Here is a 72089-nt window from a genome sequence, read left to right as displayed (position 1 = left end):
ACAATAATAATGCTAATAATACCAGTAATATTCCAATGTATGTTCATTAATAATCCCATTAAAGCAATACAATGCCAAAATTCAATTAATGTATCCATATTCTTGACATATAGTTATATAGTATTGACTGAATAGTTTCTCGAGCCAGTATTCACATTTATGAGACATGAACGTGTGTATCACCAGCTTCTTGGAAGCTGAGGAAGGTCTTCAAATAGAGAGAAAAGCTATAGGTAAAAAACAGTTTTATGTAACCGCCAGAAAGGCCCTTTTCATCCTACGGATCCCAGTACGGAGGCGCTGCCTGTGCTGTGGGCAAGGGCGTGACTAACAATTGCTGGGCAGCCTACCATTTTTTTGTTGTTGTTGGGGAGAGTGGGGAGCTATGATAATCTACTGACTGCTACAAAGGTATATGCACAGTCCAAACGGGCTCCACTGTGCTTGTGCAAACACCCTGAGCATACTCAGAAGAGCAGAGCAGGGGTCTCTGGAGTAGATGTACACGGATCGCTGGCCCCCCTCTCTCTGTTGGACCCATAGCAGCTGCCTGGGCTGCCAAAGTGGTAAGTTGATCCCTGGCTGTGACTTGTGTAGAGACCCTCATTCCTGGGTGCCTAGTAGAAAATACAGACCTCAGTCCTGTTGGCTAGTGTAGAAAAATGGAGGATACTTTAAAAATCAGATCCCAAATACTGGTGTGCTGGTGGCTTGTATACCCAATCCTGATGGCTATTGCGGAAACATACTCCAATCCTGGTAGCTAGTGTAGAAAACAGACTTTGTTACTGGTGGATACTATAGTAAGACGATCCCTCTTCTTGGCACCACATGTACAATACAGACCTCAATCCTGCTGGTTAGTGTAGAAAACAAACTGCAGTTCTGGTGGATACTTTACAAAGCAGTTCCCCAATGCTGTTGGCTAGTGTAAAGCAGACATCCAATCCTGGTGGGTATTATGGAAAGCACACTCCTTCCTGTACAATAGTGGTTAGTATAGAAAACAGATCCCAAATATTGATGGCTAATGAAGAATGCAGACCTCAAATTAGAACCTTGCTCACAGTACATGTAAGGGTGCATTGGAGAGTCACAAACTTATATATATATATATATATATATATGTATATATATATATATATATATAAATACATGTTTAAATACAAAATAAATACTATTAGGTAATTCAAGGCAAGATAGAGGCAGGAGTGAAGATCTAGTTTGAATATGTAAATAACATCCAAAGTACCCAATGATCAGGTACAGAGGAAACACAGCTTGCAACTGATTAATGAGCACAGAAAAATGTCACTAGTAATGGTAGTCTCAAACAACTATAAACAGTAAAGGTCTTCAGAGACACTGGCAGTCTGTAGTACTTCAAACAGTATAATAACAGTTCTTATAGTAGCAAAATAGTACTCAGATGCAATCCTGGAAATAGAGGATATCCAATATTCCTGATCACATGAAGGCAGCAAAAGTCTAAGTGCAACTGAGATGAGCTCAGAGCCCCTCTGTGCACAGTGATGTTGAAAGGTTTATTTCCTAGCCTGTAGACAATTGTTTCATATAAGTAGTTCTATGTTCAAGTTGCAGAACTAAAAGAAGATTTCAAAATAAGTTGGATGCCAAAAGCTTGGAGTAGTAGTGCTGCTTGCCAAGGTACAGAGTCAGAGTTGAAGCAGAAACCAGTAACAGAGAGCAGGTTGTTCAGGAGTTCAGAGTCCATAGTAACTTCTATCACTGACAAAGAATGCATAGAACGGGAGAGAGTTTTAAACTCCAAAGGTCCAAACAGGTCAGGATAGAAAAACAACCTAAATTAATGAGACAGGTGTGCAATAAGTCTTGATCACCATAGCGGAAGAGGTAATGAAAACATACACAGTCAGTGATGTATGCTCACCAATGTTAAAGAGGCTTTCCCAAAATCTTAACAAATATATAGTAATATGTAGTAAATGCCGCCCCTTCTGGCTCCCGCTGAGGTTTGTGCTCATTTTTTCAGTTCACATGCTTGATTTTGACACAATATAATTCAACATGTAATTGTGTTTTATTTTTCAACAAACAATCCTTTATAAATGTATTCATAGAGAAAGGAACCATCTGGACTCTAGATACTTGGGTGTATATCAATGCACAGGCTGTATGATATAATATCTAAGTACAGGCTTAGAAACACCTTTACAGAAGCCATTCAAAGTTGTACAACAGGGATAGTATATCAGATTCATTGAGATCTATATATGACAAATACAAAGGAAGAAATAAGAATAAACTAAAACAGAAAATTGGTTTAACTATAGAACTAATAAGTTATTTATCTGTAATTAGCTGTGTGCTGCTATTTATAACATTGATTTTGACCTACATTGGGTTAGAAGCACAACAGATGTCCCTGACCACAGTTGGAGCCATGAAACTGACATAATTTTCTTGCATGACCTTAACCGATTCTATCTTGTTTACGATCCTCAAGGTTCTTTTCAAGGAGAAATGTGCAGGAATGGCTTCACCCAGTCTTCAGTTGTTTTGCTAATATAGTCATCAGTAAACAACCCTATTACAATGAATCACCTGTCAAAGACGTTTTATGAACAGGGATAAATGTCTCTCTTATAGGCAATTTCATTTATTTGTTTTTAAAAGAACAGATTCAATTTCTATTTACTGTGTAAATGTACTCCCAAGCAATTTCACACTTTTCTCTTCTACAATTGCAGCCCACTCTGTTACTTGTGGGGGCTCACTATTATCAACTTTGATTTTGTCGTGGTGAAATAGAGCTGTCCATCACTTGGTTACCATGGTGATGACCAATAGCAAGCCTGTGTGTAGGAGTCTTCATCTGGCTCTGAATGCAGCATAACCTGTCTGATAGAAACGAGGGGAGGAAGCTCATGTTGTGTGAGGATGAGAGAGATCCAGCCTGAGAACTAAGATATGGAAGTTGGAAAGACAAAACAAGGTAATGACATTTTGTGCATTTCTTCAGCTTTTGTCATCTCTGTTTTCTGCACTGAATGGATTTGTCATATTGTTCTAATTTCATATAGTGTTAGCACAGTATGTAATGCTGCAAGGATATACCAGGATGACAGGACACTCCAGCAGATAGGTGCTTTATACACTTATAATAGACCATATAAGAATAGGACCAGTGAATGCAGGCATGAAAAACAACTGCAAGTAACATAATGCACAATGTGCATTAATCAAGGTGGGTTATATAAAACAGCAATGATCAGATCTGTAATACAAAAACACAATGTTTAACTGCTTCATGGACACATATGTTCTAGAGGGATACCACAAATCCATCCATAGCCTTGTGGTCATAAAATAGTTAAAATACTATTTTGTAAATGCTATTATTTAAATAAAACATTTTAAGCACATGATGGATTTAAATTTTTGCAAGGTGGGCAGAAATAGTGTAGTCGCTATTTACTATAGAATGGTATTCTATTGGTTTTTGAAACCATTGTGTCATTGAAGAGTTAAATGCCTGTATGCTAGTGCCATTGAATTACATATGTGTTGACAAATTCTAGCAACAGAAGAAAATACTGAGCTTCTTCTACATTGGTATACAGCAGGGTTGGCCAGACTTTTGGATATGGTGATCTACTCTAAAGACAGAAAATCTTTTGCAATCTACCCTAGTACATAATGTAATATCTATTAAGTCAACTAGGAAATGATACGTAGACTAAAACTAAACATAACAAAACAATAAAAGAATCATGATACCTGTTTTTCTGTTTGTCGGCTTCAGTATCTAGATTTAAAATGTATACATTATGTTTGTTTATTTAATGTATATATATTTACTGTGATATTCACATAATATTTATTTCAATTTGACAGGCAGTTCTGTTTTTTTTTAAACAATTCTTAGGACACAGCTAGTATACCTTGAGCGCTGTAGTTTAGTTTAGTTTTTTTTTTAACTTACATCTGATTATGTCACATATTACCTTAAATAGTGATAGATTTACTGTGTAAGTGCAGACAGTGTATTTTGTAGTCCTGGTTCAGCATCCTCAGGTGTCTCTGGCTGTCACCTTCAGCTGTTACATGACTTGAAGAAAAAGAGCAGATTACATTTTTTATCTGTGCAGTTTTAGTTTTCCGAGTTTCCAGTATGTCAGCGTGAGTTGGAGATATGGGAATACCTGAACTCATGTAATATGCAGTCCCTTTCGTGGCAGAGGAAATATTAGGCTGTTTAGTTCATTATACTTATACTCAATGGGTAACAGGTTTGTGGCAGAAGATCCCTATCAAGGTTAATGGCGATTTATACACAAACAAGGAACCGGGTGTAGATTTTACGGACTGAACAAACAAAAGCGCAGTCACATTTTGTATTTGAAAATATGGGTGTCATACTAATTAACTTCACTCTGTAGCAAATAAATACACAAGTACACACACAATTTTATTATAGAAATATCACTTATTCACATAGGTATTGAATTTAATAATAAATGGAGCAATAATGCTGACCAAAGCGATTTATGTTCCATAATAATAATAATAATAATAATAATCTGCAGTGTTAATACTGCCTACAAATAGAAATCGTAAGAGGACGGGTACCACACATAGCTGACAATTAACATCAATAAAAAATAAGTAAAATTTCTGCCACTTATTAAGGAAGAAATATAGATCGGTAACAATATGCCACTACTTAAACTACACATAGCATGTAAGATATCAGTTGATTTGAAAAAGATTTAGAACCCGTATTTCCCTTATCAGACCCCTCTCTAGATCTCTAGCACTATTTTGACTTATTGACTTATTTAGACTGTAAGCTCCAATGGGGCAGGAACTCATGTGAATGAGTTCTCTGTACAGCGCTGCGGAATCAGTGGCGCTATATGAATAAATGGTGATGATGATGGTGATGATTGATACTTGTCAGAATTACATACATAAATAAAAAGCTAAAATGATTGCCATCAGCAATTTTTGGTACCATGATCTGACCAATTAGAAACTGCACATAGAGTCAATAGACTCACCCCTTATAAACTCTTCTCCAATATCTTTTTCATGAGCATGACAATAGCTGTTTACTAAGGCTGCAGCAAACATTCATTTTGCTTGCTTGCTAAATATTGTATATATAGGCATAGAGCTGCTGCAGTTACATTTTGCAATTGTATTGCTAGCAATGTGTTGTCTATACATAGATAAAAACTATAGCAACTATTGTTCTTGCAGAGACACCATTATTAGCCATTGTAATATAGCAGTGACTTTGAAATCTACTACATTACCAGTGCACACAATTATTATAGATTAATGGCTGATAGGAAGTAGCTCACGCAGAGGTTTTTACCATTTGCTGAGCAAATAAAATCAATGAAATTAAAATGTCACTAAATAAATACGATTACCTTAATTACTGTTCAATGTTCCAGGAAAACACTATCTGACTGTAAATGACTTTTAAAACAATAACATTTGTTTTATTCTCCACAGCATCTTTGGTATGTAAAATAATAATAATAATAATAATAATAATAATAATAATACAAATATAATTCCCCCCCCCTTCATCCAACAGTCCATACAATTTGTGCCAAGGTGACCTTGAGATGTAGGGAAAACACATGGACATTATCAGTTCATTGCTGTGGAATGAGGCAGCTGTACAACCTTCCTGGTTTCTGGAAATGGTTCCAAGTAATCATATATTACTCCGTGGCTGTGACATATGCATAGTGCTGTCTCTGCTTTTACCAATATTAGCTGACGTCAAGTTGTAGGATGAAATAGTGCTGAACAAGCCCTAGCTTCATGCTGCACAGCACATCTATCATATTGTAAACTGTGCTGTAAAGAAGCACACCCTCTGGCCTTTAATGTATATTTGTCACGGTTTCAGAATACGAATCCTAAGGTTTGCCCAGATTAGTGGTACTCAAGTAGGGGGCGGAGTCTAACGAGGAGACGGTATTCACCAGGGACAGCGCAGAGCGGTTTGACCTTAGCTGCGTCTGTCTCGCAGGTCACGGCCCCTACTAGGAGTACCGAGCGAAACCTCTTTGGGAGATCAGACAGAATGGTAAGTAAGGAAGCGTAGAGTGGATAGTCAGCTCTGCAGACGATCAGGTTACCACTGGGATGGCGGCAAATACACTAGGAAGTGTTAGTCCTGAATCTGGCAGGTTACCGCTGGAAAGGTGAAGCGAGGAGTAGATAGTCAGCTCTGCAGACGAACAGGTTGGCGGCAGATACACTAGGAAGTACCAGTCCTGTAGTCAGCAGGAACAGCTGGAATGAAGTGAAAAGAGTGTCGGTTCTGCGGACAAGCCGATTACCACACAGGAATGGAGTGTAGAGAGTCAGCTCTGCAGACAAGCAGGGACCACACAGGAAAGGAGCCACATCTAGCACCGGCAGGTAACTTATAGAACAGGCACCAAACATCCAGAGGAGGTGCCTTTTATAGTTTGGAGCCAATTTGATTGCCAATAGGAGAGCAGTAGAGGATTTAGATAGGACGGGTCTGCGCATGCGTAGACCCCAGTCCAAGAGGGCGGTGCCCGGGACGGAACGGCCATCCGGCATGGGAAGGTAATTCTGCCGGGGATCAGGTTCGCAGCCCGATCGCCCGGCATGTGACATATTTGGTGGATCATATGGAGGCATCCTTTAGAAAGAATTCAACATAAAAATACAGTATTTGCTTAACCACAGAGAGGAAAGAAAGCAGTGTATCTAGAGGCACTCCAGGACAGTATAAATTGAAACATAACTTTTATTAAATAACTATAAGAAAAATGTATGGAAAGAAAAAGAGCGAAATATTGTTAAAAATATATTTAAAATAGTGAAAAAACGTGATTAAAAAATGCAATTAAATTGCATTGCCTCACTATTACCTCTTAGGGCTATATAGAATATGCACATATATACATGGAGCGTTAGTATAATTCAATGTTGACAATAGTGGCAAAGTATACCATTCTTAGAACAAAAAGGGTCCTTCAGATGCTGAGGATCCTTTGATCAGATTAGACAGAAATAATGATTATATCCTGTCAGAAATATACAGTGATTTAGCGCTATAAGTTGTTCATAACGAGTGCCCTCAAGAAATACTGCTTCTAAATACTGCTTCTAAATACTCCTTCTAAATATTGCTTCTAGACGCCAACGCACGTTTCGCTCCTAGGCTGGAGTGCCTCTAGATACACTGCTTTCTTTCCTCTCTGTGATTATATTTGAATTCTTTGCATAGGGTACACCTTTCAAGAGGATATTCATTTGTCTTGAATATCACCTATTATAGAATATTTTCAATGGGCAGTGTGTAATAATTATACCCAGTGCGGTTTTTCAAATCCCTCCTTTTTTCACAGTATTTGCTTAACTGTAGATTTCTAATGTGTATTTTATATTTTCAGTACGAAAAAATCTGTATGCTTAAAATGATGTATTCTAGGTTTATTTTAATAAAGAAGCATTTGCCCTGGGCCAACCAGAAAAGGGGCCCCACCATAAACTTCTTAGCAATGGATCCTAAGTACAAGAGGCCCTGAAGGAACTTTTATCCCGGTCCTGGTTGACCCACGATTGGCAAAATGTTCAAATTATTTCCAGGTAGCTGCTGGGATGGTGTATGTAAGTAATTCTTGTGCAATGTACTATAACCATTGTGTACTACAACCGCCAGCATAGCATGTTCACTGAAGATAGTTATATTATTATTTGTTTGCTTCTAAGATGCTCTTATTAACTTAAAGTTAATATTAGTAACTTAACATGATTAACTCAAACAGTCCAGATAATAAGAATAGATAGAACAAAATGTACTATATAGTTGGTCAAATTTGAAGCATAGGAACAAACATCTGTAAAACCTGGGATGCTCTGGAAAATTTGTGCAGTAAAAGAAGAGAGACCCCATGTTCTCTCCTCTTAAAAAAATAGCCTGCTGACCTCATCCTGTTGTATTTCATCATCGCCATTTATTTATATAGCACCACCGATTCCGCAGCGCTGTACAGAGAACTCATTCACATCAGTCCCTGCCCCATTGGAGCTTACAATCTAAATTCCCTAACATACACACAGAGAGAGACTAGGGTCAATTTTGATAGCAGCCAATTAACCTACCAGTATGTTTTTGGAGTGTGGGAGGAAACCGGAGCACCCGGAGGAAACCCACGCAAACACAGGGAGAACATACAAACTCCTCACAGATAAGGCCATGGTCAGGAATTGAACTCATGACCCCCCTTTAACATTGCACCTAATATTAGCCCTTCTCATCTAAGTCTATGTTCAGACTGTAAGCGTAAATCAAGTTGGACCACCATTCTGAGTGTTAGCAATTCTGATTTTCCCTTTATCAAAGACATACGATATTTTAAAAATATCCTCATACAATTTGTATTGGCGGAAATATTTTTTAACAATAAAAGATTTTTATTGATTTTTTTTTTACAAATTTTGCAAAAACAAAAATGCAAAAACATAAGTCCAACAAATGGAGGGGGAGAGGAGGAGGAAGGGAAGAAATCAGGGAGGGGAAACAGATATCACCATAACTGTTAGGTTCTGAATAATAGTGCAAAACAGTGACACAGAGTATAAATCAGAAATCATTTTTTACATTTTTGTTTGCACTTGTTCTGCTCTCTGGAGAAAACATAATGCACTCGCTTTTTAAGTTTGGTACCCCTTATGTTTAGCATAGTGGTGTGGAGGGGCTATTAATGTGATCTTTGCCCTGGGCCCACCAATATTTCCATTAACTCCATTTTCCTCTGAATTATCAGGGCATCGATCCTGGGCATCAGACATGGTTCTACATATTACTCTTGGTACCAGATAAGGCTCTGTGTATCAGACTTGATAAAGGGTATGGCTCTGTATATCAGACTAGGCACCAAGTATGGTTATACATGACATAAAAATGCCATAACATAATACACTGGGCACCAGGTATTGTTTTGCATATTAGACTTGGCACCAGACATAGATCTACCTATAAAACTTGGACCTGATATACCTCTGTATCTTAGATCTGGCCACCAAGATGAATCCGAATATTATACTTGGTGTAAGTTATAGCTCTGTATATTAGACATGGAATCATGTATGGCTTTGTTTATTAGACTGTGTACCAGCTAAAGAAATGCATCAATCACTGGGCATGGGTGTGAGTGTAGATATTAGAACTGGCACCAGATAAAGTTCTCCATCTAAGACTTGACACAAGCTATTACTCCATATATTAGACTATGAACAAGACATGGCTCTGCATATAACATATTACACCAGATATAGCTCTGAATATGAAACTTGGTGCCCAGCAGGACTACGTATCTTAGACTCAAAGCCAGATCTCTGCATTTTTGATTGGACATGATGTCATTGATATCTAGGGAATAGCCTGCATTCTTATCAATACTGGTTTAGACCACTAAATGGTGCCCGAGTGTATGCTACAGGATTACTTTTATATTCTAACCATGCTATAAAGACTAGGGGGTAAATGTATCAATCTGCGGGTTCTTCAACACCCGCGTGTTCAGCCTCTTCCGCGATTAAATTTCAAGCGGCGCTGCATTGTAAAGGGAAGTTAACCCTTTACAATGCAGCGCCGCTTGAAATTTAATCGCGGAAGAGGCTGAACACGCGGGTGTTGAAGAACCCGCAGATTGATACATTTACCCCCTGGTATTCCTATTAATCTAGCATTGGTTGTTTTATCACCAGTTTATGTCACTGTATTTATGTTTAACTGCAGTCATAAGTTGTTTATTTATATTCCCATAAGATTCCTTTTTGATGTGTTGCTTGTTTACATTTTTTTATACCATTTATCCAAATATTGACACACACATACTAGCTATCAACTCATTTAGAATTAATAATATTGAAGATAACTGCAAGTTATTATTTATAAAATATTTGTGCCTTTTATCTCTGTCTACAGGTGTGGCTGTATTTCATTCTTGAAACCCCCAGTTCTGGAATGGAAAAGAAACAACGGCAAGAGAGAACGTATACAACCTATAAGCAAAGTGCGGCTCCACAGTTGATATAGATGTGCTAGAAGTCTGGACTTCTATCCAATCATCCCAAAATGTCAGAATGCAAAGCAACTTCTTCTGACTCATTTCAAGAAGAAGGGGAACTTCAGTCCCAATCAGTGTGTGAAAAAAAGCAAAATGATCAGGCCGCCAAATACATTAGTGGTTATTCTTCCATGGGGTTCCTCAGAAAAGGTAAAGACAAAAGAAAACACAGTCGAAGCAATCCGTGCAATCTATCCAAGGAATTTAAAGACAGCGAGAAGAAAACTGCCATTGTAGTTGCAAAGAAGTGTGAGGTTCTTGGTTTTGAAGAGGTCTCTAATGAGTTTACTTGCACCTCATCGATTATTGAGTCGTACAATCTTAATACCAATAAGGAGGCAAAATTCAGCTTCCGCAAATTGGATGATGGCACCTTTGCCTTAGAGACGAAAAACTCAAGTGAGCTGAATCCAGAAAACTGTGAGTCTGGAATCAAGAGGTCCATAAAATCACGACACAAGAAAGGGCGTTACTCACACAAGCCATTGAAAATCTGTTTTAAAAAAAGAAGCAAAGCCCTTAGGAAGTCTTCAGAGTCCAATGATGACTGCAAATCAGAACATAAAACCTTGCCATCCTTAGTACAAGAAGACATTCCCTGTGTTGTGAAAAAACAAGATGAATGTTTACAACAGGATCAGACAACGGGAAAATCGTGGGCAACTTTTAAGAGTCTAGTGACTCGCAGAAGGAAATTGCACTCCTCATTAAAAGGACAATCCCAACTGAGTGGTGGGCACCTTGAAGCCAACACAAGTACTACTTGCATCCAAAGGGTTTCAAAAACAGGAAGGTTCTCCAACCTCAGGATTCCATGTATGAACTTTTCCAGAGGAAAGAAGTCTACAAATATCACACTGCCTTCTGAAGAATCGCTCTGTGCAACAAAATTATCAGAAACCTGCGGAGAAGAATCAGCGTCTGATGGTGAAAGGAGTGACAAAGCTTTGGCAGTTAAATACAAACTTCAAAGATCTTTAGATGTAGAAAATGGCAAAATCAGTAGCAGTCTTGACATTTGTTCAGAGAAACCTACAATACTTGAGACAAGCCTGGATCAAGAGCCAAAAAACACTGATAAAAAGTTCGATCCTAATCCAATTAATGAGCATGCTGTTATCAGCTCTGTAAATTCTCCAGAAGAGAGAACAAATGACTATCATTTGATAGCTTGCAAAGGTTCATCACAATCCCCAAATGAAAAACAAGGGCTTTCATATACAGATTCAAAAGATATACAAATTATCCAGGAAACAGAGGGACCTAAACTGAATGAAGACTCTCTCTATAATAATAACAAACATATGATACAAGCCCAAATAAGAGACAACACAAAGTCCCTTCTGGACGGTGAAGATGGATTGAATGATATCTCTTTGATCAATGATGTCTCCACTACCGTGGATCCAACCTCCGATCTATATGAAATGCTTTTAATGTCAACAGCAGCTTCTCTCGTCAGTAAAGTTATACAGTCATCCATTCAACAGTTAGCGGAAGAGGGAGCTTTGCTTAATCATGCCCAAAGCAAAGACTCTGAGAGATTCTATGTTTGAAAAAAGAGAAGGAAAAAACACCAGGTTCCATCACCTTCTCATAAATTGTGCCTTCAAAGTTAACTGCAGGTTCTAAAATACAAATAGACTAGACAACTTATTGTCTAGAAATTGTTATAATGGTGTATTTGTTATACTCCAAATAGTCTGCAGTTTCTAGATTAACCTCTCCTTAACTTCTAATTATGACATACAATTTAGATAAATAGGTTATATTTCATTCATTCATAACTTTATACATTTATTTTATGATATATATATATATATATATATATATATATATATATATATATATATATATATATATATATATATATATTATATTAGCTCCTTTCATACAAATTAAATTACTTAATAATTCAATATGACTTATTTTAGTATCATATATTAAAGCAACACTTTCTTAATAGATAAATTATTGATTTTTCAGCAGTCTACTTAGGTGCCAAGGTTATATAGTCATAAAAAGCATATACAGATTTAACAGCTGCAAAGAGACACAAATACATTATAAGTTATAGGTTGAAAACAGAGAACATCTTGGATATAAAAAATTAAAAGAGAAACACCTAGATTTAAAGTTTAGAACAAGGTCTGTGTTTTTAGGGGGTTTACAGACCAAGAATCCCCATTGAGATGCATGTTGCCTTTAAAAGGATATGCTTTGTCAGAGGTCAACAATACCTCTTTTTACATTCATAATGACCTTGAAGTATGGAACAGGAAGCATTTATAAGAAGTCTTTTATTCATCCTGTAGGAGAGAATCTCATGTATGGCCACTGTAGTATTGAAGGAAAACGAAAAATAAATGTATTCAAAAGGGCTGGAGAAATGAGCTGATAAATAGATATGAGATAGATAGATTGATAGATTCTTCAACAGGTGAATTGCAAAGTGGATCTATATATATATATATATCTATCTACATATACATAGTGGGTCTTTGTCAGATTCCCGTTTATTCAACCAGCGCCATTCAGGTTGAGACGGTAATTAATACTGCAGGTCATGAATGCTACACCGTGAATAACTCAAGACCTATTAATTCACAATGGCCGATAAACACTATATATAAACCTGTTCTCGTCAAATCAACTTTACTGTCCCATTCAATCCCACACAAAAAAGTGTGCTCAAAATAGGCATACTTTTATATAAAGCTAAGCACACACTGGTTGTTCTTCTTCTACTATACAGATTAGAGACTCTGGCGGTAGGGTGTATTGATCCATACGAGATAAAGCAGCTCACATGGTACAGGCTTCTTCACACAACAAAGGACATACGTCTGTCCTGCATTACGGGACGTATGCCTGTGCACAGGCTGGATGATCCTAATTGGGATCAATGTGTATATGTATTTCCCTTGTGTCTCGTCTATCAACTGCAAGAAGGGGGATGCAGCAAGAGTGGACTAAAACAGCCATTGTACAATTATATTCTCTCTGTCGTAACGCAAGGAACCTAAGATTTTATACTACGACTGAGCATGTGTGAGTTTTATAAATTCCCCGCCAGCTACACTGTGTTCTGCCCCACATCTGTAAGCTTCCCAATTTAAGTGAGAAAATGTGAAAAACTTTTCATACCGTAAAATACTACTATAGGGCTTTTATTTATATATATATATATATATATATATATATATATATATATATATATATATATATATATATATATATAATATATATATGCTGTTGTGAGTTGCATTTAAAGTTATTATTACTGGTGATATAAAGAGTTGTTGCTTTAGGAACGGAATCCTGACATTAATTTCAGAGTATTTTAGGAATGAATGAATTAGATATAAATTCACTCTTGTGTGAAATTGTATTTTGAGAAAAATAGTTATACAGTCTCCTGATGGTCAATAGAGCAATGAGTTGAAGAAATAGCCACATTTGCCAATCTGCAAGAGAATAAATAATGCTTTGAAAATGTAAAATATTGTAATATTGTATGTAAATGAATGATGATATCAATGCTTTCTCATACTGTCCTGTCATAAAAATAATGACATTTCAAAGCTTTGCAAAATGTGTTTTATAATGTAAGAAGAAAGCCATGTTTTTGTCTACCAATGGGTCTGTATCCTTTTTAAATTGCATTTAACTAGTTTTAGAGCAATATTTTGTGAACGGTGATATCTAACTACCCAGGGCCTGATTATCCAAAAGGCTGACTAGGCTTCAGCCTGGGGCGCAAAGCTTTTATGGCGAGTGCAACATTTGTAAAATATAAGAGAATAGTTGTTCTCCAAAGTAAAAAGAAAACATGGAAGAAATGTAGTAAGGTTTTAATCTTGATGTATTCCCATGGTAAAGGCAGAACACAATGAGTCCTCTTTTGAGTTCTATGTGTATTTCATTGTCATCATCATCATCTATTTATTTATATAGCGCCACTAATTCCACAGCGCTGTACAGAGAACTCACTCACATCAGTGACTGATGAAAGCCAAATGTTAAATTAAGGATGAGTTCATCTTTACCTTTATTAGCTTGGCGTGGAAGCCGAGAGGGCACTACAAGACTACAAGCATATTAGCCTAGGGTAGCCTGAAACCTTAATTAGGCCCTGTAACTACCTGTAGACAATTAGATCATCAACATGTTCACAGCAGCACAGAATATGGTGTTGATCTTGTAGAAGGTAGAGACCAGTACACTTCTGTGTGAAAGAGATGACAGGACTGCACAATAAGGGGGTATTTTTTCATTTATATATTGTAACACTCTCTGACCGGTGACATAGCACAAACAGCATTCGCTTTCAGCTATTTCGTCAGTCAGAAGCACATTTTCTTTTCTTTTTTTTACACTATTAAGTAGCGGTTTGCCAAGCGGTTTGGAAATCTTCACATGATACTGTTACGAGCCGCGGCGGTGCCCAGCCGCCGCGACTCACTCACCTGCGTCCCGGCCGTCGCTATGGCGACCGGGACGTCACTTCCGGCCCTGACCCGGCCGTTGCCGGGGCAACGAGAAGACGCTTCAGCGCTGCGTCCCGGCAATGAGAGGAAGCCGGGCGCAGCGCTCACCATATTCTCTAGCCTGTGGGCTAATTAATGCAACCTATTAATTATGCTGGGGGCTGTGTCTAATTCAGAGCTAGGCTCTGATTGGTGGCCACTGGTATTTAGGGCAATGAGGTCTGCTGCCTTATTGCCGGTTATAGCTCCTGTGTTCCAGTCTGCTAACCTGCTAGTTCCTGTCCTGTATCCTGATATCTCTATTTGACTCCCCGTGTATGACCCTTGGCTTTGAATTGGACTTCGCTCGTGTTTCCTGTGACCCTGATCTTTGGCCTGTTTACCCGTTCTGCTATTTGCCTGTGACCCCTGACCTCAGCTTGTTCATCGATACTGTTGTCTGCTGCCGGCCCTTGACCTCTGCGTGGACCTGACTCCTCTTGCCTGGGTTCTCCCCAGCCGGTACGCACTTCACGACCCTCTGTCAGTCTGCGGCCCAGTCTGTCCCCACCACCAGAGGCTCCAGTGAACACCTGACTGGCAGAGTAGATTCCGGGTTGTGTTGTGCCGGCTGAAGGGGTTCCTAACAGATACATGGGACAGTTTGTATGCCAGCAAGGTTTCGGTTTGAGAGCTTATACTTTTCATTCTTGCGCTTTGATCTGCGGTTTGACATTTTGTGAATCGCACAGTTTACAAACGTCACAACAAAGTGTATGAAAAAGCTGTTTGTTTGATCAAACCGCAGTTTAGTAACTTTCGCCCTAAGCGTTAGATCATGGAAGGAGCAGGATCCACAAACAGCACAGACTATGGATGTTAGGTTCTTTTGAAATTAGGGGACAAATGCACCTCTATCTAAAACAAAGTTCATATATCTAGCGTGTTTAAAGTGATCTTTAGCGTAAATTTTAGACATATTCAGTTCACTGTAATCCATCTCTTTTATTGAAAACAGAAATAACTCAGATCTTATTAGATCAGATTTCCTTTCATGGAAAGAATACAGAAAATGAGTAAGACAAAACTTGTAGAACTAAACAAAACAGTTTAATACTTTCTGTAAAATACATGTATAAATACTTCTAAAAGTATTGGAAAATGTATAGCGACCAGGGCCGGATTAAGGGAATGGAGGCCCCTGGGCTAAGGGGGCCTTCATTCCCCCGTGAGGGCCCCCCGCCGTGATCCAAGCTGCACGCCCCCTCCCGTGATCCGAGCTCCCCGCCCCCCCGGCACTTACCTCCTTCTCCGGCGCGCTGTATGCTCTTTACTGAGGAGATCTCGTGAGAGTGAGACTCACTAGATCTCCTCAGTAAGGAGACTACAGCGCGACAGGGAAAGACCGCAGTGAAAGTGCTCAGCAGCACTGATCGCGCCGGGGGCGCCCCGGCCCCCGACCGATCAATACTGCTGCTGAGCACTTTCAAGGGCCCCCTGGATGCCATAGGCCCCTGGGCTGTAGCCCAGTTAGCCCTATGGTTAAACCGGTCCTGATAGCGACTTACAATTCATTCTACAATCTGAATGTCAAGTAAATATCATAGCATTGTAAGTACTTTGCACTGATTGTGTGTTATATATTGTGATATGTAAGCAGGTTTAAAGGTAAGGAAAAGGTCTGCTGTAACCACAAGGCTTGTGTCTAGTTACTCAACCTAAGTCACTGACTTGTGGGATAAACTTTCACAGAAAGATATTCAAACTGTTCTGTCAACAAAGGAAAATGAGGAAGTGCAATTAACCCCACAATGAATTACAATAAATGTACTGTATATATTTCCAGATTACAAGAATGCTGTATTTACCTTAGAACATCTCAATCAAAAGATGGTAGTGGGCATTAGGTACGTGAATAGAAATAAATGATGTTTGTGGGAAGTTTAAGGATGCAGATAAGAGGTAGAATCAGAGTATACAACATGGGAAAGAAATGAGTGCAGTCAGGTAATTTTGGTTGTATTTACAGAAACATCTCTAACCCCAAATTTTATATCTGCACTGGAGCACTCTGATGGCTTGTTCTGCCACTGACTGTGGGAAATTATAGTTTGACTAGCAAGTTTATCTGAAAGTTTCCAAATCTGTATTAAACCCCAGATATTTGCTGGTTCACTATCCCAAACCCAGAAACTGTAAACTTTCATGTTTTGTGATGCTGGAACATAGTAAGCAGAAAAAATATATATAAACGGAATTAAAGGGATTGCAAATTAGTTACAAGGGGATGGAAATTGCTGATTCAAAGCTAGGACTTTCATATTCTAAAACCAAGAACATTAACTTTTATAGACTTTGCGGTGCTGTATAGACATGAGCTAAATATTTTTGGGAAAGTATACGAAATTTGAGTACATATGCAACTCAACTCAAAGTTCAGCCAATGGTTTAATTTGAATTGGCCAAGTCTCATGGTGTCATGCTCATCAAGCTGGAAAGATATGCCGGGTAGTTGAAATACCATTGAACACAGTAGAGGGCTGGCAAATTTTAGCCCAGGTGGCAAGACTTGACTCAGCAGCCTATTAGAATGAAAAAAAATCAAGGTTGCCCAGTGACCCAGCCCAACGTAGCCCACTATGGGACCGCCCGTGGGGCAGATACCCTCTTGCCCCCCTGCCCCTGATTGAACAGACAGTAGAGAGAAGTAAGAAAGGACCAGAAGCATAGTGGCTGGAAAGTAAATAAAAAATTGATGCTGTAGGAAACTGGAATGTATATATCGGGAGCCAATGGTGGAGAAGCAGGGATCATCATCATCATCATTTATTTATATAGCGCCACTCATTCCGCAGAGCTGTACAGAGAACTCATTCACATCAGTCCCTGCCCCATTGGAGCTTACAGTCTAAATTCCCTAACATACACACACAGACAGACAGAGAGAGACTAGGGTAAATTTTGATAGCAGCCAATTAACCTACTAGTATGTTTTTGGAGTGTGGGAGGAAACCCGGAGCACCCGGAATAAACCCACGCAAACACGGGGATAACATACAGACTCCACACAGATAAGGTCATGGTCGGGAATTGAACTCATGACCCCAGCACTTTGAGGCAGAAGTGCTAACCACTTAGCCACCATGCTGAGAGAGAATCGACTGAAGGTGACAAAGGGTTAACTGGAGCAAATAATTGCATGGGCCAGGGAAACAGAGGTGTTAGTCAAAGCCAGAGGTTGAACCTGCTGAAGCAGCCAGAGACAAACAATAGACATGTGAGCTTGTGCTTCATAGACTAGTGAAGAGGGGAATGTAAGACAGAGACTGATGAGGAGGGAGTATATTGGGTACAGAATGGAGAGGAGGATGTGGGACAGAAATGGGTGGTGAAAGGACATGTGGAGCACAGGCTGATGAGGGGGTGGGCTTTTGGGCAAAAAATTAGTGAGGATGGTGGATGTGTACAAGCAGGTGAGGAGGGGATGTAGGGCACAAGTTGGGGAAGTGAGAGACACATAGGGCTATGGATGGGCAGTATACAGGTTATATAGTAATACTGCAGAAATAAAAAGGAGTAAGGTAGGTACACATTTTGTATCTGTAGCCCTGGCACTAGCACCCAGGGAAGAGAATCAGATTGCCTTCGGGAGGCAGAGAATGTAGGCGAGGTGACAGGGTGTCAGCAACTTTGGCAAGAACGGCCAGAGAGAGTTCAGAGACCAGAGAAGTCTCATTAGATAAGGTGTGATAAGGAAGTCTGGTGGACTATAAGTCCCAGCACCTTGATCGTTTGTGAGCAACTACATGTGTATTGTCGGCAGTCATAAAGTCATTGTAAAGCCACTTAGGGTGGTGCAGGACAGGACTGCCAGACAGACTGAGCTCAGAGGAATTTAAATCATGGTGACAAGGAGGAAAGATGTCATCACCTCTATTGGCTGAACTATCTTCTGGACACAGATAAATTATTCTTAGTTGACATGCGCTCACTGGTCTGCTTGGCACATGATTATACACACATGCTCAGTACAATATTAGCAATAACTGCCTGCTCTAATGTTATAGACTTTGTTCAAATTTCAAGCAAATTTATCAGATATTATCTGTACAGAGACTGAGGGGTATATTTACTAAACTGCAGGTTTGAAAAAGTGGAGATGTTGCCTATAGCAACCAATCAGATTCTAGCTGTCATTTTGTAGAATGTACTAAATACATGATAACTAGAATCTGATTGGTTGCTATAGGCAACATCTCTACTTTTTCAAACCCGCAGTTTAGTAAATCTAGCCCTGAGACTGTTCCAAGTTCCATTCACCGCTAAAAGTACCACAGTGAATATATGGGGGTTTAAACTGCTCTTTACTCAACACTACAGTAACCCAGGTTACCATTAGCAGTGTGCCACAGGTGCCAACAGTTAATAATATTGCATGCTGTTAGGGAAAACTGTGCATGGCTTCGTTAGAATTGTATTTGTATGGTTTAGATACCATTCATTGTGTTCACATACAGCCTTCACCTTATTTATTTGTTTTGAATATTTTCTTTTTAATTGCAGCTTTGTAGAGCAGGGGCTGTTTGCCTGTGTCCTGTTGTTTTCTGTTCTCATTAGTGCCTTGATGGAAAAAAGGAAGTCACACACTGACACGAGTCCCTTATTTGCATTTCCAATGTATTATATACCCGTTGGCATCACATTTTTTGTTATGTTTGCAGCTTATTTATTATGCATTGTTTTCTATTCTTTGTTAACCCCATGTAGCTTTACTATGGATCGGCTTTTAAAAAAAATTCTAGGAACACCAAAGGAGCTCACCCAAGTTAATCAGTGGTATGCTATGCATGTCACAAGCAGAAACTAAGAATTCATTTTTGATCAATAAGCAAAATAAACATGAGAAAGTGCCTGATGATTCTAAAAATTATACAATGTTAAATTGAGAGAGAGAAAAAAAGCACAAAAGGAATAATAAACTTTAACAGTACATAGATACATGCTAATGATATTTTTAAACCCTTTATGAAGTGGTTTCATTTTCATAGCCGAATATCAGTACACAGCACAAAAAGATGTAATGAAATAGAGAAAGCACCTGTACTCCCACTAATCAGAATTACCATCAGTCTACTTTCAATGAAAGAAAATAAATGATAACAGAGACCAGGCAGAATCATCTAATAGTACATTGGCCACTCGCATGAAGTTCCAGGATAGACACAAGTACCGTATTTTCCTGTAGAAACTCTGCAACACAGAAAACACCCCCCAAAAACCCCAATAGAAACTCTGCACTCCATAGAAATGCCGCACACCTTTTCTGCAGAGCCACACATTATACTTCATCAACTGAGCAATATTCATATTCATTTTCACTGAACATAAACATGAAAATACACACTGAACATAATTTTACGTATTCACTGCTATTTGTTGGAAAGAGTACAGTTGAATAATTCACTGCTCTTTGCAGGAATGAGAGCAGTTATTGAACTAAACTTGTACAGCTCAGCAATATTCATTTATGGTAGGCTGAATATAAACATGAAAACAGAACAATGAACACCCTTGTACCCTATATTCTGCAGAATACACAGCAAATTAACGTATCAAAATTTTCTTAACTGATTCATCGTTTTCTACCAGCGGTTTTTCCAAACATAATAATTTCTACCTCACTGAATCGAGTAATAATTGCAAAAGTTTTAACAGCTTTCCATAATTTAGAAACTGAACACGACACTTCTTCAAACTTGGCTTTCCGCATTTTACCTCCATTTGTAAATGAGTGAGATCCATTCCTTATCCACTCTTACCATTGTTTCCGTACTTGGATTTTGAATGCTTTGTGAACAGCAAAATGTAACGGTTAAAGCAGTGGTTCCCAAACTTTTGCAGTTCGCTGCACCCTTAGAGTCTCCATAATTTTTTCAAGGCCCCCCTCCAAAATAAATACTGAGCAGTCCTGTTATAGTTGGGTGAAAAAATTGTAATAAGTATTTAGGTCAGGACAGAAATACTTATTTAGTTGTATGCAAAAATGCCCCCTCTGCATCCAGACACTCTGCCCCCTCTGCATCCAGACACTCTACCCTCTCTGCCCCCAGACACTCTACCCTCTCTGCCCCCAGACACTCTGCCCCCTCTGCATCCAGACACTCTGCCCCTTCTGCATTCAGACACTCTGCCCTCTCTCACGCTGCCCCCTGTGCCCTCTCTCACTTTCCCCCTCCTCTGCCACGCTGTCCCCCCTCCTCTGCCCTCTCTCACGCTGTTCCCCCTCCTCTGCCCTCTCACGCTGTCCCCCCTCCTCTGCCCCGCTGTCCCCCTCCTCTGCCACGCTGTCCCCCCTCCTCTGCCCTCTCACAGTCCCCCTCCTCTGCCCCGCTGTCCCCCTCCTCTCTCACACTGTGACCCCCTCCACTGCCCCTCTCATGCTGTTTCCCCCTCCACTGCCCCTCTCACGCTGTCCTCCTCCTCTGTCCCTCTGATGCTGTGTCCCCCTCCACTGTTCCTCTCACGCTGTCCTCCTCCTCTGTCCCTCTCACGCTGTCCTCCTCCTCTGTCACGCTGTCCCCCTCTGCCGTGCGCCAGCCATAGAAAAAACAAACAACACAAAAATTTACCAATCCGCGCGCCGCCGGGACCCAGCATCCTCCTCTCTCATACAGCTGTCACTGCGTGTATTGTCACTGCGATTGTTTTTTTCTATGGCTGGCCCGAGGCACCCCTGTGACAGCGCCGCGGCATCCCTGGGAGCCGCGGCGCACACTTTGGGAACCACCGGGTTAAAGTATTTCCGCTAATCATCCAGATGTTATAGCTAATGAGCCACAAACTTTCTCACACTCATTTTTCACAGACGGTAGTAAATGAGAGCGCATTGAGTCCATAATTAAAAGTCCTTGGGGGTGGAAAAAAAAGCCCCTTTCCTTTAGTGCTAGATTTCATGAAGCCAAACAAGCATAATAGTTTCCACAACCACACTTTCTCATTTGCCAGAATTACTGTATTTTTAGAAAGTCACTTTTTGGAAGAGTTTTACGTTTGAATATGAGCATTGCATTTAATTTGTCGCCATTTGAGGCACAAGCATACATGTGAAAGATGTTTTATCGTTTTCCTGTGGTGGTTATGGAGACTGTTTTTTTCCCTTTTTCGCAAAGAAAAACCTCGTCCATATTAACAATGTGAGATTCCGGAAAAAATTCTGTTCAATGATGTTGGCAACATAAGTTGCCAACATCAGAATCCAGTGTGCTAGATCTTATAGAACTGACAACATGTGTGTGGCCATATTGGACACTGATCCCATCACCCAGAATCAGAGCGGCGGGCAGTATTCTTTGCCTTCCTCTTTCAGGTGCAGCCTATATACCAACCAGTGAAGGAGAGGGTGGGGCATTGATAAATTGAACCACCCAACCTAAAAGTCTAAATCCACCCCTGCTTTACAGAGAGACAGAAACATTTCTAGAAACATGTGAATGTAAAATGAAAAGTCCAACATCCTCCCAATATTTTTAACCATCCTTACATTTAATTAAACTTTAATTTCTTCTGCAACACTTTTATGTGTTTGAAGGTTTATTTCACATTGGGCAACGTATGCCTAAAAAATGTGTTTTTCTGCCTAAGTGCAGCTAGAAGGTGCAAAATACGTCACATTGCAAGTATAGGACAAGACCCGATCTCCATCAGCTCAGAGCTGGTGCAAAATTCAAGTCCTTCGTCAACGTAGAAATTGCTGTGTGCCCTTCCACACAGTGAGGAATGCTCTTAAATATATGTCCTATCCATCCCTATATATCCCTTTGGCAAAGATCTAGGGCTTGATGCTAAGTCGGACACATGTTGGATGTAATTTATGCCCAAAAAAGCTGCCCATAAAAATAGCGTATTTATGTCCAGTCAGGTAAACATCTCAAGATTTGTCCAACTCCGCACGTAGGGCCTGATTCTCCATTAGGCTGCAGCCTCGGGCGCAAGTCTTTTTTTTGGGGGGGGGGGGGGTGTGCAAAATTGTGACAAGGAGGGAAAAAAATTAAATTCCAAAGAAAAAAACAAAACAGGAAAAAAAAATGTAATAAGATTTTAATCTTGGTTTGGTTTTAATCCCATGGTCAAGGCTGAAGATAATGAGTCATCCTTGGCCGGGCTCTTGAGGATAAGCGAGTAAGAGAGACAAGAATGGCGACAGGCACAGACATAACAGCCCCCTTCACCCGCAATTGCGCTTGTTAATGTCTCCGTTCTGCTATACAATTCTGATTTCAATGGAAACAAAGTGAGTGTCAAACATTGGTGTGACCTTTTTAAAAAGCCAAGTGGAACTGAGTTTCGAAAACACAGAAACATAAAGATTGGTGGGGTTCAAAGGAAGAGGGATTTTAAGTTAAGGACAAGTTCGTTTTTACCTACCGTTTATTAGCCTGACTTGGAAGGCCAGGGGGCACTCAAAACTTATTATCCTAGGGCAACCTGAACCTTTAATCAGGCCCTGTCTACACCTGTAACACATGTGCTAGGTTTACATCAGGCATACATACACCCACATACGTATACGCACAACCAGTATAGAAGCACAAGAAAAGTTTGTTAACATTTGTTTTGATACTGAAAAACACAATCTCTATGAGACTTAATTTGAATTAAAAAAACACACCTCTATAATACAGCATATACAGTATTCCATCTTGTTTTAAAATTAAAGTAGAAAAAAATTATATTTTAACGCTAACAAAATCCTATAATATATGCATGGTCAAAGGAGAAAGTGCCTAACAGCTTCAGAGGTGAATTCACAATCAGCCAATTACAAGCTTCTTTCTAGTGCTGGCAATCGGCATCATTAACGTCAATGTATATTTGCACCTTCCCTCTAGCAGGTACAAAAGATACATTTATTGACAGGTGTATACGTGTGCTGGTCTGCCTCAGAACACACCTTTACTGTACTAGGCCTATGTTAGACTTAACATTTTTCCCTTCCCCATTCGGCCTCTTCAGCTGTAAGGAGGTACAAGTGTCAGATACGCGCAAGCGCGCATATGCGCTCGCTTAATGTGGGCATGCACAGTGCAATGTTCATAATTTATGCTACGCAAATGGGCATACGTACAACACAGCATCAGAAACCTAGCCCGCACCTATGCAAACTGAGGAGCACAGCACAACCAAACAGGTTTTTTCGCTGAATCCTTGACAGTTTTGCTCAGAGATGAGGCCCTATAAGTGCATGATTAAACATCCAAGATGTTATTTTCTAGAATTTTGGAAGGTGCTTTTAAGCATATACTCAGGGGTGATTTATCACATTAAGAACCTAGGAACTTTTTTTCTCTATTAAAAGATTCATAATTAGTTTTCAGAGATAATTAGTTGTGCAGTGACCTGGTTCCATTTTTTTTATTTGAAATCTTTCTCTGAATACCCTGCAGAATTTTCTGGTATCTGGGATTTAATAAAAAATAATCAAAACAATGTTTTCAAAACAAAAATAATAATAATAAAAAAAAACTATCTAGGTTATTCTCAAAATAAGAAAACGAACCCGCTTATCATTTTACTGCTTTCCAAAAGTTTGCAGTATTTTGTTATCAATAATAAATGTAAAAGAAAATAGGTTAACCCTGCAACACTCATTTTCCATTTGCCTGTCACAATATATTTGTGATGATCACAAGAAATCAATATTCAAATCATTGTAACAAATACATTTCTACTTTAACAATTTTTTTTTACCGCAAACAATGAATACAAGTTGTTCCAGAAATAGGTTCATGTACAGTATATTGAATGAAATACAGTATATTGAATGAAATACCGACAACAATATAAACCAAGGACAGAAAACAATTAGAACAGCACCTGTTTCCAGAACTAAAATACCCATAATGCTAAGTCACCCACGAATCATAAGTGTCCATGAGCAGTCATGTGTGCTAAAATATTGTTATATTATCATGTATTAAATATTGCTAACATTTATTTTAATCCTGCAAACTGTATGCTAAGCTGTAGTTAAAGAAAGTTAGTTTGTGACAATAGAACACAGAACACACCACATTGTTTCTTTATGAACAAAATACAGTACCAGTGAATATTACTCTTAAAAGATAGCTAGCGGACAATATGTAAACACAAACTCAGTCAATTCAATAGTGTTATTTACAGCAAGAAAATAAGGAAACTTTTTTTTATAGAAAACAAACACAATACAAGAGTCCCATATAAATATGAATTACTCAACTAGAACAGATTCCACATTTTCCTGTGCATTTGGGGGTTCAATTTCTTCAAGAAACTCTGGTGTTTCCAGTACTGTGTCGGAATCTTTCTGGGTATTATCAGTCATGTTGTTACAGTAGTTTTGTGAATTTTTTTCCATCTGATTACCAAATCTTTGATACCTACTGAACTTGTGTGGCTTCGTTTTGTGTGTGTATAAGTGATCCAGCAACTGACTCCTTCGTACATATCTATGTCCGCACACCGTACAGCTGAATTTTCTCTTCCGCAAGAATGAAAAGTTTAACTCAATGGGATCAGCGTCTTTTGCCAAAAAAGATAATTGGTTGAGTTGGAGTTGTTCCACTTGGCCTGCGTTCTGTACGGGCTCCTCAATTCTGTTTAGGTGATAGCCTCCAACCCGGCAACTCTCAGTATTCTCTATGTTTTCAAGAATAGGGCGAACTTCACCGAGATCATCGCTCTCTAGGATGGATGTGGGAACCCCAAATGGAAGAGACTGAGATACATGGATATGCAAGTGATCTCTCAATGTAACGCGGGATTCAAAATGCTCACCACAATAGTGGCAGGAGTACGTTCTGCTGCCCGTTTTAATGAAGGCTGACTCTACCTCTTCTGGAGGCGGCAGCGATTGGTGTGGAGATCCTACGGCTTCAGGATCACAGGTCTCCTGCTTTATAGACCTTGCAGTCTTCTGGATGTCTTCTAATGATTTTACTGTGGTGCCAACCTGACCTGGAAAATGAGAGCTTAGCTGCTCTGAACCTACTCCCTCCAGTCCAATGGCAAGAGACAGCTGTAACTGAGGGTGCTCTCCCTGAGGTGCTGGCCTGGTGGCATTTGATGGGTTGTTTCTCAAATTAATGGTTTCCTTTGATGCTTTTTGAGCTGTTGAGATCTGGATGCCATATAAATTGGAGGATTGTACAGTTTCTGAAGGTAACACTTGGGTTGGTTCACAGGCAGGTGTTGAGAGGAGATTAGCATGAAGAAATTTTACTCCTTCCTCCAATCGGAAATGGTCCACATTTTGTTTGGGGTTCTTCCCCGTGTACATGACATGTAACAAGTAGCTGAATATATCTGGCTGAATGTCTGTAGGCTGAATCTTAATACATTCACTAAGGAAGAATACAAAAGAAACATAAACATGGGGAAGAAATGTAACGGAAGATATTCTAATAAACAGGTTAGCGGTATATATATATATATATATATATATATATATATATATATATATAAGCACTATATCCTCAACCAGCAAGGATCTGTACTGTAAAAAAATAGATAAAAACACAAAAGGCGATAGTACAGTAATTAAGACAACGGAGATCAATAAAAGTTAATGAAAAAATCAATACTGAATATTCTGTAATATGTATCCTGGACAATAACCTGTAATCTTCATAAACCGCTGATAAGAGAGGGCAAGCAACCCAAATAGGGGCTAAAGATGCTTGACTCTAAGAAAGAGCTTGTTTTCGACTGGAATGATGATCCTCACAGCACACTGTCTAGAAATAAACAGAAGCCTAAAGCACCCACTCTAGAATAGTGATATTTATTTTGTTCAAATGTAAAAGTCTTACATAAGTATAGAGTAAAATAAAACTTATCTGGAACTCCAATCATTGGGAAATAGGGTTGAAAAACAGTGCCTCGGTTCTGCACGTTCCTCACTTCGATTCAGAACCAGAATTGATGCACTGGTCACTGTGTCTGAAACGTCTGAATCAGGAGTTAGTGGAACTACAGTACAGGAGTGCGCGCTATGCGTTTCATCCGCAACTTCATTAGGTGTGACATATATTTATTCTATACACCCCTATAACTTAAAAGGATGCACACAATTAAAACAAAATGTTTTAAAAAAATTCCTCAATGCATAACAAGATAATTTGCCATTTATTGACGTTACCTTCTCTGCAGCCTTTTGTTTCTGACCTAGGTATCAATTCAGTTTGAAACGATACTAGTCTGTGAGTTCACCTCCCCTCCCTCCCTTAATTAAATACAGCTTGATAAGCTGACAGAACCACAGTAATTTTTTTTACTTTGTTGCAACAGTGTTGCAGCTCTATACAAAAAAATAGTAGATGATAAGTTTAAGGGCTATATTTACTAAGCTGCGGGTTTGAAAAAGTGGGGATGTTGCCTATAGCAACCAATCAGATTCTAGCTATCATTTTGTAGAAGGTACTAAATAAATGAAAGCTAGAATCTGATTGGTTGCTATAGGCAACATCCCCACTTTTTCAAACCCGCAGCTTAGTAAATCTAGCCCCAAATGTTTTTCAACAATAAGCAGGAGAACAATAAATACAGAATGTATTTATACTATGAATTGAGAGCTATACATTATATAAAATGAGTGAACATTTACTTTAACCAACCCTGGACAGGGGCGAACGCAGGGTTTAGAAGGGGGGGTTTCCGCCCCCCTGGAAAAAAAAAATAGAGCGAGAGAGAACTGCTGCGCATGCGCAGCAGCTCCATTTCAGCGAGGCTGAATCCTACAGCAGCCGCGGTGCTGTCAAGAAGCATCCGCGGCAGTGCTGTATTATACTACAATACAGCACTGCCGCGGGCGCTTCTTTGACAGCGCCACGGCTGCTGTACAGTATCGTTGGTTCCCGGAGGGGAGGGGTTTCTGGAGAACCAGAAACCCCCCCTGCGTGCGCCACTGCTGGAACTGTATACTGTATCTCATTACCCTTTTTGCGCCATTTCACATGTACTGCCAAGAAGAAGAAATAGGATAACTTTTACAAAATACATTATTTTATATTAATATTCCTGTATATCTCCTGTGCTTCCTCGTCCTGTCTTTATACTGTCAGCCAGAGTTGTTCATTTCTGTTCCCCCGAGATACAACACAGCTACTCAATTTTATCCAGAAAGCAGCTTTTTGCCGTATCCCATGGCAGCATAAATAAACAGTTTTGCCTGATAATACAAAGACATGGATAAAAAGGAGAGAAGGGAGTTAGAAAGAAAATGTAACTGCAGAAAATGCGAAAGATAAATAAATTCTAGCACCTGGACTGATGAATGAAGATCATCTTGAAATAGTTGGAAAAGGCGGCAAGAACAGCTCTGTGTGCTTTAAAATACACATCCCCGATAGCTACTGTGCAGTCACAGAGGAAACCAAACTCTCGCTGCATATTCAGCTGTTGGAGCAGCACCAGACTGTGGCCAGACTGATCCATTTTTCCTGAAAAGAACAAATATATATATATATATGTATACTGTAAATCAAGATCTTGCAAATGCTAGACGTGCTATTTTTAATGTATTTTGTCACATGCAAGAAAGAAATTATCCAGACCCTAATCCATTTGCATGGGCTCTTTTTTTTTTTTTTTTAAATATATTTTATTGAGGTTTTGTCAAAAAGAAGAAATACAGAAAGTGCATCAGTATTACGTACCAGCATATTAGAAGTAAGCATTAAAAGACATTTCACATAGGTTAAAATTTCAGGATCTAGACAGTTCAGAAATACAGAAAGAAAGAGCTACATAATGGGTGCTTATCAGTAATAATGTCATACACACAAACATGATTGTCATGTGCCCTATCTTATAGTCACTAAGAGGAGCTCTGCTACACAAAATAATGAGGTAGGGAATGTTGGGGACAACGTGCAGAAAAAAGGGGTCATTTTAAAGTGTTATTTTGTGAAGTTTAAGCATGGTTTACCAAATTACAAAATAGCCCACTAACTGAAAAACCCAAGTCTCAAACATCATCATCATAATTTATTTATATAGCGCCAGCAAATTCTGTAGCGCTTTACAATTGGGAACAAACAATAATAAAACAATACTGTTCTATATAAACAATTCTATACCAGTATGTAACCAGTTAACAGGCTGTAGATATTTCCCAGACATATTTAATGGTGAAATATAATTTATAATATAATTTAATTTATAATTTAAATATAAATAAATGAATAAATAAATATTATTTATTGCAAAAATATATAAATAAATAAATGAAATATAATTTACAGGGAAAAATATATCTGCATAAAACCTCGTCCGAGGAGGCACCATACATGGGGAGGCAGAGAGTAGTTTTCACCTCAACTCTGGGCCCCCAACATCCTTCTCCCCACCTTCTGCATTGCTCCAGTCAATGGTTACTGAGTGCAGTGTCTGACCATAGTGAAAGTATTAAGACCAGGACAGGGAGAGGAAGTGTTCCGCTCCTTGCCCCAAGTTTTTAGGGAAGAGGAAGGTAGCTGGAGTGGCCCAGCGCTTCTGAAGCATGTCAGTGACCGTGCTCGCTCACACATTGAGTGACCAATTACAGTATAGCCGGGGAACGGGGTTGGTGTGGGAATGGGGAGGGCAGCAATGAACAAGTTCTGGAAGGAGCTGGAATGCGACTGATAGTGGGCAGGAAAATTTCACTAGGCCATGGCCCTCTTGGGGGCCTCCGAACCTTGTACTTCCCTCCTTTGTTGTACTGACACTAGCATACTTCAAAACATGCTATTTTATGTGTGGTTTAGTAAATATCAAGGTTTCCAAACTGCACATAATAAAGTCTCCAAAAATGTGCGGTTTTGCAAAACCACACTGTAGCGGATCTCCCCCTTAGTAACAAAATGTGTTTTATGTTAAAATAAATTTAGATTCTGACTTTAACACATGTCTGCAATATAAATGAGTAGATTGAGTGACCGTAAATGTTAGACAGCAAAACTTCCTCAAAAAAATAATTATATGTATTTTAAAGTTGCATTAGCAAGTAAAAGCAGGACCCCCCTACAACTCCAGCGAGAGGGGGGCTGCCTGCACTACCACCTTTTACTAGTTCTAAAATCAACTTAATATGCTGACTTAAAATAGTGGAGGATGGGCCGTGTGAGTGGGAGGACCAAACAAGAGCTGCCATCTTGTCACTGTCCCTTCCATTCACCCCAACCCCCTAGGTTTCGTGGCAAGTGTTATAAGAGTAGCGGACAACTCCTGGTTAAAATGGCTGCATGAAGGAGCCCTGCACTACCAGCTTGTACTAGGTGGTAGAGCAGCTTGCAAAATTCCTAATATTGCTTTGCATAGATGTTACCATTAGCAATATATTGCGTTAATATTATTTTATTTGCACACTAATTATAATTCAAGATCACATATACCATATTACTACAAATTTTAGAAGTTTGCAGTTGGCTTATTTACATTTTTTTAATAGACCTGACTGGAAAAAAACAATAAAAATAACATGTTTTTTATTTTTCTATAATGTAAATGATATACCATTACAGAAACAGAGCACTGTTTCAAACACTTGTTTATTTATGCAATTTATTTACAAAAATAATAATAATCATGTATTGTTGTCCTATGATTTTGACTGTATCTAGGTGTTCAGTGAGACTATTACACAAAAGCTGTCCACTCCTATTTTACTCATAGCAACAAGACTCAGCAGCACGTCCATAGGTATTTTGCTATGAAGTTGGAACTTGTATTATTTGTATGGAATATATTTAATTAATAATTATTAATACTATTATTGGTATTTTATTACCAATAAGAGAATATTATTCCACATGCACATGATTTTGGTTGGCCCTTCCCTCAGTTAATGTTCAGGCTCCCCTCACATAGCCTGTTTGCCATTTTCGCAATGCGGCCAATGTCTGGCAAGCCCCGCCCTCCCCTGTTGCCTCAGTGCAGCGCGAGGCTCGCTCCCACCCCCCACCTACGTGGAAAATTCCAGAGGAAGCGACCGACCAACGGCTCTCAGCGCTTACCCACAATGCCCCGCTCACCGTGCACAACAAGCGCTCCTCTCACACACAGAGGCTGCTGCAGCTGGAGACACCGGCCAGGCACCCTCCTCGCTCTGACGTGCACACGCACGAAGTCAGGAGTGGAGGGGGGGGACAGTGTCACGTGACTGGCTGGATGGCGCCAGGAGCAGTGTTGTGTGGTCGTAGTTGCTAATGTCCTCTCTATGTTATTGAAGTGACAGAAACTGACGTACTTCACGTTGCATACTGTAGGGCTGTAAAGGCATTTAGCCAGAGGGAACCAAATGAGAGCCTGTGAGTACTAGAAGTCACAGCATGATGACATTAGTTGGGGACCTACAATAAATTGGGTCTGTAATTCAAAATTGTTGTGACAATGCAAGACCTATGCATGGATTTATATTTCCATAACAGATTACAGGCCACTCAGTACCTCTATTATGAATTTAATATTTTCATTGAAATAGGCTCCTGACGTGCTTCTCAATCACAGACCTAATGCTACAATAAGCCTTTTGCTGAACAAGTGTGTTTTTAACCATAGTCCCTTTTGCAAAGGGCTGTAACATTTCATCCTTGTTATCCCAATATATAATGTTTTTAAATTGAAAGTTGAATTGAGCAGAAAATGTTGGCAAGAATAGTAATAAGAATAGAGCTAACTTGTCAAATCAATACAATTTCATTTGAAGTCAATTCAGACACTATATATCAATCAGCCACAACATCAAATTCACTGACAAGTGAAGTGAATAACATTTATTATCTCATTGCAATGGCACCTGTCAAGGGGTGGGATATATTAGGCAGCAAGTAAACAAGCAGTTCTTGTGATGTGTTGGAAGCAGGAAAAATGGCCAAGTGCAAGGATCTCGGCAACTTTGATAAGGGCCAAATTGTGATGACTAGATGACTGGGTCCAAGCATCTCCAAGGTCTTGTGGGGTGTTCCCATATTCATTGGTTGGTACTACCAAAAGTGCTCCAAAGAATGACAACTGGAGAACTGATGACAGAGTTCATGGTTGCCTGCGTGGGGAGCAAATTCTAGCCCGTCTGGTCCAATCTCGCAGAAGAGCTAGTATAGCATAAATTGCTGAAAAAGTTAATGCTGATTACGATAGAAAGATGTCAGAACACACAGTGCATCACAACTTGCTTTGTATTGGGGATGCATAGCTGTAGACTGGTCAGAGTGCCCATGCTAACACATGTCCATCACAGAAAGCTCCTACAGTGGGAACGTGAGCGCATGAACTGGACCATGACCAGTGGAAGAAGGTGGCCTGGTCTGATGAATCACGTTTTATTTTCCATAATGTGGACGGCATCGTTTACCTGGGAAAGAGATGGCACCAGGATGCACTATGTGAAGAAGGCAAGCCTGCAGAGGCAGTGTGATGCACTAGGCAATGTTCTGCTGGGAAACCTTGGGTTCTTGCATTCATGTGGATGATATTTTGACATATACCACCTACCTAAACATTGTTGCAGACCAAGTACACCCCTTCATGGCAACGGTATTCCCTGCTAGCAATGGCCTTTTTTCAGCAGGATAATGCACCCTGCCACACTGCAAAATTTGATCAGGAATGATTAGAGGAACTTGACAGAGAGTTCAACGTACTGACTTGGCATCCAAATTCCCCAGATCTCAGTTCGATCGAGCATCTGTGGGATGTGCTGGAAAAACAAGCCATGGAGGCACCACCTCACAACTTACATAACTTAAACTTTTGCTGCTAACATCTAAGTGCCCGATACCATATCTTCACAGGTCTTGTGGAGTCCATGCCTTAACGGGTCAGAGCTGTTTTGGTGACATGATGGGGTCCTACACAATATTACAATATAGTGTCTTGCTGGTCGGTGTATATGGTTGGTGTCAGATAAAGTTGCGCTCAGACACATTCAGCATCATATTTATTTAGCGCCAGCAAATTTCATAGCACTTTACAATTGGTAGTAAAACAGTATTGGGTAATACAGACAGAGCGGGGTAAGAGGTCTCTGCTTGCATGCTTACAATTTTTTTTGCATCAGCTTCAAACGTTTCTTTCTGTTTTGTAATTTTGGAGCAGAAAACATCTCAAACAGACTGAGCATGTGGAACAGATAAGTGTAACAAAGCTCATAGGCCACATCTTGGAACTAAAAAAAATGGACTGGGGATGAGTACCTATATACTACAGTAAAACAAGCACAATTGTATTTTATATATAAAAATTGTTCTACAGCCATAAATTCTGTCTAAAAAGGTATCTTAGATTCTCCCCTCACCCACTGCCATCTGAACATCATTGTTAGCGGTGAGCAGGCTTTAAGATGAGTGTAGATGTCAGCTGAATATGGCGGCCACATGTGTGACAGACTAAAGCTATGAACTGTTATTTACAGTTCCTGATTACCCAGTTGCATTCCACAGTACAGAGAGTGAACACTGTTTAACTCAATGCAGAATAGTATATTTCCACATTGGTAAAGTCTTGTGATGTCATAGATATAATATCAGAGATTTACCTGGGTGAGAGGATGCTCTGAGTTGCAGTGAAGATTAACTAGGTCTCCCTACCTGGTAGGAGTAGCACTAATCCATCCTGTGTAACCTGAAGTGATCAGTGACTAGCTTGTCATCTGGTGTTAAGGTACCCACACACATCACATCAGCTAGATGATGACAGAATTATATGGAAATTGTAACGTGCGGAGGGCACAAAATGCAGATTGATCAGAAATATAAGATAGGATTACATGAAATTGGTATTTGATGAGTTGGAAATTTTTTCTCAAGATATGTTTGCATTGTAGTGTAATTGTGACGGTTGTATATATTTCTCGATCCAACTCAGGACTCTTGGGTCTGGCTGAAGTAGGAGTGAAATGGAACCTGGAGGCCTTGATCTCTCTGCTCTTCTAGAGCACTCCGAGTTGCACTAGCAGCATAGGAGTCTAGGACTGGAGTCTATGTCAGAGTACTGAAGTGGAATCCAGGGTAATAACACTCTGGAAGTGTCCGTGGGAACTCAATCCCGGCACCTGTAACCAGGCACACGGGGCTGGAACCCACTAATAAGATCTCAGAATGCAAACACACAGAAACTCAAAACAGAACAAATTGGAATTGGAGCCCGGAACTCAGAACCCTGACATGAAATGGCAAACTCAGGACTGTGAAACAACCGCAGACCTGGAACCAACACACAAATACACAGAACTGGAAATAAGCCCTAGAGACTCAGAACCAGCCACAGCAACAGAACTGGTGGTACCGGTAAAACCACAGGTACTGCAGAATAAAAACTGGGATAGTGCAAAGTTGTTACTGAGGTAAGCACTCTCAATGAATGCAGAATATTGCAGGTAGATGAGCAGCTTGATGAACCGCCAAGTAATGCAGGATACTTGTAGAAAGATGTGCACTTTGGAAGTGCAGGATACTTTCAAAGTGATGATTAGTTTGTAATGCCGGATATTCACAGAAAATTGATCACTTTGTAAAAACAGGGTAATCAGTAACAGTGCATGAACACCTGTAACCTAGAGCCAAGAACTATCCTCGGGAGAGAAGTGTGTTGTGCTGGCAATGAACAGATCTCAGCAGCAGGTTTAAATAGGGTGTTTCAAACCGCTATTGGTTGCACTGTTCATGTGATCACAGCTGCTGAATCTGGCTAGACTCGAATGATCATCTGACTGCATCTAACATGGCCACGCCCATGCAGTAGAACAAACAGTATGTTTGCTTACAAATGAAGATGTGATGGACAGGAATGCTGCAGGTGACCGGGAGGAACCCGGGTAGCCGTGATATGACAGCGGTGGATGTGGTAAGTGCGGCTAAGACCCCGATGTGTGACAGCATTAAATTATAGTCTGTGAATATGTATAATTTGTGGCACGCTACCCAAAGCTGCATTTTCAGCTTTGGGTGGAGTTATACTTTTATTTAATTATGAAAACACAGATTTCTATGACCAAATTGGACATATCCTGCTATTCAGCACACAAGTCAAGCAGCCAGATTACAATGTAGGCCTTTTAGTGGATTTTGCAGATGACCAAACACATAGGCTTTAGATGTATGTAGCTCAATCCTCTCTCAATTCTGGTTTACTATATGTCGATTGCACCCTAGTTTTTTATTCATATTTTTGGTATTCTTGATGCCTTATGACTGCTTTTGTCAGCACCCAACTGTAGAACTCTTAAATGCAGCGGTTCCCAAAGTGTGCGCCACGGCCCCGTGGGGTGCCGCAATGCTGTCACAGGGGTGCCGCGGCCAGGAAGAAAAAGAAAAAAAAAATTGCAAATCTGGGGGCGCACGGAACCCGGCATCTTCCTTCCTCCTCGCTTCTCACTGAATGTCGAGCATGACGTCATCACATCCGACATATTCAGTGAAAAGGAGAGAGAAGGATGTTGGGTCCCAGGTGCTGCCGGATTGGTAAGAAGATAGAAGAAAGAAGGCCAAGTATGGTAAGTAAAGGAAGGGAATGGTGATAGGAAACTGCAATGGAGGGGCAAAAGAACGAAGGAGGGGGCAGAGTGACGATGAAGAGGGGCAGATTATGGATGTAGAGGGGCCGATTGTGGATGAAGAGGGACAGTGAGAAAGAAGAGGGGCAGATTGTGAATAAAGAGGGCACAGAGTGTAAGGAGGAAGGGGGCGCAGTGTGATGATTTTTGTACATGTTGTTGTTTTATTTTGTTTGATCTTATTCCTCTTAATATTAGCTGTAAATTATTCTTTGACATAAATATAATTGAAAAAAATATATGAAAATATTATTTTCCCTAGGATTTATGTGTATTATTTTTGCAAACAACTTACTAAGTATTTCTGTCCTGACCTAAATACTTATTATGTTATTTTGACCCAACTACTTATAAAATGGGACTGCTCAGTAATTATTTTGGAGGGGTGCCTTGAAAAAATTTTGGAGACTCTAAGGGTGCCGCAAACTGAAAAAGTTTGGGAACCACTGATTTAATGAATAATTGCACAATTCTGCTGACCAGACTCAACCTTCTTATTTTCTGACTGCTGAGTTAGAAAATACTTTTTTATTTAAGGAAACGTAAAGAGAAATGTATCTTATGTTACATGGATAAAACTTTATCTGAATAGTATGTTATGCAAAAAATACTTCAAGGAATTTGGACAAAATGCAACAGCTGTCAATTGGAAGCATGAAAAAGATTTTCTGTGTCAGATGGTGTGCAATTCTGGATACATCCTTGTTGGGTCTTATGGTCCTGATAATCAAAATAGGTTTTGAGAAGTTAAAAAAGAACAAGAGTGAACTAAAACTGAAAGATATGTCCACAACACCGCAGCCCAGATTGCTTAACAGGAAATTGTGGTATACAGCAACAACATCAAGCGATAGATAAAAGTTTTAACTGGTCTCTGAGGACTACCATGTCATTTTCATTTATTTAAGGCCACCTGGGCAAACTACTGCTCTTCCCTCTCATGACCGAACTAGAAGGAAAGTCCACCAACAGTGTGATAAACAAGGTTCAAGTCATTTACACACTAAATTAAAACCTGCCATTGACAATCATAATAAATCTGATTCTGCCATCAATGACATCCAAAGAGGGGCGTTCTATCAAAATGTTTAGCCACACAAAGTAGCATTGATTAATAGATAAACTGGCAGTGGGACACCACAAATTATCTTTAACCTATCAATGTACACATTTACTGAAGTCAAGGTCACTTGATTGTTGCTGACCTCTAAAGTTTTGATATTTTAAATTTGAAAGACTGATGAAATTCAAAGATCATTAAAAATCTTGACACTGCTGAATTGCAGACAGTGGTCACACTACATTTTTTTCTGTGGAGTAAAATTACTCCTCAAAATTTTTTATAATGACCCTGTTAAAGGAGAATATTTTATTATCCTCTGGCGATATCCATACTATGTTCCTGGACAGTTTTGTTAATTACCCACACACTTTTCCCTATAAATCACGCATAATCCAGATGTTCATGTATAAAATAGTACATTTTACTTAAACAATAACATTACAATATACCTTAACACGGATCATAAAACAGTTCGACATAGATGATACACTATCTCTGTGTAGGTGTACTCTCTTCCATTACTGATCTCTTGCCGTGTCCATAAATATGTATAATTCCTCCACTGGCCACTGTTTGATCTCATATTCCAAAAACATACTGGTAGGTTAATTGGCTGCTAACAAATTGCCCCTAGTCTGTGTGTGTGTGTGTGTGTGTGTGTGTGTGTTAGGGAATTTAGACTGTAAGCCCCAATGGCGCAGGGACTGATGTGAGTGCGTTTTCTGTACAGCGCTGCGGAATTAGTGGCACTATATAAATAAATGGTGATGATGATATGTCTACTATATCACCTCCTTCCTCAAGTCATTAGCAATCCCCTCTTCTTCCCTTACCCTCTACCCCACCCTGTCTCCTCCACCAAGCCTGATATTCCCCTATTTGTTAATAGTTTTCTCCATTCTATGAGGGTTATTTCCATTTTTTTGCATATTGTCCCCCTCCTATCCCTACCGTTTGTTTCCCCATAACCTGGGGGAAATTAAATTCATATATTATATTATTAATAAATACATTCATACATGAATGTACCTTGTTTAGGTACGTACTTGTAATATGTTTTACTGATTTACTTATCTGTACTGATGTTTATTGTTTCCTTGTATGTTATTTAGTCTTTAAAACTCAATACAACAGTTATGTTAAATGAAAATAAAATATGTATAATACATGTTCCATTATCATTCCCATGTTAGCAACGTGAACACAATTTGTGTTTTTAAAAATCATATGGAAATGAGCACGCAAGTATGCTTGTATTCAAATACAAGCAAATCTCAAGATACATTTCTATTTGGATATGGGTAATAAGTACGCACTGGCTATACAGAACTTGCCGTATGCAGACAGACGGAACACACTGCAGGATACAAAAAATGCAATATAAAGTCCCATCAGAATGCATAGAAAAATATTAAATACATTAACACCTTTTAATTCTATAATTATTAATAAAAATCGATTTAAAAAAAATGGATGTTATTAATGCCTAATGTACATAAAATGCATTTTTACTGTTGCTCTCAATTGTGCAACAGTGCAATCATATGTTTTGTCATACATAAGCATCCATTACTAACAATTTTGCCTAAGAGCACAGCCATGAACAAAGAATGGTACCAAAACATCCTCCAAGAGCATCTTCCAACCATCCAAGAACAGTTTGATGACAAACAATGCCTTGTCCAGCATGATGGAGCACCAGGTGACTTGATCAGGTGACGACTATAGATGTAAGATATTTCTGTCAGACTGCATTAACAAAGTCCATGGTGTTGTGGGTAATGGGATCATTAGAATTAAGGGAAAAAGCGCAAGTCTGCGGCTCCTCTCTGAAATTCATGATAATAGTACCAACTTGGTTAAATTGGTCAGAGAAATATCCTGGAAATTCTTCAAATTGTTTCATACAGAGTTGAAGGACTAAAGAAATTTGTTTCAGGTCTCCGTCAAAGTAGGCTGGAGGAGGATCTGAAGATTCGGAAGAGGCTTTTGGGTGTTCAGGCTCAATAGCAGACTGAAGAGTTCCCAGCTTGTGCAGCAGGCTCTGGAGAGTCCCCGGCTGGGACGGCAGAGCAGGAGTCCCCGGCTGGGACAGCAAGGTAGGCACACTTGACGGGAAGCCCGGACTGGGTACAGCACTCCAACTGGATAGCACTGTGAGATGCCTCACAGCAGACAGCACTGTAAGATGTCTCAGAGCAGACAGCACAAAGTGGTAACTCGGTCTGAACCGCATAGAGTGACAACTCGGGCTGAACTGCATGGACAGGCAACTCGGGCTGAACCGCATGGACTGGCAAATCTGGAGTGGACTGGAGGGACAGGGCCCTCTCTGGAGCAGACTTTAAGGGCAGTGCTCCCACTGGAGCAGATTTTAATGGCAGCGCCCCCTGTGGAGCTGAAGACTCGGGAGTAGAGGCAGCAGCTGAAGAAACGGGAGTAGAGGCAGCGGCTGAAGACTCGGGAGTAGAGGCAGCAGCTGAAGACTACAAAGGCAGTGGACTCAGGACCGGACACAGTGGCAGGAGACTCCGTACTGCCGGTAGCTGGAACTGGCACCACAGGACAGACAGCAACTGGAACTGGCACCGCAGGACAGGCGGCAACCGGAACTGGCAGATTAGGCCCCATCCCAGTGAACGGATTAGGTTGAAGTAAAGCAACAGGAGGTGACGTGCAGAAAAATCCAGGGTCTGGAGAGGAGCATACTAAAGGCTGCTCCATAGGATGTTGTGGTCTGTGGAGTGGACAGCCTTGTAAGAAATGTTCGCCACTGGCGCAGTAGAGGCATAGTTTACCGATCCTTCTGTGCCATCGTTCCTCCTCAGTGAGATGGGGACGCAGGTAGCTTGGTTGTTTAGAATCACTAATGGTAGGGACCGCTGGCACTACGATAGATGCAGCACCAATGTCAGAAAAAGTTCTGGGATGATTCTCTGCGGTCTGCATGCTTTCATTAGAGAAGTGTGTTGCTTTAGAATCAGAATTAGTGTTGAAACTACTTAACACAGAAGCAGGTAGGGTTTTTAGCAGTTCTTGGAGTAAAGTGGATACCTGTATGATTTGGTAACGGAACTGAACAATGTCCATTTGCAGCATTTGTAATTGTGGGTTTACTGACATGTCTAATAGCCAAACAGAGAGTTCAAATGCAAAAACACTAGGAATTCCAATACCCCAGCTGAGGAGTCATAAGGCTGTCCAGGGAACCAGACACAAGTCCAGGGATTAAGCAGAGATCAGGTAAACATAATCCAAATAGGCAGGCAGAGATCAGTGTCACAAGCGAATAAGCAAAGTCCAAAAGTCAAGCCGAAGGTCAGGGCAACAGGCAAACAAGCAGGGTCCAGTAATCAAGCCGAGAGTCACAACAGAAGATCAAGCAGCCATGGAGCAAACACAGGAACAGGGGGTAACCAGCAGCAGCCAGGAATAAATGGATGAACTGCACAGAGCACAGCTTGAGGCAGGTATTTGAAGCAGTGCGACAGGTGCAGTTCTAATTAGGCATCAGGCAAGGAGATTAACTCCTTCAGGCATGTAAAGAATTCAGGAAAAGAACAGCAGCACCTCTGGTGGTATGAGGTACTGCTGCTAGATACAAAGAATAGGCAGAGTCATAACACCATGGCCAGGAAACTCCCCAGACCTTAATCCCATTGAGAACTTGTGGTCAATCCTTAAGTGGCGGGTGGACAAACAAAAACCCAAAATTCTGACAAACTCCAAGCATTGATTAGGCAAGAATGGGCAGCCATCAGTATGTGGCCCAGAAATTGATTAGCAGTATGCCAGGGCGAATTGCAGAGGTCTTCAAAAAGAATGGTCAACACTGCAAATATTGACTCTTTGCATAAACGTAATGTAATTGTCAATAAAAGCCTTTGACACTTATGAAATGCTTGTAATTTTACTTCAGTATACCATAGCAACATCTGACAAAAGGGTCCAAAAACACTGGAACAGCAAACTTTGTGAAAACCAATACTTATGTCATTCTCAAAAGTTTTGGCCATGGCCAGTTTTAGTATATAGCATTCAAAACCAATTGCGCATTATTGCAGTTGGATGGCAGACAAATTCACTTGCAAAATTAGTAAGTAACAGTAATTACTGTTATACTGTCAGGTTAAGAAAAGGTCAGACTCAGAAACCAAATGAATGGCCTTATAAATACAAAATCTTTTGGTAGGTAAGAACCTGCTACTGTGGAAAGATGGGTATTTCTCAACTGAGGAGTCGACAAAAAGATAAGCAATGTGGCAGTCATGTATGACATCTGTACAGTTGGAGTTCTTGGAAATTATCTTGGAAGACAGATGTGGGTGGAGATTTTTGTCCCTATCACCAGGAGTTAAGCTTCACCTGGCTCTGAGGAACCAACACAAGCTGGTAGACTATTTGGATTGCCCAGTCCTAGACCATTACCTCTGGAAAGGCAATGTACCCCAACAGCTCAGAAGATTTTGCAGTCAGAACCTGGATTGCCTGGGGTTGCTCTTGCCCCTAGTTGGAATCCAGCTCCAGCAGTGAGTAGTGGATAGCACAGACCTAACTACAATGACCTCCCAGTGACTGACACCACACTGATAGACACTAGTAACCTCAAGGTGATACACCCCTTCCCAATAGAATGTCCTGAGCTAATAAAGCATGTGGACCATTTCTGGATAGAAGAATGAGGTACCAAACTGGATGCAACCTTTTAGGGATGGAGGTGGGGTGTGTGACCTGGACAAGGGGCTGGTGGACATGTTAGCCAGGAAAGTAGAAAAATACAGACTTTTCTTTGCTGCAAATGTAAAGGGGAGCAGAGCACATCCCTTCCACTAAAGTAAATGTAGAGTGGATAGATCTAAGGGGCTAAACCCAGCCACCATAACTGTAAAAGAAGTTCTAGTAGCCAATGTAAATGGTCTAACATCACTACCTTCTAGTGGTATGTGTAAGCCCTTAACAGAACAGCTGTTGTAAGAACTATATGAGCCAATAAACACCAGTACTACCAGGATCTTCTTGTCTCTGTAAGACACCTGTCCTTGTGACCAACAGATTAAAGCACACGCTTTATTTCAATCCCAGTTGTATTGTGTTGAGACAATGGTCCTGCATTAGCGCTCTGCCAGCTACTCTGCAGTCATTATCCATAGTAAACAGCCAGGAAAGATTCAACCACAACAGCCACCAAAGAGGTGATGCAGCAACTACACATAACCCTAGGCACTTAAGTGGTTCCAGGAGCCAGTAAAGGAGTCTGCTGGTGACATTGACTGTTGTGGTCTGCAGTTAACACTCACAAGCAGTGAATGGCTCGTTTGGCCAAGTGGGAAGAGTAATAATGGTCAGCAGCAACTAATGAAACCCCATGAAGCGTGGTGGCAGAATATGCCCATCCTGTCACTGTGGGGATACTTACACTACACAGCACAACTCAAAATTACACAACGATGCCTCTGAAGGAAATGCTTTGGCTGACTTCACCACCTAAACTGCAGCTTTATCTCATGCCATACCTGGTAATTCACATTTGATTTTGTTGGAACAACCATTCTCTCCTTTTAAAACATTAGAGTACCTTGCTGGGCTCCAAGATGAAGCTCCTGAGTCTGAAAAAGCTACTTGAAGGTCTTATGGTTGTATATTACAGTCTGTTCAATGGTGGCACTGTCCTGATGGCTATTTAGTGGTACCTATGGTACTACTTTTGTATCTTGTACACCATGGGGAGGCACATGTCACTAGAGAGTGGATGACTTAATCGGTGCACTAGTATTGCCCCAAATTTTACATCTGTTTCTCAACAGTACTGTCATGCCCTTATCATCATAATCATCATCACCATTTATTTATATGGTGCCACTAATTCCGCAGTGCTGTACAGAGAACTCACTCACATCAGTCCCTGCCCCATTGGAGCTTACAGTCTAAATTCCCTGAAACACACAGACACACAGACTAGGGTCAATTTGTTAGTGGCCAATTAACCTACCAGTATGTTTTTGGAGTGTGGGAGGAAACCGGAGCACCTGGAGGAATCCCACGCAAACATGGGGAGAACATACAAACTCCACACAGATAAGGCCATGGTTGGGAATTGAACTCATGACCCCAGTGCTGTAAGGCAGAAGTGCTAACCACTAAGCCACCGTGCTGCCCTTATGATGTTGCAGCTCTCCCCTTTCATCTATATATGACGCTGCTTCTACAATCAGCACTCTTTCAGAGCTACATTTGTCTATAAATAGTAGAGACAAGGCACACAAGCTATAGTGCAGTGCTTATCATTGAAAGCAGCAACAAATATGGTCACCCTTGCAGTATTTTCTAATGATGGACCATTTCTTCAAGAAAATTGTTGCATTTAAAAAATATTAATTATTATCCACAAATGTATTTCTTTGGTTTCAAGTGGAATAAAACAAAAAATTATGTTGCAACTTTTTCCATGCAAAAACCTGTAAATGGTCCGAACAAAATTATTGGAGCCTTTAAAAAGTAGTTTGAAGTAATTAGATTTCAAACAGGCGATTCAACTTCAATTTTCACACTTCAGGTGTCTGCAATATAAAAATAGTCATTAAACGAGCTTGAACAGAGAAAACTCCTGTATTTTGTCAATATGTATATATAGCAATAAGCATGGAGAACAGAAAGCCAGATAATTGTCTACGTAGGGCAGACAGAAGATCTTAGCCAAGCATGGACAATCTCAAGGCTACAAATCAATCTCCAGGGACATTGATGAAACATAATTTTATTAGGAGGATTAAGACCTACGGCACTGCAGCAAACCTCCCTGTAAGTGGCCGCAAGAGAAAACTTGACTGAAGATTGTAGCCCAGGATTATTAGAATGTTTAAGAAAGTTCCTTGATCAACTGCCAGATTCAATGTGACCTTCAGACACAAGTTACAACAATTTCAATTCACATCATCCATCACCAACTTGACTAAAATGACTAAACGTGGTGTTTAAAAATATCTTGCGGTCGATTGAATTCCCCCAAAAATTAAAGTGACGTAAGTCTTAATAGACAGTTGCATTATACATAGGTGCATTATATTTCTATACTGACATTGAAAAAGGGATAATCATCATCATCAGTTATTTATATAGCGCCACAAATTCCGCAGCGCTGTACAGAGAACTCATTCACATCAGTCCCTGCCCCATTGGAGCTTAGTCTAAGTTCCCTAACATACATATACATACATATAGGATCAATTTTTATAGCAGCCAATTAACCTACCAGTATGTTTTTTTGGGAGTGTGGGAGGAAACTGGAGCACCCGGAGGAAACCCACGCAAACACAGGGAGAACATACAAACTCCACACAGATAAGGTCATGGTCGGGAATCGAACGCATGACCCCAGTGGGGGGAGGCAGAAGTGCCAACTTCCTTAAATGACCACCTTAATAGCGAGAATGTCTAGGTCACACTTCAAGATGACGTGATTTGCAGGCGCCGGGATGTTCATTTGGCGGAATTATTTATAACAGTGATTTCAAGCAGTCGTCCTCACCTCCAGGTAGGACAGATGAAAATCGCACTTCTCCTATCGGTCAAACTGCTGTCGGATTTATTAGAGTCGCTAATTTGTACCCAACCCCTCCTATCCAATATCCTTCATTATGATTTTGACAGTATGGCATTTCTTGATGTATGCATTCTGGAAGGTACACTTAATACCTCTATATAGTGAAAGCCCTGATAAGGTAAAAATTAAGAATACGCCAAGGTAATTTATGGTGTTGGGCAGACTCTTCGCTGCATCAAATTGCAGTCTCCTTATGAAACACAAGCATTTACCACTATATGAACTAATAATGTGTATACTTATCCATAGCTTTTACTACCTGATGAAGGCTTGTGCCTACACATTGCAATTTTATGTGTGATCAACAAATTATTTGCCTTTACCAATGTACACATGGATTTTTGGATACTTGTTCTTGGAGATTGTTACTCAATAGTGCACAGTCGGGCATATTCAATTGGCCACGTTACTGTCAAAAGTAACGTGGCTTGCGCACTATTACCGTAATAACGATAATAGTGCGCGTAATTACCGTTATTACTGTACCTTTAACGCCGGCTTTCAGCTCGCGGCTCCCTGAGCTGCGAGCTGAAAGCCGGCGTTAAAGGTACCGTAATAACGGTAATACTTTTAACGCCGCGTTACTTTTGCGAGTAACGTGGCTAATTGAATATGCCCCAGTGAACTCAATGGCCTGCATCATCATTGTTAATAAGACATTGGCAACAGCGAACCACAAACCACCTGCTGGTGACAGTGTCTTTGGAAATACATTTTGTACACAGGCTCACAAACTGTTTGGTTTGCTAGTGGGCAAAACAATATTGGCAGTATCTCTCAACATTATTCAAAAATTGTATATTTAATTAAAACTCTTTTCCCTTCACTAATTCATTCAAGTACTGATTATGTTGGCCAACCCTTTAATCATACTTGCCAACTCTCCCGGGAAAGTCCGGGAGACTCCCGAATTCGGGTCAGTCTCCCGGGGGAGATAGCATTTCTCCCGCATCCCGGATTTCACAGAGAATCGCGTCATTTGACGAGATTCTCGGTGAATCACGCCATTTTGGAGGGCGGGAGGGGGCAAATTATGTTTTCGCGGGTAACGGGGCCAATATGACGCGATTGGCCTCGTCCCGCCCCTTCCCGCCCCCTCTCCCGGAAACAAGTTTCCGGGAGTTGGCAACTATGCCTTTAATATGGTTTTAGTCTGACAGTTTTATATTTAAAGAAATAGACAAAGAGGATAAGATAATCCAATCATTTACGGTGTTCAAAGTGATGGCTTAATATGGAATTTTAAACTTCATAATTATGATAAAACATCCTGACAGACACTATGGGGGGAATTCAATTACCCACGAAGTAGCGCCGCGATAACCCTATTACCATTATTACGGTAAAGTTAACCAGGGAGCTGCGAGGAAAAAGCCAGCGTTGAAACTGCTGTAATAATGGTACTTAAGCGCACTATTACCGTAATAACGGTACGGTAATAGTGCACAGGCCGCGTTACTTTTTTACAGTAACACGGCCAGTTGAATTCCCCTCCTAAATCTTAGTAACACAATTAAAATATGAGGATGTGCACTGAAACTGGAGGGCAGTAGGTTCAGAGAAAATATGAGGAAAAACTATTTTACAGAGAGTGTAGCGGATAAGTGGAATAGCCTCTTATCAGAGGTGGTAGAGGCCAATACAGTAGAGCAATTTAAACATGCCTTGGATAGACATTAGGATATCCTTACAAAAAATAAAGGATCAAATAAGGTTTGAGGTGACCATAGGTTAAAAAAGTGGGCAGACTAGATGGGCCAAGCAGTTCTTATTTGCCTTCAAATTATATATAATAAGCCAGTAAATGTACTGACAGTTAGCTCAGTTTTGCCCTGCAAAGCGTTATAATTAAAACATGCCAACAGACAGATGAAGCAGGTAAGCACAAAGCTGCCCTTATCTTAAAATAAAAATACAGTGGCTCAGTGGTTAGTACTTCTGCCTCACAGCGCTGGGGTCATGAGTTTAAATCCTGACCATGGTCTTATCTGTGTAGAGTTTGTATGTTCTCCCCGTGTTTGCGTGGGTTTCCTCCGGAGATGATGTTTCAGTGCTGGTCTATATCTGCCTTCCATTCTATACTGTACATGGATCCTTACGTATAGACAGTAGGTGTAATATAAATGTGCCCAGCAGGTGGCGTCCAAAATCAGTGCAAACAGAGACGGAAGAAGCGCGCTGTGGCCTCCCCTTCCCCTCAATGCTCCCGGGGCAGGGAGGGAGCCGGTGACAGACTCATTGATCGGGGCTGTCAGGCAGGACTGGCTGCAGAGATACGGCACACTCTGGGGTGCCACCCGCCGCCATCATTCCCCTGCCACCGCGGGGTACCTCTACCCGTGCCCACTGGCCCCCAGAGCAGCCATATTTGCATGCACCCCGGGTCCATCGGTAAGGTGAGTGCGCACTGACCCTCCGTTATGTACAGGGATTACATGTATTTGCATATATTTGATATTATGCACAGCCTTGGTGTGGACAGTGCGACAACGGGCGCTTACAGTTTTGTGCAATAGCACATATCATTTTATTTAGTGCAAATTTTGCAGAGCAGCAGCCCCGCACTATGAAGATAATACGGGGTACTGGTAAGATATGGGGCACATTCTCGGGTTGTGGTTTGATTGACAGGCCTGGGAGACTCGTAACTTGCAACTCATAAGATGTCTGCTATTGGCTGGCTGGGGGATGTGACGTCAGAGGATGACAGACCAGGCCTCACAACATTACATCCCTTCCTGCTCCTGAAATGTTACTATCATAATATTGACAGGTGTGGTGCACCTCATGACTGCTGGAAATAAGTGTCAGATGTATGTGTTGTTGTCAACAGCCCCCTGATTCCCAAAGATAAGGACCCCTTTCCTTTTATTGCCAATTGTACATTACATATGTGTTTATTCTGTGCAGTGTGCTTTAATGTACTTTGTTTTTCTTTTTAGAATACAATGCATTTATCCAAACTCGTAGCAGTAGTGAGTTTTCTTCTATTTTTTTGCATCTGGAGTTCTAGCAAATGGTGGTATTGTTGAAATTAATCCATATTTTGGTGCAGAGAATATACATTGTGGTAGGTGGCGTGGGTAGTATTGTAAAGGGAGTGGCATGAAAAGGGAGCACTGTACTAGTAGGTTAATTGGATGCCATCAAAATTGACCCCTGTCTGTCTGTGTGTTAGGGAATTTAGATTGTAAGCTCCAATGGGGCAGGGACGGATGTGAAGGAGTTCTCTGTACAGCGCTGCTATATAAATAAATGGTGATGATGATGTATATGATCTATGTTCATGAAGCCTAGGTGTTTTTTAATTTATGACTCAAAACTTCATTATCTTCATAATTACCTAAAATTGTGTTCTAAATAATTGTCATAAAATATATTTCACAGGAAAGCTTGGCACACGCTACAATATCTATCACTCAATATTGCTGCAGGTGTAGCTCTAAAATAAACAACGTGTAACAATATAGCATTAGGAATTTCTAAAGTGTGGTAAGTTGATCTTACTTGCATTCATTTACTAAGACATCCAAAACAAAATGATACGTGCCTTTTTATTAACCAGTTTTTTGACGCAGTTGCACAGTTGTGTTTTGCTCTGATAAGGGCATGTAATTCGGTGGTAGTCACATCTGCGACTACAGTAAATTCGACAGCAGTTTGAGCGATAGAAGTGCCGCCTCCGAGGCGGAGCTTCCTTAACTGACCACCTTAATAGCGAGAATGTCTAGGTCGCACTTTAATCTTTCATTCTGCGAATTGTTTGTAAAAGTCATTTCAAGCAGTCGTTCTCCCCTCCTGGACGGACACCTGAAAATCGTACTTCTCCTATCGTTCAAACTGCTGTCGGATTTACTACAGCCGGTAATTGGTACCCAACCCATGTAATTATGCCCAAACTGGTCAATAAATATAAATAATTTTATATGCATAAAAAGACTAGTGTAGAGGATACTTTTATTTTGGATTTCATGTCTATGTCTGTGGAGGAAACTCCTTTTTTCGCACGGTCCTGGCAATTAAAACTCTTAAGATAGGCATGACCAGCTGTGCTTCCTCTGAAGTCGCCAAGTCTTATAGGGGTCTATTTAATAAGCCACGAAACATGCGGAATTGGCTTTTTACGCATGGTTTAAGCATTTTTAAGTTACTTAGCTATGTAACAAAAGTCTAACGCAGGATATATCTTAGATATCTCCTGCATTAGGTTAAGTTTCGAATTTTACAGCAGTCACAATAATTTAGGGATATTAAACAAACTCCAAACAGTCTAGCTTTCTGAAGATGGGCTTAGCCATTCTACTCTATGCGGAGAGCATTGTGATAGAGGATTCTTCGGATCCCTCACCACTGCTTTCCCTTCCCTTATTATCGCAAAGTGGCTTTGTGCATACAAGAAATTGGGTCAAACCACTTTGCAATTGTAACCAGAGGGGGGAGACGGACTACCGCAGTTTTACGGTAAGTAAAGTCATCGCTGGGACAGAATCCTATAGGACGTGCTGTCCCTAAAATTTTTGAATAAATTTATTTGAAAAGTCATCTGTCATCGTTGCGATGAAAGATGATAATTAGCGGTGCAAAACCTCTATTAATTAATAGGTCCCAAAGTTTGATAAACCAGTCTGGAAAGGGGTATATGGTTATTTCCAAGCAATGCGAAGTCTATCATTCTTTAGCGAGAAAGATTATTTACAAATGGAAAACGCTAAAGACAGTTACCAGTGTTTGCAGGAGAAAACCCCTTCTTGTTCTCATAAAAAAAAAATCAGTACTTGGGTTTACAAAGTTGCTTGTGAATGAAATATAAGATTTCTGGAGCAATGTCCTCTGGACAGATGAGACCAATGAGTATCTAAACAAAGCCATGTTTTACATACATACATACATACATACATACATACATAAAGGTCAAACATGGAGGGGACGGAGTGATCATTTGGGATGTTTTGCAGTCACAGGACCAGGATGCATCACAATCATGGAGTCCATTCTGTACTCCTCTTTACAGAGGGAAAATGTGAGGCCATGTGTCCGCTAACTGAAGCTTGGCTGAAATTGGATCATAAAACAATTTTCCCAAGTACACATTCACATCTACAACTGATGGCTGAAAAGGAAAAACATCAATGTGTTTGAATGACAAATTCCAAATAGAAAAAACACACAGACGTTTACAGCACTCAGCTGCTACCAGCAAAAAATACTAATCAAAGCATCTTTTATGGCACCTCCGCTAATAGGATGGTCCTAACTAAGTAGTGAGAGTACCCATGTTGGGTAACATATTGATGTATTTTTTAAGTTAAGTGCAAAACTTAATACGTATCCCAAAACCTCAAGCAGGCGAAATAGCAACACACCGAAACAGCAGCTACCAGCTTTCTGTTTGTGGGTGAGTGTTCTTTCTATTTGTTGATTGAGTTGTACAGAAAAGACAACCTGCTCAAAAGTCCAAACCTCAATCTCATTAAGATGATGTGGCAGAACCTTAATGGTCCAGTTCAGTTCAATACAATGTGCCATGGAGTGCCTCCAGAACACTCCCCACGGAGTTGTAACTTTGCAGATTTAGCATCGCATTTCATAGAGGTTTGCAGTATATTCCCGCGATGTTTGGTACCGTAGCACCCTGAAAAGTGAGCAGCCCCTTTCTACCTGGGTCGGAGAGCCAGCTTGCTAGTAGTTGTGCTTTTGTTCCCTGCAAGATCGTAGTTTTATAGAAGTGCTAGGGACGGACCAAGTCTGTCAGCGCTAAGAGTCAGCTCTCTGATGCAGGTAACAGGGTTGACTCCAATATCTGCGTTATGTGCTGGGCGGATGTATCGCCTTTTAGTAAGATTTATATGCATATCGGGACTGGTGCAGAGTGGGTACTACGCCAGTTTGCGTAGTGTGTTTTTCGTGAAATCGCCCTGTGCATGCCTAGAAAAGTGGACACATGCTTACTTGCCCTTGTAGATTTGCGTGATTCTACCATTTATGCCAGCTTGCTCCTGGATAGGTGGGATAGGGTATTCTAACAGGTCTCTGGCACTAGCGAACCACTTGTGATTGGATAATTTTTTGTTGCTTGGACATATATTATGCTTTTGTGTTTGTGTTTAAGCAAAACTTTTTTCTTCTGTACATGAGATGGGAAATAGTTTCTGCTGTATTAAAGAGTTTCAGTAATGCCTAATAGTGAATAAAATAAATGGTCAAAAACATGGGGCGTAAATGGGACATAACCAGTGGTGGTATGGAAAATGGAAGCGAATGGAAGTTTTACAATGAAAGCATTAGGAGAGGTGGCGGTATAGCGTACTAAGGCGAGCTCAGGGAGGACAGAAACCTCCCGTGGAGCATAGGGGCACCGTATACACCCCCACTTCCACCACTGGACATAACTGTGTGTGACATGTGTCTGGTGTAAACCGAGCACATATGCTATTGGTGCTGACCGACATGTATCTTACGATCGTCACTGCTTTGCATGTGGTCGCAATTGTGATTTGTTTATGAACGCAAATTATGCCTGGAACCCTGCATCAACCCCATTGTGTCAAATGAAAATATCATTCCTTAGTGCGTTTCTGGTCAACCCCTTTAAGAACTTGTTCACACTTTGCAAATTTAATACAGTTGCATACTGGTCATTTACATGAAACCTACTTGTGCACATTGCCATAGTGATCATTGATTCCTGTAATTACAGTAAATAAACTGCACTGTCCCTTTTAATTTTAATTAAAGGGAAAAAAAAGGAAAAAATATTGGTATTTGACCCATGTGGAAGTGACAGTGTGATTTACTTATGGTTGTAATAGGGATCAGTGATCCCTATAATATACTGCATTTCACTACCTTTTTAATACTTTAACATTCACACACTGGACCTGAGTCATTAATGAAAGTAAGGCAAAAAAAGGAGTAAATGTTCTCTAGGACAAAAGATGTTACAACGCAGGGGGTGCAAATTAGTTTATTATTTTGCACATAAGATAAATACTGACTGTTTTTTCATCTAGCCCACAGATACTTGATAGTTTTATTTTTTACAATGAAACTTATTATTGATCTAGGACAGTGTTGGCTAACCTGTGACACTCATGGTGTTTGTGAAACTACAAGTCCCAGCATACCCTTCCAGCAATAAGCTGCTTTATATTGGCAAAGCATGCTGGGACTTGTAGTTTCACAACACCTGGAGTGTCACAGGTTAGCCAACACTGTCCTAGATCAATAATAAGTTTCATTGTAAAAAATAAAACTATCAAGTATCTGTGGGCTAGATGGACATGCCCTATCCCAACTATAAATCTGTCTCCACATTTTAAAATTTACCCCCTCTCCAATGCAACATGGTTTTGCCTAGGTGAAAAGTTACTCCTTTTTTATGCTTTGCTCTCCTTAATGACTCAAGGTCTCTCTCTAGTTGTCATATAGATCCAAATAGCAAATTCCATTTGTGCAAGCATCTGGCTTTACTTAATGTTTCAACATTAATCCTTCATGATAATGTCCTTATATTCTTTTATTTATTTTTGTAGACAGTAGTAAGGTCATTAAAAGGAAATAAATTGTTAACTAAAATCTGAATTATGCGTCACTTAGCACGTTGCTCCTTTCCCAGTCAGTGTTGTAACTGCGTTTTTCTTTCTTTCCATAAAGGCATTGTTGAGAAACCAACATGATGGGGAAGGCCAGCCATTGTAGTTATGTCCTGCAGCAGCTGTACAACCAGAGAGAATGGGGATTCCTCTGCGACTGTTCTATCTCCATCAATGACATCTATTTCCAGGCTCACAAGGCAGTCCTTGCCGCCTGCAGCTCCTATTTTAAAATGATGTTCATCAATCATCAGCACACGGTGGCACAGATCAACCTGACCAACACAAAGATCAGCTCAGAATGTTTCGATCTCATATTGCAGTTCATGTACCTGGGCAAAATCTTGACCGCACCAGACAATTTTGACCATCTGAAGCATGCCATGAGTTACCTGCAACTGTATGTTATCCCTGACTGCTTGGAAGATATACAGGATATAGATTCTTCTGCTAAATGTTCCTCTTCTGCATCCAGCAGTCTGAGCAATAAAATGGTTTTTGGTGTCCGTATGTATGAAGAACCGGTGGCAAAGTGTGAAGAGGAGCCAAGCAAATGGACCTCAGAGCCAGTATTATCTATAAATACTGTGCATGAGAAACAGGCTGACAGCATCGTGCCTCACACGTTCCGCAAACAGCTGCAGAGCACCTGCAAGAAAACGCCTTCGCTAAAAGTGTCTACCACGAGAGAACGTGGAACCAGACGCTTTGGGCGCAGTTATACCTGCGAGAGCTGCGGGTTCGTGTTCAGTTGTGAAAAGCTTCTGGATGAGCACTCTCAAACCTGCACCAATCGGCATTTTTTCCAAAGGAGGGAACAGATGGGCAATGAGCAGAGCCACAGCGGGAGCGAATCGCCGGTCTCAAAGTTCTCTCCGTCCCACGACAACATGCATAAAGTAGACTCCAGTCAATCCGCCGAGGAATCTTTGTCTTCCAAAAGTACGAAGGGCTTGTCAACTGCGTTGAACCAAGGGAAAAACACAATCGTAGACACTACTGAGAAAAACCCAGTAATTATAAAAATCGAGTCTGACGAGAATTCAATTGTAGAAATGGATGATATTAATATTGTGAAAATATCGGATAAAGATTATTTTGAATCCTCTGACATAGATGACTTGGATGATGAAGCTGATGAGCCTATTGGCACTTATTATGTTGGGGAACAATATAACCAAAGCATGAATGAGAAATTATCTATGAATTCACAACAAGGATTGTCGAACTGTAGAAAAGATGTTGGATACGTGAATCGTAATGGAAGTATGGCCAGTGAGGCTACCTCTGATATGGCATGTGAACTGTGTGGGCTGACCATCACCGAGCACGACCTCTCCTCTCATTACCTATCCAAACATATAGAAAATATATGTGCCTGTGGCAAATGTGGTCAGATTCTCGTGAAAGGTAGACAGTTGCAGGAGCACGCTCAGAGATGCGGTGGACCTCAGGAGCAACTGGACGACAACGCAAGGAGCATTGAGGAAAGAATGCACTTCGGAGATGGCATGGAAGAGTCCTCTGCAGTGGGAGAGGTACTTGTTGATATGTGGGATGATGTCAATGAAAGCAACGTTCCAAAACAAATGTATAAACATTCCTCCTGCCCTTATCGTTGTCCTAACTGCGGGCAGCGCTTTGAGTCTGAGAACCTGGTGGTGGAGCACATGTCTCAATGTTTCGATCACGACGTCTACAGGAGTTCCGTGTCTGACGAGACTGACCGAGATCACCGGAGGAAACACTTCTGCGACATCTGTGGCAAAGGCTTTTACCAACGCTGCCACCTACGGGAACATTATACCGTGCACACCAAGGAGAAACAGTTTTCCTGTCAGACTTGTGGGAAGCAGTTTTTACGGGAGCGCCAGCTCAGGCTGCATAACGATATGCACACAGGCATGGCCAGATATGTTTGCTCGCTGTGCGACCAAGGAAATTTTCGTAAACACGACCATGTGCGTCACATGATCTCCCATTTAGCTGCTGGGGAAACTATATGTCAAATCTGCTTTCAAATCTTTCCGAATAACAACCTTCTAGAACAGCACATGGATATCCACCTGTATACCTGTGGCGTCTGTGGTGCGAAATTTAATTTGAGAAAAGATATGAGGGCTCATTATAATTCTAAGCATTTTAAGAAAGCTTAAGCATCTAGGTGACTAGACGCCCTTATGGTAAAAACCAAAGTTTTAATTATTAACGTAGGACTTCTACTTAGAGTAATGTGGGGATCCTGCACATTTGTCTTGTTTCAAAAGACTCTGTTTTATAGTTTTGTTGGTGGGGGAAGTATTTAGCATCCTAAATAAATATGTAAAATGCACTTCTGAAAAATTAAAATGGCAAATATTTAGAAATCTTTTTTTTTTTTTTTTTTTTTTTTATATAGTTTTTTTTTATTTGTTTTTAATATTACTTGTTTTTCACTATGTTTGTATTCTGACTGTTCTATAAATATAGAGTGTATTGGAAAACATTTTGTTTATGATGCAATAATGAATGAATGTATAATAAGTACAACATTTCTACCCTTTAGCATGAGTTCTTGCTAACTATTGTAATTTTAAAGGGTTTAATATTTTTTGTTGAATAATCTATTGAGTGTGTAGTAAAAAATAATTTATACTGGCGTATTATACAGCATATTCGTAATGTAGATCATCTTCGAAAAACCATGTTGCACTGCAAGGGGTGGGGGGATTTAAAATGGGCATACAGATTTAGAGTGGGGGTAAAGCCTAGCGTAGCTCTAAAATAAAGCTGCCCAGTGTGGGTGTGTTATATGTAAGTGTTTGGCCTGCATGCACAAAGAATGCACTTGCACCCCTTGCACTGCAACATGGGTTCGGCGAATTGTGCAAATTTACACCTTTATAGAGGGATTTGCTGCTAATTCTAAGGGGGGAATTCAATTGACCACGGGTTTGTTTGTTTTTTCCCCACCGGGTGAAAGAAAAAATACCTGCGCGGGTTTTGACGCGGCCGTTTTTAGCTACCGCCGCGTAAAAAAACGTGCAATTCAATTGTAAAACGGGTAAGCCAGCCCCAGCGCGTTAGTTATTGGTGCTTGCAAATTTTTGGGGGAGTGAAGGGGAGGGTTTAACGCGGTCATCTGTAATAAAAACAAAAAATGCATTACACAACCTTTCTATTTTATAATATCTACATACAGTACTTTTCTTTTACTAATATTTTTTCATTTGACTTTTTTTTACTATACAGTCATCTATACCATTACAAAACATATTAGTACATATAACATACATAAATATATTAATTAGTGATTAATGTGTTTATTATTTTTATGAATTTTTTTTTTTACATTATTACATGATTTCAAATAGTTTTATGTTTTTAATTTTTTGCACAGCCATGAGAGGTGCGAGATAAAACTGGAGATTTGACAGTTTACTAGCTTTTAACACATCTCCCTCCCTCTACTTTTAATGGATCTTCTACTTGTCCGCGATAGAACCGTTTGTGCAAAAAAACCCGCTGTGTTAAAAATGTAATTGAATATCGGGTAAAGTTAACCCGCTCTAAAATGAGTGAAAACCACGTTAAAATTACTTAACGCGGTGTAAAAAACAAACCCGCGGTCAATTGAATTGCCCCCTTAGTGAGGCCCAATGAGTGAAATAAGTGCAATAAGGCTCAATACAATGAAGATCAGCATAAATCTAATCTAAATGGGTGATGGAAGACACAGAAACACAACACAATGCAAGGTAACAAGTGATGAAATTTAGAATGCAAAACATACTCAGCCGACACTTCAGCCGTATAGAAGAAGAATCTGCTCCTTTAACAATAGTTTATATTATTGACATGAGAATTTTTTTTATTCATGTTGGACTAATACATTTGGTTTATGTGGGAATAACCACTGCTTTCCATGGATTGTCCATTTTCTTTTCATAACGTCATCCCCACTATAGGATTTGGATAAAGGTTCTGGCTATTGGATGCCCACCGCCACTAGATACCTGCTGCCGGACGGCAGTGCTTTGCAGGATGAGAAGTACAGAGCGCTATTTGTTGGCAGACAGAAGCCGCAAGGTTCTGGAAAGTGTGGAAGGCTGCAGCACCTAGTGGGATGGCTGCTGCTCTTGTCTTTTATTGTATGTCACAGTTCTGAGCTCTGCCTCCTGTGAAACACTGCGGTCTGGCAGTTGTTACTTTATCATCATCATTTATATAGCGCCAACATATTCCGTAGCGCCTTACAATTGGGGAAAAACATTGTAAACTAATAAACAACTTCCCACCAAATTGCTGCATGGGGGACACTACCTAAAGAGGAGAGCTAGTCCAAAGGGAACAACATCTGTCAGCTGAATACTTTATACAATTTTGATTTTGCTATTAGATTGTTAGCAGCGCTGCTCAGATGTCAAATGGAAGATAAAGTGTGGTAGTCCAGAATGAAAATTGCAAACATGGGCTCTGACGCATTTGGGACACTAGAGGGAGCTATTTATAATACAAACTCTTGACAGACATTGGGGCACATTTATCAATATTCACATAAAGTGAAAAGTAGTTTTCAATCCTTATCGCAATGATAAGGATTGAACTATTTCTCACATTTATGTACAGCCCTGCACAGAAACAGCAGTTCCGAAAAATTGCTGTTTCAGTGATAAAAAAAAATCATACCCCCCTCTTCGGAAGCGCTGTCTCCGGGTCTTCTCTTCACTCTTCAATTGCGCATGTCCGGTTCCAAGAACTGGACATGCGCACACAGATCCCCTCTCTGTCTCTGCAACGATAGTTGCAGAGAGAGCGCGCTGAGTGACAGGGAGGGATCATGTGATCCCTCCACACATGCGCTGTCCAGCTCTGCTCTTCGGAGCAGAGCTGACAGCATTAGATTTCTTCAATTCCGATGATGTACGCCAGCTTCAGCTGACTTTCATTAACATGACAAGTTCCCGAAAAAAATGTTTTTCCGGGACTTGTTAGATTGCGGCCAGGAGCAGTCACCATTCTGTTGAATGGTGACTGCTCCCAAAAACGAAGAGGAATGCAAAGCAGCAGATATCCATGATATCTGCTGCGATGCACCCTTAATAAATTTGCGGAGGACACCTTAATGACCCGTTAAAAGCACTATCGTGCTTTATTAAATATGCCCCATTGTTACAAAGCAGAAACAGACGAAATAACACGGAGCTCAGTGATAGGCAACCTGATACACTGCATGGGCTGCTCTCTAACCTTCAAATGGGCTGCGCATTATCCTTAATATCAATAATAACAATACATTTAATCAAAGAAATAGACATATCTCTAATAGCATATTAGCAGGCTTTTTATTGTAAATAAATTTTTTTTTTTATGCTTTCGGATACAATCCAAAATGCAAAAACAACTACCAGCTGGCCTTTAAACAAGTGTTACAAACTATAACAAACAACTCTGACAATAAAGCAGGATGGAGCTGGGGACATCGGGTGACGTTTTTGGGGCACTGCCTGTTGCTCCGGTTTCCTCCCACACTCCAAAAACATACTAGTAGGTTAATTGGCTGCTATTAAAGTGACCTTAGTCTCTGTCTATGTGTATGTTGGGGAATTCAGACTGTAAGCTCCAATGAGGCAGGGACTGATGTGAGTGAGTTCTCTGTACAGCGCTGTGGAATTAGTGGCGCTATATAAATAGCTGATGATGATGGTGGAGTTCATACTAAGCACAAGCCTGCTGGCAGTAACGTGCTGTTTAGTAAGCCAGTAACATATAGTGCAGCGCTTCATCTGGTGAGAATGTAAGATTATAATAGCCATTATTTACAATAGCACTACAGTGGTTTTATTCAGACGGGGTGATTGATGAACCTGATGTGCATATGTAGCAAATTGATCAACCAATCAGAAATTTGCTTTGTTTAGACTATGGGATACGGCACATTTGCAGTTTTGGCCCCATGGTCTCAAATGGACCTTTATATTTGCTGAAGATTGGACAGGAAAGTATTGGAGAAATTTGGTAAAATGAACACTACAAATCATCTAGATTAAGGCAATAAGAAAGGAATGAGGCGTAAATAGTTCATAGTCTGTACTGGGGCCTCCCAATTTGCAATAGAATTTTCATATACTATGGTTTTTTTTTAATTTACTGTAATTTGGGCACATAGCAATACTAATTTGAAATCTTAGACCACAATTTCTCAACCTGTGACACATGCCCCAACAGATACATCAAATATTTGTAATGCTTAGTAAAAAAAAAAAAAAAAAACATAAATAAAATCAGTGCTGGTATCCATAAAACATTTACATTTATAAGCTGATTTAGTCAGACATGAATTCTTTAAGAACACAAAGACAGAAAATGTATTGTTTAATATGACAAAATGTTACAGTGCTTATTGATGAACAATGGTGATAAACTGATCTACAGACATAGAAATTCAAAACAGTTTATTTAAAATAAAAATAAACAAACTGAAAAACTACATTCACACATTTATTTCACATAATCTTCAACTTGGGGGAAGGTGGTTAATGCTCAGTAGCAAACTGACCTGCAAAATACTCAAATAATTCAATAGCTTTAAACTTTCTTTCTAAACTGCCCTCCTCTGTGACATCACTGAAAGAGGTGTGCGGGTATGCTAATCTGTTTTACAACTAATTTACTGCTTCTTTGCCCAAGATAAGTTCTAGTAGTGGGTTCTAAAAATATCTAATATCTTCTGGAAAACAACAAAAATATCAATATTTCTACTAAACATGGAATGATTGTGGAGTAGATATTTTTCTACACATATCCCACTGACGGACACTACAGACTCTAAACTGCCTTTTATAGAAAATGACTTAATAAAACAATAGCTTGCACAGCGACTATAAATACATTGTCTATTATCGCAAGATTTGTGAAGCTATAGGAATGTTTACATTGGCTTCTACATTTGAATGACTGGCTCCTGAATTGTAGATTGTGTGCAGTTGCAACAATGTACAATTAAAGCAAACATGTCACAATCTAATCTGTTTTAGTCTCACACTTTTTATTCTGATCTTAAAATGAAAAAAGGAATGATTGCTTCACCCATATTACAATTTTGATTTGACAGAACAGAAATACATTTACAATGCACGGATAATATAGGGTTGTTGTACTATTGCATTATAAACCCTTTAATCAGCAACATCCTTTTGAATTAGATTTGTCCATCTGTATTTGATTGTTTTAGATATATTGTCACACACAATTCAATTGGATTCTTTAACTTTTTGATTAAATAAACAACCCAATTGAATAAACGGACACAAATGTGTTCAACAAGATGACACATACCATCTTTACCTGCATAAACAATTTGTTGCAAGATAAAAAAAACATTTCACTAATGTTATATAGAGAGAATAAAATCCCTAAACTTTCTTCTCACTCTATTGTAACCTGAAATAATCGCCACTTTGTGGCACAAATTAGGTGGACTAAATAGCTTTTATTATGAAATATAAGAATGGTAATAATTTCTTAAACATTTTAGGGAAATATTTTTTTTTTTTTTTTAAAAATTGAAGTGAACTTGTTCATTGTTATATTTAATATATTTGCCTGGATTAATCTAATTGAAACTTAATATTGCTTCCTGTAACCTTATTATTTTGTTATGTGATGTTTTCTGAAATTACCCATCAAATACGCTGAATCTAATCACAAGGGTTCATGACCTAGGTAACTAACAACCTGTGATTAGATTTATCATGGGGAAACCATGCATTAGTTAATACATTGCATTCTATCTGTAATAGCCTGCAGCCTGTAAGTCAATTGGTATTTTTAGCCTTAAAAACAACTTAGTTTATGCTGGCAGGTACTGAATGTTCATAAGCAATCGTGCATAAGAATTAGGGATCTAATCGCTGTGTAACAAAGACTGTACTCCTACAACAACTGGAATTATTTTCAATCTAGATATCCTGGAAGACATATATACAAATAGTAAAATGTTTGCTCCCATGTTCTATCCTGCTTTAGAATCAATTGTTAAGAGTCTGATATTGCAAAACCACCTTCTAACTTTGCAGCAGTTATAATATCCCCCGTTTGCGTGTGTGTGGTTTTCTTTATTGGGGGGGGGGGGGGGGGGGGGTGTTACTTTACATATCAGTTAAAGGGTTGCACACATACACATGACTGGTTAATCATTCCATCTTTGACAGTCCATACAAATTTCTGATCTTTTAGCAAAGTATCTTGAATGCAAACTAAGGATATAACCATATTAATGTAACAAAGTTACTGTTAGGAGGGCCTGCCATTTAAAGCAATTCTAGTTTTCGTTCATGTACAAATCAGTGCTAACAACTCTAATTAGGATCAAATGTGTGTATATTATTTAACTGATGGTGTCAAAGCAAGTAGCATTTAAGGAATCACCGGTCAAATTTCAGTGGAGTTCATTAATTCAAACATTATTACTAAATATTGTTTACCCTGGGTCGTTAGTTCCTCCGGAATTAGCGGATCCCATGATGTCTGTAATGGTCCAGGGACACAATTGTCGCGGCTTCTGCTGCTTCCTTAATTTAAACAATGTTGTCAAAGCCCCTCCTCCGTGAACGTCTCATTCATGTGGTTTATGGAGAAGGATATTGACAACACTGTTTGAAAAAAGGGCCACCTTAGCAGGAAGGAGGAGAGCGCTGCTAGACTCTTACTAATATTGGGGGAATCGCCTGTTCGGAAGGACAGTCAGACCCCAGGTAAAATTCAGTATTATTGTTTAACTTGTTGAACTTATTTAATCTGAAATTTACATTTTGGAGAAGTTTTTATTTGAGTGTAACTGCAGAACACACGGAGTGTATAAATCCAGAAGGTAGACCAGGCCAGCATAGGAAGTGAGGCAAGGAAAGGGTTAAAAGCAGAAATAAACGGCACAGGTTAACACCATAAGGGTAGGTTCCGATCTGTGCTCGTACAACAGCTTGTGGAGAGTTGCCTGCTTCAACTGGAGATTGAATGGACCTTAGTATATTTATTAATAAAGCACTATGAAGACTGAGAGTCAGTACCCTCAGTTGTTACTTCAAATACAAAATGGACCACAAATGTATAAAGAATTGTTTGAACCATCCACTGATCACAAATCTCGTCGATAGTATGCGTTCGCTTCCTGGTAAACACAGTGCAGAGCAAATCATCATAGGTTGCTGTGCAACTGCTTACAGAGTAATAGGAAACATCCACTTTTATTAAAGCTTTACATTAATACAAGAAAGAGAAATATTGATATAAGATAGATGGTAATTATCAGGGATACATTGCTGTTCTATTATTTTGGTGGGGATCCCTAACCTGGGACCGCCACCATTTTTATAGGACAAAGTCCCAGAACGTGCATATACTGTAGCTGAACAACATCACTAATCATCGGCCTATCATCATCATCATTTATTTATATAGCGCCACTAATTCCACAGCGCTGTACAGAGAACTCATTCACATCAGTCCCTGCCCCATTGGAGCTTACAGTCTAAATTCCCTAATATAGAAACACACTCACAGAAAGGGAGGGAGAGACTAGGGTCAATTTTGATAGCAGCCAATTAACCTACCAGTATGTTTTTTGGAGTGTGGGAGGAAACCGGAGCACCCGGAGGAAACCCATGCAAACACGGGGAGAACATACAAACTCCACACAGATAAGGCCATGGTCGGGAATTGAACTCATGACCCCAGTGCTGTGAGGCAGTATTAGCAGCCACTGCCTCAGTTTTCTCCAGAGCAGCATCATGATTACTGAAGATGTTTAGCTGAGGCCCCAGGATGACAGTTTAACAATAGTTAATTGGGGTTTCCCCCTATTTATTAACTTTTGGGGATAATCTTTTCATCCATTTTGAAGTGTAGAGAAAGAGGACATCCTGTAGCCAATACGATCATTTGAATATCTCCTGCAGTGCAGATGATTTCAGTAGATGAATGTTTTGATTTTGTGGGAGGCAGTGACCTGTTCACACGTGACAAAGCTGCATGTGCGAGTGCTAATTTGAGGATCCTGTCAAACTGATGCGTGTGGTGTCAATGTATGAAATGGGCAGAACAGTGTATGGCCAGGCCCCATTGCAAAATCCAGATAGGGGCCCCCTCTACTCTCAAAGGAGCAGAGCGGAGACCTGAGGGTGGAGCTCACTTTTGGGGCCACATAGCAGCTGCACCATCTGGGAGCTGGCCATTATCGAAGGGGGGCAGGGAGCGTCTTTTTATTATATTTTTTATTTTTACTAGAAAGTTGTCGTGCATGATCAATAATGATGAATGGAGTCTCTCGTATGCTGCTGCCTGGTGATACGCTTTAAATGTATCTTCATGTGACACATTTACGCGTTTATTTTGCACATATTGCACATATCATAAGATGTGCAACTCACATGTACACCTACACGCACTTTTTTGTGCATATTTTTCTCCTATGTTTTTGTCACTAGTGTGTTCAACTCCCTGATGCATGATGTGACTCCCTAACTCATGATGCTGTCTGGATCACATGAGCCCTCTGCAAGCTCTTTCTGCCATTGTGTTATTGCTAACATCACACAGAAATGAGAGTTCCCATTTCACCGCTATACAGGTGATCAGGGTGTGGCAGTGGGCGGAGACAGAGAGACTCCTTCACTAAACACAGGGCCTCTCCAGGTATTACTATATGTATTTTTCACCTGATAAGCAGCAATATTGTCACAGATGAGTAATTTAGTAAATAACCTTTAGAGATTCTAATTCATCATCGTTAAATCATTAGCCAGAGAATCAGATTCTGCATAAAGAATTCTGTTAATTTAACCCAAATGTTCAACAACAAAGGTATCTCACTTTTAAAGAACAACTAAGCGATCACACCGTAAAACACTGCAATACAACATGAAGGAGAAAACAGAACATCACAATTATTTGCTAGTTTTGTAAGCCAATCCCGGTGTATCCTGTTTGGACTCAATCAGGGTGGAACCAGTATTTCGTCACTTTTACTATCGGCAAGGTGGCTGTCCTGCTTGTTACCCCACTCAAGTGTAATAAGACCCTCGGAGATTGCTTATAAAGGAAGTGGATGTTTGATCCTCGCAGTTCTTTTTTGCGGTTTCTGATACTTGGCAGTCCAGCAGAAGCCGTACTCCTGCCCAGTCCTATCTTCAAGTCCTCCATGATCTTCTAGTCCTCTGGTTCCTCAAGTCTCTGCTCAAAGCTCTTTATCCTGCTCTGGTTCCCAGAGTTGTGGCTTCTAGGTACAGGGAGGGTACTCTCTCCCGAAACCCCTCTGCAAAGTCCGCTAATAACAAGCACACACAATAGATCGCTACAAAGGAGTATCTTTGCAGATTAAATAGGCTGTGGTAGTCTCCTTGAATTAACCACTTACATTTTTTTGTGAGGTCCCGAATTATGGACTCGCTGGCAATTCTGATGGATGTTAGTCAGACATCTGTCTCATAGATTGTAAGCTTGCGGGCAGGGCACATCATCATCATTTATTTATGTAGCGCCAACATATTCCGTTGCGCTTTACAATTGGGGACAAACATAATAAACTAATAAACAAACTGAGTAAAACAGACAAAGAGGTGAGAAGGGCCCTGCTCGCAAGCTTACAATCTATGGGGACACATATATAGTTTAACTATAAACCATAACAGAATACATTCTGAGGATCAAGTCTCCGGTTACAGCTGAGAGGGAGTGGAGGTACCGGGCTGTCTTAACATTTTCTGAACATGACTGGCACTCATGTAACAGTACATGGGAAAACTTGGAAGACCTTGGATAAAAGTACTTTGTGAGTATAGTCTTAAACCCTCATTTCACAACACTAGGGAACAGAGGGAAAGGGAACCAACCCATGATCGGAATTTTACCTCACACTGAAAGTGCTGAAAAATAAGTATGTTTATATTAACCTGGAGGTTCATAGCAACAATCCCACTAAATAGTAAATATAAACACATATAAGGAAAATACACAAACAACAAATAAGTAATTTTACCTGCTTTTAGCACCTTCCTCAACTTGCAAAGGGTGTACAATATCAGTGCAGATGGCTAGTGCTTCAAAGGTTTGTCCATGTCCCGAGGATTGTATCTCTCACATTGCTGCCAATAACAGGTAGTACAAAGTCCAAGAGTCTTCCTGCTTTTGGCAGGCCCACTGTGGCTACCTGGATCTGGAATGGTTCAGCGAGGCCAAGTAATTACATAATGCGCAGCTGGCCACAATTCTTCTCACCCGGTTCAGCCAGAGGGGATGTTTGGTTCCCAGTCTCGGCTTACCTGAAGGAATTCCCCCAGTCCTCCCTAGACATGATCTATTATACTGCAGAAATTCCCTTGCTCCGGGAGCTAAAAAAAATTCCCTTGGGGACTGTAGGGTTGACCTGCTATTGGACAGTGCACTTGGAGATGAGCAGGACTGGACAGGAACACAATGAAGGGATCCTTCCTTACACCTTCCAAATGGGATGGCTGGTTTAAAGACCTAGGGACATGGTAAAGCAGTGACTAAAGCTGGGTACACACTGCGAAAAATTACTGCAGCTGTGATTTCTGTACTGATTTTACCATTGACTTAAAGTCCTGATGGGCATGTAGATTCATGTGTACACACTGTACACACTTTACACGATTTACTTTCAGATCTTCAGATCTTTGCTCTGCATTTGTCATAACCATCGGCTGATCTGCCCGTGCTGCTGGTTATGAGTGTGTACACAATTCCACATTTGCCCGACATCGTTTCATTGTTGGTTGTGATTTTTAGGAAGTGCAAACAATACGGTGTGTTTTGATACGCTAAAACATGATCGTGGGAGTGTAGAACCTAATTTGATATCTTACCAACTGGTCATCACACGATAATTTGATGAAAAACCTGTAGTGTGTACTCAACTTAAGAGCCAGGATAAAATAGTGGAGCTATGGGATTGCTAACACGGGTGTGTTTAACCCTGTGCGCTTTGTCCCACTGTCCTGTCGAAAATCTATGGATGAACTGGTTAGCAGATATTAGAAAACTGCAAGGAACATACTTGGGGCGAAATTGCATTAAAACAACATGAGGAATAGAGATCTTACTTTATATTTTGAGCAAAGGGATTTCCAAAGAGCTTGACTTTTGTCATGCCTCTGTCACCCCCCCTTTCATCACAATTCAACTAATATATATACATAGCACAATATATAAACTGTCTATTACAGAAAGCGATTCTATTACTGCTGTGTCTCCTAGTATTTCTAATCTGCTCTGAGCCACACATTTTTTGCGGGCAGTCATAGGACTCTGGGAGTGGCAGCATGTTTTAATAAGAGCAACTGCAAAAGCTGGAAGAAATCCAAGCCTCAACTCGCTGTGCAACACTGTCAGGCAGGAGATTACCAGATTCTTTAGTTCCAAATGTGATATTTTAGAACACCAATGCTCTAATATTTATTTTTGTGTCCTAAAGTAATGCAGGATGGCTCCGGTGAAACTTGATGGCTATTGATAGCTTTTAATGGTCAATAATATGGTAATAGGTTTGTTTCATTCAAAATTCTCCTGTTTCAGATGATTTGACATGTACAGTAGATATAATTATTTACTTTAATAATGCAGATTTTGTAGATTTGAATGAACACTTTTTAGTTACTGGGCCAGTTTACAATGATCTATTGTGCAAATGTTTACAGTTCAAATGAATTCTGCCTCAAATCTACTCTATTTTTGCTTCTTCTTTTTTCAGCCTGATGCATTGAAGGAGATAAGGTCATGTTATATATAAGCATTATACAGTAATGTAATGAAGTGCAGGAATTAGCCAGTACAGCCAAATAAGGAGAAATGCTTCCCAGATGCATGCTCCTCACAGAAAGGCATTTGGCATTTAACTGGACCTCAGGAATTACAAATACAACAGACCAGACACAGTCACGTGGCTGTTTTAGTGTTTTCCCCCCCCCACCCCCCTCCTTGCCAAAATAAGTTATATTGTCATAGAAACTTCTCCAGACTTTCTGGAAAGTGACAGCTGCCCCCGCCTCTTTCCCTACGAGCGTTTTCATAGGCTAGCCGTAAAAGTGAAGGCGTCCAATCACATCGCGAGGTCCTAAAGATTGACAGGCGAGTGATGTTGGCACGCGCGGGGCGGCAGAAGCTGATTAGTTGGAAGTTGCGAGGTCCAAGCAGCCCTGGCCAATGAGCGGAGGGGGCGGGAGAGTATAAACCCGCAGCGCAGGTGAGACCGCCGCGCAGTCGTTTGGAAAACTCGTAGGAGTGAAGGGCGCTACTGTGACAGGTGTCAGTAAGACCGAAGACGATGTCATCCTGCCATCCGGCCGTGGGGATCGACCTGGGCACCACGTACTCCTGCGTGGGGGTCTTTCAGCATGGGAAGGTGGAGATTATCGCCAACGACCAGGGCAACCGCACCACCCCCAGCTACGTCGCCTTCACCGACACGGAGAGGTTGATAGGAGACGCCGCTAAGAACCAAGTGGCTATGAACCCGTCCAACACCATCTTTGACGCCAAACGTCTGATCGGTCGAAAGTTCGACGACGCGACGGTGCAGAGCGACATGAAGCACTGGCCGTTCACCGTCATCAGCGAGGGGGGCAAGCCCAAGGTGCAGGTGGAGTACAAGGGGGAGCAGAAGACCTTCTCCCCGGAGGAGATCTCGTCCATGGTGCTGACCAAGATGAAGGAGATCGCCGAGGCTTACCTGGGCAAGAAGGTGCCCAACGCCGTCATTACGGTGCCGGCCTACTTCAACGACTCGCAGAGACAGGCGACCAAAGACGCCGGGACCATCTCCGGCATCAACGTGCTGCGCATCATCAACGAGCCCACGGCGGCCGCCATCGCCTACGGGCTGGACAAGAAGGCCGGCGGCGAGAGGAACGTCCTCATCTTCGACCTGGGCGGCGGCACCTTCGACGTGTCGGTGCTGACCATAGACGACGGCATCTTCGAGGTCAAGTCCACGGCCGGCGACACCCACCTGGGCGGCGAGGACTTCGACAACCGCATGGTCACCCACTTCGTGGAGGAGTTCAAGCGCAAGCACAAGAAGGACATCGGCGGCAACAAGCGGGCGGTGCGGCGCCTGCGGACGGCCTGCGAGCGGGCCAAGCGCACCCTGTCCTCCAGCACCCAGGCCAGCATCGAGATCGACTCGCTGTACGAGGGCGCCGACTTCTACACGTCCATCACCCGCGCCCGCTTCGAGGAGCTGAACGCCGACCTGTTCCGCGGGACGCTGGAGCCGGTGGAGAAGTCCCTGCGGGATGCCAAGCTGGACAAGGCGCACATCAGAGAGATCGTGCTGGTCGGCGGCTCCACCCGGATCCCCAAGATCCAGAAGATGCTGCAGGACTTCTTCAACGGCAAGGAGCTCAACAAGAGCATCAACCCGGACGAGGCGGTGGCCTACGGGGCCGCGGTGCAGGCGGCCATCCTGACCGGAGACAAGTCGGAGAACGTGCAGGACCTGCTGCTGCTGGACGTCACCCCGCTCTCCCTGGGCATCGAGACGGCCGGAGGGGTGATGACCCCCGCTCATCAAGAGGAACACGACCATCCCCACCAAGCAGACCCAGACCTTCACCACCTACTCCGACAACCAGTCCAGCGTGCTGGTGCAGGTGTACGAGGGCGAGAGGTCCATGACCAAGGACAACAACCTGCTGGGCAAGTTCGACCTGACTTCCATCCCCCCTGCGCCTAGAGGGGTGCCCCAGATTGAGGTGATCCTCTTAAATTGCTTATAATGGGGGGGGGGGGGGGGTGTAGAATGAATTTGGAAATGTATAGAATGAGTGACATGCACAACCACACACTTTATACTGAAATAGTTACTCTGATCTATGGCTTGGACCCTGGAGAAGGCTGGCCACGGGGCATCTGTGATCCCCGTTGCACAGTGGGCTACCTCTAGGGCTAGGTCACTAGGCCACCTACATCCTTTAAAGTGGTTTTAATAGGGTGCTGAGTTGAGTCTTGCCCCTGGGCTATAATTTGCCAGCCCTCCTCCCCTGCTTGGGACCATCCCTTAGACTGACAGATGGCTTATTGCTGTGAAAGGACAGGTCCCAGATACTGTTAGGGTGTGCTGGAACTTGTAGTTCTACAGCATATGTAGAACCACTGGCTGCCTAGTTCTTGTTTGAAGATTTGAAGGGGTTTTGAACTTGGCTGATTGAAATAGTAGTTAAGTGACTCTCTTTTATAGTGAATGCTACACTGACACAGTAGATTGTATAAGGGATGTGAAGGGCGGCAACTGACTTACAAGGTTTTGTGTAATTGCATTAGACATTAAGGGGTCTATGTATTAAAGTGCGATCAGCTCTTAAAATGGAGAAGACAGCCGTTTTCTCTGTAAACTGGCCATGGCACAATTTATCAAAGATTTTCTCCTGCAATACTTAAGGCTTTGCTTTTCGCAGCAAGGTAACACAATCACAGGATGACATCGCTGGATCCCTCACCTGTGTAAGTGGTATGCGCATAGCACTTCTCTATTCTCCACAGCGCTAGGTTTAAAGACTAGTAAAAGACTTTGTTTTGGAGGGGAGACTTCACTGCAGCTCCTAGAGTAGCTCTGGCATGGTGAGTTATAGCGGTGCTTCATTACGCAGATTGTCACTGCACTATTGAAATCCATAGAGACGTAATAGCACTAGAGGACACCCGAGTTGCATAGGGAATCATTACATAACAATATATGCTGTTATGGAGCGTTGTATGACATACAGTGCTAGTCCATTATGTAAAAACTCAGACCATGTTCCATAGCCCCAAATAAAAATGGTTAACACTACTGCAGCATTTTGTGATTGGAACCAGCTCAAGGACCAGTGTCTATTGCACTAAATAACAGAGGGTGTTATTGCCATTTTTGGGTAGACAGTTTATTTCTCTGTCACTATAGGAATTTGTTACATCCTCGTGCACAGAAAGGGTGAGAGCACAAGTTAGATGAAGCCTATGCTGTGTTTAGAAAGATTGATTCTGTACTGCAAATAGAGTTTTTTGTTTTTAAAAAACACAGAAACATGCATGTATGTTAAATTATCTCTTCAACACCAAAAGGTTGTCTCCTCTTTTGCTAGCATTTTGGAATAAATAGCATTTTATATTATATGTATTATACGTAAAAACAATCTAAAGTGACTTTAAGCTGATAAGTGCAAAATCGGCTATTTATCCCAAAGTTTAATTAACTAGTTATCGGGAGTATAGAGATACCTAATTTATGTATTTTATGCAAGGTTTGACAGTTCTAGGGTCCAACATTTAAGGTGTATATTTTTAGTTTTAAATGTTTTGAGTTTTTCTCCCTGATGGTATACTGTAATATAGTACATGGCTGCTACGTAGGTTTGTGCCAACCTGCATGTCGTGACATTTATACATGTTCTGTAGAGTGCCGTCTAGTTTTTCAGGGGAGCTAGGAGGGTAATAAGTAAGGATTTATGTTTTTTAAACTTATTTTTGTTACATTTTGAATAGAAATATTTTTTTTTCTAATTTAGGAAGATTCTATAGTGAGGGGGCATTGTGATGAATTCCCTCCTACACACTAAAAGTAACAAGACAACACAGCACACAAGCAACAAATCTATGCATTTTATTGGAATATTGTTCCATACAACAGTCTAAATCTGATGAGCTTAATATAGTGAGAATGTGCTTTATTAGGTAGGTTTACACTTCGGAGGGTTTCCCGTTGCCCAGATCACATCCACCCCACCCCTATGTTCCAATCACATGGCCGGACCACCATAGCGCTGCTTAGAATAATGTACCACTCCCCCTTTTACCATATTGCTTCACTAAGCATGGAATGGGAACGGCCTGGTCACTGGTACCATGGCTCCGATAGTACTACTGTAGGGGTGTGACACAGGTGTCAGTTGGAAGAAGGTGGCACAGTGCCCACATGAAGCCTGCAGCTGCAGGGAGGGAGCAGGGTGTGGCGTTAACACCTGTGGGTAGCAAAGCCTCAACACTAGAATTAGGACAGGAGGGGTCTGACATTCCAGCAAACGGGGTTGGCTGCTAGGATCAGGTGTCCAGTCTTGGAGTAAGATGCCAGGGGACTCTGGGTGGCCAGCCCCATTTTCATTCACATATGCAGCATTGTATAATGCTCTTAGTATTCTCGGCTGTATACTCCCACCCTGACACTGCTGCCAAATTCCTCTCTGTGGAGATGGGGAGTATTATGTGTGCATTAGAGTCTACCTGTGTGAACGTAAAGGGTTAACTAGATATACTTATTAACGTTAGTATGAATGGGTTGTATTGTCTGTGGAACAGGCTCATAAATGGTTAATCGGATATGTAAATGTGGCCAGTGTCACAATACCCAGGGGTAGGGGTTCAAAATACTACGGACCCCTGATATGCCTTCTCAATCACCTGTAACACTTGGCTACTGTTAATTGGGTTCTGGCCCACTTAAGCGGATAACCAAATGTCCCTACAACAGTATTAATTTAACAATAATATTTACAGTATAATCATGGCAATGAATCACTATATAAAACCATAACATTACTACTGTGTAAAGTAACTACAAATACCGACCTCCAACAAGTGTACCTAGCACCAGGCTATGCCAAGCTGGTCTCTGTCTCGGGGAGACCTGCAGTGTGGGATTCCCCTGTTATAATGCAAATCTGCATGGGGCTGAATAGCACTGGGGGTCTACCCGTCACATATAGGGTGGTAGAGGTCAGAATACTGAGTAATTTGTAAACAGTATGTACTACAAGTTGAACTACAAGTCCCAGCAAGGCTTTAACTGGTAATGTGCCGCAGTAATCCCTTTACTTCTTGGACTAAAGCAGGAGAAAAGTACATCCGATTGATAAAGCACCTGGCCCAGATGCCCCCCCACCCCGTTTGCCAATAGAGCTTTGTTATAGATAAACATTTATTTCTTATACTTAAGAGCTCCCACAAGACAGGAAGAGAGTTGGGTTCCCAGTATTAAAAATGAAACCCAAGAACTTAGATCAGGAAGCCTGACATCAGAAGGTAACATATTTGTAGATAATATCCAGAAATAATTACTGAAAATAAATTGATTAGAGTCTCAACCTAATTTTTAAAGGACTAGTCATGTCAAACTAATCCGATCAGCTTAAAAGGTGGCTCGTCATAGTGCAGTTGATATTTATTACAATACTGGACCTTTACGGCTGTCTACCGGCCCCCATTATCGGACATTGATACAGATGTTAACCGGCAGCAAGTGAATGCTGTGGTACCTACTTCAACCTTCACCCATCCAGTACTGTAGTTGTGGATAAATACTCACACACAGGCAAAATATCTCCATAAAGGATATTTTGGTTTATTTAAGACCGTTCACCAACATGGCTATAACTTTTTTAAGAATGTGGTAAATAGTCACGCAGTTCAATTTTAGTATTCCTGGCAGGGCCGTCATCAGGGGGGTACGGCCAGTACTGCTGTGAGGGGCCCGGATAGATCTCTCCGTCTGTCCAGACTTCCTGGACTGTCCGGGACCCACAGTCACCGACCGTGCTTCCCCTTTTTTTTTTTTTACTTGCCTTCTCCGCGATGCTGCAGCTCTGCCTCCCAGACTCTGGTGACGTCATCAACGCGCACCGCACTCCCAGTGTATTAGTGACCGGGATGCAGAGCTGCAGCATCACAGAGGAGAAGGTAAGTAAATAAGCTCTTATTTTTTTTGAGGGGGGTGGGCGAGTGAGAGCCCGGGGGACCAGAACTGTGGGGGGAGAGGGAGAGCCTGGGGGACTATAACTGTGGAGGGAGGGGGAACAGGGAGAGCCTGGGGGACCATAACTGTGGAGGGAGGGGGGACAGGGAGAGCCTGGGGGACCTGATCTGTGGAGGGAGAGGGGGACCTTAATTGTGCAAGGGGGGGTTGAGGGGGACCTTAATTGTGGAGGGGGGGGGGGAGATGGAGAAGGGGACCTTAACTGTGATTGGGAGGGGAAGAGGGGGACCTTAACTGTGGGGGGTAGAGGGGGACCTTAACTGTGATTGGGGGGGGAGGGGACATTACCTGTGGGGGGGGGAGGGGGGACATTTACTTTGGGGGAGGGGAACATTTACTGTGATGAGGGAGTGGGGGGGAATGTACTGTGATAAGGGATAGGGGGCGCATGTATGGTGAAGATGGAGTGATGCATATGTATGGGGAGGGGGGGCCACGCCAGATTAATTAGTACTGGGCCCTACAGTTTCTGATGGCAGCCCTGATTCCTGGGCATACTCCAGTAGAGAATGGGATGCTTGTCTTATACTGCCATCATGGCAGTGGTCAAGCTCAGGTGTCATCCGGCTTTAGGTGGGCACATTGTCACAGAACACACAGTCTGCGATTGGAAAGGGAATGTATCCGCTTTGTAAGTGTCTCTCTTTCCAGTCTTTGACGGTCAAGCAAAGTAATACCCTCTAACCATGTCTGTCCTCCGGCACTTTGTACAGCCTCTCGGTCACCAGGCTCCTTCTCTTATGTCCTCTCTTGTTCCCACGGTAGGGAGTGTTGGGACAAGGCTGAGCCAACATCTCCATGACCCTATCTCTTAGGATCTGAGTGTGGCGGAGTAACTGCCCCTCTTCTCTTGGACCTCCTGTTGGTTTTAGATGCATACAGAATGCATATGAGTTTTTCA

General features: G+C 41.0%; 4 protein-coding genes across 10 annotated transcripts in view; 3 read left to right on the top strand and 1 right to left on the bottom strand.

The window, feature by feature from the left end:
* The first annotated feature begins 2597 nt into the window (after nucleotides 1–2597).
* Nucleotides 2598–11964, top strand: AKAP5 (A-kinase anchoring protein 5). 2 transcript variants are annotated; one of them, XM_075191841.1, is made up of 3 exons: nucleotides 2598–2977; nucleotides 7478–7656; nucleotides 9980–11964. In XM_075191841.1, the coding sequence occupies exon 3, from the start codon at nucleotides 10130–10132 to the stop codon at nucleotides 11675–11677; it is 1548 nt and encodes a 515-aa protein (XP_075047942.1). In that variant the 5' UTR covers nucleotides 2598–2977; nucleotides 7478–7656; nucleotides 9980–10129; the 3' UTR covers nucleotides 11678–11964. The 2 variants fall into 2 exon arrangements, with proteins under 2 accessions (XP_075047942.1, XP_075047941.1); XM_075191840.1 differs by lacking the exon at nucleotides 7478–7656.
* A 12347-nt stretch (nucleotides 11965–24311) lies between these two features.
* ZBTB25 (zinc finger and BTB domain containing 25) lies at nucleotides 24312–30722 on the bottom strand. Of its 4 annotated transcripts, none has more exons than XM_075193302.1 (3): nucleotides 30640–30722; nucleotides 27888–28065; nucleotides 24312–25968 (listed from the first exon to the last, which is right to left on the bottom strand). In XM_075193302.1, exons 2-3 carry the CDS (start codon nucleotides 28058–28060, stop codon nucleotides 24837–24839), a joined length of 1305 nt encoding a protein of 434 aa, XP_075049403.1. In that variant the 5' UTR covers nucleotides 28061–28065; nucleotides 30640–30722; the 3' UTR covers nucleotides 24312–24836. The 4 variants fall into 4 exon arrangements, with proteins under 4 accessions (XP_075049403.1, XP_075049404.1, XP_075049405.1 ...); XM_075193303.1 differs by having other exon boundaries at nucleotides 30622–30717; XM_075193304.1 differs by lacking the exon at nucleotides 30640–30722 and adding an exon at nucleotides 30396–30512.
* A 110-nt stretch (nucleotides 30723–30832) lies between these two features.
* ZBTB1 (zinc finger and BTB domain containing 1) lies at nucleotides 30833–53777 on the top strand. Of its 3 annotated transcripts, none has more exons than XM_075193301.1 (2): nucleotides 30833–30915; nucleotides 51473–53777. In XM_075193301.1, the coding sequence occupies exon 2, from the start codon at nucleotides 51492–51494 to the stop codon at nucleotides 53565–53567; it is 2076 nt and encodes a 691-aa protein (XP_075049402.1). In that variant the 5' UTR covers nucleotides 30833–30915; nucleotides 51473–51491; the 3' UTR covers nucleotides 53568–53777. The 3 variants fall into 3 exon arrangements, with proteins under 3 accessions (XP_075049402.1, XP_075049400.1, XP_075049401.1); XM_075193299.1 differs by lacking the exon at nucleotides 30833–30915 and adding an exon at nucleotides 45969–46215; XM_075193300.1 differs by lacking the exon at nucleotides 30833–30915 and adding an exon at nucleotides 46461–46632.
* Nucleotides 53778–65618: 11841 nt separating this feature from the next.
* The window catches only part of HSPA2 (heat shock protein family A (Hsp70) member 2), an 11794-nt gene continuing 5323 nt past the window's right edge, over nucleotides 65619–72089 (top strand). The window contains 2 exon segments of the mRNA XM_075192959.1: nucleotides 65619–66964; nucleotides 66966–67157. Of these exon segments, the coding sequence (XP_075049060.1) occupies nucleotides 65729–66964; nucleotides 66966–67157 (1428 nt within the window). The 5' untranslated portion in view covers nucleotides 65619–65728.

Source organism: Mixophyes fleayi, chromosome 12, assembly GCF_038048845.1.
Source record: "Mixophyes fleayi isolate aMixFle1 chromosome 12, aMixFle1.hap1, whole genome shotgun sequence".
Lineage (NCBI taxonomy): Eukaryota > Metazoa > Chordata > Amphibia > Anura > Limnodynastidae > Mixophyes > Mixophyes fleayi.
This window is presented reverse-complemented; position numbering and strand designations above follow the sequence as displayed.

Coding starts and splice junctions, on each gene's coding strand:
- ZBTB1 (XM_075193301.1), top strand. CDS start 51,492: ATGATGGGGAAGGCCAGCCATTGTAGTTATGTCCTGCAGCAGCTGTAC.
- ZBTB25 (XM_075193302.1), bottom strand. CDS start 28,060: ATGGATCAGTCTGGCCACAGTCTGGTGCTGCTCCAACAGCTGAATATG. Junction 25,969..27,887: donor ATCTTCATTCATCAGTCCAG/GTGCTAGAATTT, acceptor ATTCTTCCTTAG/TGAATGTATTAAGATTCAGC.
- AKAP5 (XM_075191840.1), top strand. CDS start 10,130: ATGTCAGAATGCAAAGCAACTTCTTCTGACTCATTTCAAGAAGAAGGG.